Raw genomic sequence first — 72089 nt, forward strand, 5'->3', positions numbered from 1 at the left:
TGTCTGTGTTTCCTGAAATGCTGCAAATCTAAAAAAAAAAAAAATCTAAAAATAAATGTATTTTGAGTCTGTGTCTCCTGCATGTGCGCCGTGAGGCCAGACTCTAGCCCGCTGATACAGTGCTTGATTGTGTCTCCACCTTGCTAGTTCTAGGTTTTGAGTTTGGTCCCCATCATCCCTGCTGCATGTCAAGGCCGCTCATGTGAGCTTTACCGCAGAAGGGGGGTGGATGAAAGGGTTCTTACAGACTGGCCCCTTGGACGGATCTCCTTCACTTTCAGAGGCTCCTGTGAAGTGAACCCACAGAGCCCCTGGCACCAGACTCAATGGTGTTACTGTGTAAATCCCGTCTTGTACTCATTTCCTTATCAACCTGCCGGTAATCCTCGAAGGAATAAAGCCTTGATCCCGTTAGGGAGAGCTTGCTGCTCTTGTTTCTAAGTTCGGCGGTTGGTCATCTCCCTCCCAAACACCTCGCCCATCCCATTTTCACTTGTTTGTTACACGACTTTTGTGTGTTTGGCAAAACCTTTGTGACGCTAGGAAAAATCAGCACGAGTACTAGGGAGGAAGCTACAGTCATTGGTCAAGGTTTTGCAAACATCTTTTTATTGCCTTTTTCCCCCATTGAGTTACATCTGTATTTGTAAATTGCTCACTAGCGAACAATGTGCATGTTGCATGGAAATAATTACAATAGATGAAAACGTTAACAGAATCAACAAAAAATAATATGGAACATCATAAATCTTTCCAGACCGTGCCCTGATTATTTTGGCATTAGCTTCTCTATCATGTATCTGTAGTTGGGGATCTTTCAGAGAGAGCTATGGACTGGAGATCAGACAATGAGGTGTGTAGAAGTACACCAACACTGTTAGTTTTCCTTATTGTGCTGTACCTAAGTTTTGGAGAAAGCCAAACTGAGAATGTCCATTTCACATTTTAATGCAGATTTTTTTTTTTTTTTTCCTCGTAACACATCTTCCATTCTGTTTCCATTATGATGTAACAGAGTAACATTCTGCACGACTGCTGTGGCTGACTTATGACCAAACAAACAAACAAACCAAAATTTAAGCAGAATGTTTACCGGAATGCCACAGCCATAAGCATTTAGCCTCATTTCTCTGACTTGTCTGCTTTGCAGCGGGCCTAGTGGCATACGCTTCTGTTTAAGGCCGGAGGGATTTTCAGTGCTCTTTATGTGTAATGGCGAAGCTGGCAGCCCCAGCCCAGAGACATCTGCACATCAGAAGCTTTATGAAAGACGACTGTAACATTGGAGACAGACGTTTCACGGCCGCAGCCAGGAATCTGCATGCTACGCAAGTTGAGTATAACTCAAACAACAACCAAATGGGATGACAGAACGTCAGAGGCGTGGTGGACTTTTACTACCAATGGAGACCGCTTTGTTCAAGGGCCGACTCCGGTATCATGACGGGGGGATAAATCAAGACCAGATCTCGGAGTAACACGAGAGGAGAAATGTTCACCTTTGCGTACCACATGTATAGTCCTGTCTGTTATGCCACTGATCATCACTGGGAGCAGTCTCAGGGAACTTTCCCCTGTATATAAACACCTCAGCACACCTAGCATTGTTTCTTGGATGAAATAATATATCTGGTTAGGGTCTGAGCCCCCTAAGTGTTCATATTATTTTGAAAATATAAAAAGGAGCAGTGCAGTAGATGGAGACCAGGTGACTTCTCAGGAATCGCTCGTGCATAGCCAAGGAAGACACTGACATGGAAACACAGGAGGGAGTCACAGATCCTGTAACTTAGGGAGAGTGACAGGTCTAATGATGGTATTGCTGTCTTGTGAGAGGGCGACAGGGAACTAAATAGGCCTTGACAGGCAGCTTTGTGATGATTTACCCAGAATTCCCCTCCTAATCCCCCTGCCTTCCCTGCCTTCCATCAAGCAATCCTCTGACGTTTAACCAAACAAAAACATTGCAGTTAATCAGAAGGAACTGGCTATTTTTAGACATCTTGCTGTTATTGTCCTTTTCCTTTTCCTCTCTCTGTGCTTTGCTCATTCCAGATCAACGTGCCACTGGATGGCATTTGTTTTCCCATAATGCTTTGCACAGACGGCCATTCAGGTCTCTTCAGTGAGGAAGAGAAAGTGGAAGAAATTTTAAGGTCTTTTTTTTTTTTTTTGGCTTTTTTTTTTTTTTTTTTCCCCCACTCCTCCTCAGTCTCAGGTATTTCTGACTGGGTTCGTCTTTTCTGTTAATTTAATCACCTTTGTTTAAATGAATTATTTAGCACAAAACATTTTTTGTATTTATTTAATTAAAAACTGGATCAATTCACGATGGAATAATATTTCCAAATTGAGTACTCCTGTATACAGATTCTGTAGGACACTGACAGACCGAGAAAGGATAAGGACTCCCCCCCCACCCCCCAGTATAATATTACAACGCAGTAGTCTCTTGCCAGAATGGGAAAGCTATAGCTTTGACTGTGTGCGATTTTAACATTTTCCCGACAGGAAGGGCTGCCAAAAACTGCTCCGTGCACATGCTGTAAAGCAAGGGGGAAATCGGGGTGAAGTGGTGACGAGTGCCGAAAAGTAAGACACTCGTTTTTCACCGACTCAGCTATAGAAAGCCATTTGTCATGCCACATTTAATGTGTTCTCACTTATTTCCTGCCCCTTCTGTTAAATCTCAAATTCAATTTCAACGCTTCGTCGGCATGACACAGTAACACGGAGGCGGGGATTGGGGGTTGGGGGGGGTAGACCACAGGATAAGGGCTCCCTGTTGGCATTCCTCTATCTTTTGGCAAGGCGAAGGCCATAATCAGCCATAAACACTCCATTTCACTGAGGCGTACTTCTATATAAATAAGCATCTGTGCTCGATTAGCTTCTGTCTGTATGATACTGTGCGTTCAGTGTAATATGAACGTTTTGCGCTGGCATTTATTCACTTAGCAACAGGCCTCATATGTAGTCATTGAATGAAGGTGTCAGCTGAACTTGGAGCAGGATTAAGTGTGTTTTTTTTTTTTTTTTCCCTGGCCTCTCAAAAAAAAAACCTCTGACACTGTCCAGACAGCCCTGCAACACAAATATAATCAGATTGGCTTATCTACCGCCCCACCCTCTTCTCATTCCATAAACACCCCCCACGTGTCTGAGTGCTTCCCTCACCACAACCTCCTACAAAGAGCTCCTCCTCCTGTGAGTTTGGGTCATCTTACCTCAGATCATGAGATGGTCTCCCAGGCCTGGCGCTAGACTAAAACTAGCCTCAGGCCAAGCAAGTGCAGGTTAGGCCATAGTGGGTGGGAGAGGATCTACAGGTCCACTGTGGGAGCTGGAAATCTCTGGTCCCACAGAATAGAAACATTTCTGGGCAGAGATGCTCAGCTAGATATGTCGAATGTCTTATCAGGTTGCAGAAATTAACTTGGTGTGAGCATAACACCATTCAATCCCTACCCTAACTGGTCTGGGATTGTTGTTAGCCTGGCCTGACACAGGTGCATCCATTCAAGTTGAATGAGCAACAATGTTCTATTGTGCTGGAAGTCACTGGATAAGAACAGCCGGTAAATGAGTGTAATGTAATGTAACGAATGGCCCAGGTCAGTCTGTTGAACACTGACCCCATTCGCACGTGTGCTGGTTCCCCTGCTGTCCTTACGTGGAAAAGAGGTTTCTCAACGCAAAGATCGTGCATCTGGACGTAGTTATAATTCAAGAATGGAACAGACTATTCAGCTATATGGTTTTGCTTTATTATCATTCAAAAAACGCAAAGAAAAACAGATGAGTGCTGAGAACAGCAATCGGTCTAAATGTAAAATTTCTGCTTCGTCTATTTCAAGTTTGTGAGATGTAGCCCTTGGGAATTAGACATTCCAGGCAACCCTCATAAAATTCATACATTAAAATGTCAAAGTTCAATATCTGTACGTTGAATATGGTTGATTATGTTTCAGAATTTTAAAATTTTATAGTAAATCTATATATACGTAATGTCTTTCACTTTATATCTCTGGACATTTTGGACGTACAATGTATTTTTCAGTCTTGCAAGAGCCTCATCTCTCCAGCTGAAACCTTCCGCTTTGTTAGATTTTTTTTTTTTTTAAACACTTCTGGACTTCATGCCAACTAAAGTTCCAAATAGATCTGTTTTAAATGATAGCAATAAACAGTGGATACATCAAATATAGGACTTTTTTGGGAGAAGCCAGACAAGAGTGCCAGCGCACTGATCTAAAATAATGGCTCTCACTCAGCCAAAGCAGTCCTGACTTGTTAATCATTCCTCATTAAATTGCACCTCTAGCTGAATAGCTTCTTTTTTTGCTGGAACCCTAAAAAAACTAAAAGGCACTGTTCATGTCATTTTCGTCATATATGTCACTTTCCAAATTTTACCCAGTTGTTGCTGGAAAAGGTATGCAACTTGTAGTTAGACTTGTGGCATTGGTGCCTTCGCTGAGGTATTGGTGGCCCAGGTAAACAGAATTCAGCCCTGTGAAATAAGCTCAGTTTTTAAGCTCTCTTTCTAGGCTCATTTTCAGGTTAAATCGGTCTCAGGCGCAAACTGACAGTCTTACATGTCTGGGGTCGCTCTCAGTGACTCCCTCCAAATCTCCCCTCCCCCCTTTTTTTTTGGAAAGGGTGAGAAAGAAAACAGAAATTAAGAGCAAAACAAAAACTCAACGAGGAAAAAGGAGGAGAAGAGAAGTAAAAAGCGAGCCAAAAAGAATAAGAAAAGATCATCAAGGGCAATCCAAACATCTTTCAGCTGTGCTTTCAAGTCAGGGCGATTTATTGCCACCATATGCGATTCCAGCAGCCCAGAGGAAATGGGGAGAATCCTGTCCAAAGCTCTAATGGAAAATCCCCTTTGGATGGCGGCGGGGTCGCCCCCGGGTCAGCCGCACCAGGGCAATTAGCGAGTGGGTGACGAGATGATGTCATCAATCTGGGGGTCCCTTGCGCTGGTGATGTCATGCAATAGTGGCACGTCTGACCCCTGAGGTGTTAGATACTAGCAGGTTCACTGACGGCACACACACACACACACACACACACACACACACACACACACACACACACACACACACACACACACACACACACACACACACACACATCCATACTCCTTCCATTTGCTCTCTGGGAGGTGTTGCTATCCACTAGGGCCTTTCCCAAGCTGCCTCCCCTTTAGGAGGTGTTTCCATGGTTCTGTTTTCCCCCGGGGGGGGGGGGGGGCTAACCCACAGCACTATCCTGTAGGCCTGCTTTTGGGGGGAAACTCCACCATTGACCCGTGCAGCAGGGGTGGGGTGCCGAGGCATTCCACCCCTTCCCCATGCAAGTAGTAAATCCCCCCCCCCCCGCCAATCCACAGGGGTCCCCCAAAAAAAGCCTGTGCAAAGGAAAGAAGGTACTGGTTTAGCTGGCCTCTGGAAGCATAAAGTCAAAGCCCTGTCGGCACTGACATCACCAGAGTGCTGGCATTCCTGTACAGCATCAGACTGCATGTTTAGTGTGTGTGTGTGTGTGTGTGTGTGTACACACGTGTGTGGGTGTGTGTGGAAATAGGATGGAGAGGGCACCGTTGCAACACACAGGGCCAGATTGCGCCATGCAGTGATCCAAGCGGGGGCCGGGGGTCACATCAGGGTGAGCCACCGATGCTCCTCCACTCCAGGGAGGAAAAGCGAAACATTTTTATAGACACGCTTTGGAAAAGCAGAGCAGACAAGCTGACAGACTCACACATGCTAACACATCCCTCAACAAGCCCTAAGGATGAGTAATTATTGGCATTTTCTGCTTTCTTTCTGTTTATTTGACTACTCAAAGAGCCCTCTGTGGCTTCCCCTTATCCTTCATATCTGTGGCACAGCCCCAGTAACTTACAAACCATTAGAACCCCCATTGCCCCGGACAACCTTCTTCAATCAAAACCAATGTCTGAAGAACCAGAGGTAACTCCAAAAAAGAGATGAAATATTGCAACACTCTGCCACTCCCCATAGCAGCTGTGGTGTCATGGTAGTACTTTCATAAATTCACCACGATGCGTCATTTCTAGGTTTCTCCCCTGTAAATCACCTGAGCTGGGTTTTGATTTCGTGTCTATCGGATGGATTCAAAAGCCCATGTGTTTGATTTCTGAGGCCGTGTTGCGCATACACTTTGTGAGTGTGAGCACATGTGAAGGCCTGTGGTCCTTTGTGTGTGTGTGTGTGTGTGTGTTTGTGTTTGTACTTGTTCCTGCCAACATGCACGTGTGTCTAGGTGCATGGTAAAGATGTATATACTGTTTGGGGTGAATTATGCTTATCCAACCACTTGTTTCACTCACTGTGGTCTTTGAAACCCAAAGTATAACACACAACCAATACTGCTGGGAAGCTGAGAAGTGTAAAGAGAATGTAAGCTGTGTTGCTAATATGAAATATGGATATGTCTCTCGGAAATTCATAAATGCGCTATGAAAAAGTGGGGTATATTTTCCTTAGCTTCTGATTCCTTGGCATGCTCTGGTTCATTCAGTGTGCTTGATACAATAATGCAGTGTTTGGCAAATCTGTTCGGATAAATTATAAGGATAGGAAATTTATTAGGCTTTAACAAATCACAGACTTAGCATTTAATCTGGGACTTTTGAGCAGTAAATTTCTTAGTTTCTTTCTCCTCAGGAGCACTAGTCTAGCTCATATAACGCTACATATAATGCGCTCACACATAAGATAAACAGTCCGAAAGGCCAAAGTTGGGAGGTGGTGCTTGTTGGGAAAACATTTATCTAAGGAAAACAAATATAATATGTTTGCCCAAGACATGTGGTATTAGCTATCAATGAATATTTGCTTGAACATTTTATGACAGGATGGAGCAAGAGCTGTCATATCATCTACACGACAAGGAAGTCTCTATATTCTCTGCTTCCAGTCAAATAAGACAAACTTTCAGAGGGATCAGAGGACAGGACTGCATATACAAAAAAATGTTGTACTTCAGAGAATTTGACTGTTTGGATCTTGACTGTATGCATGGAAATTTTATCCATGATGTTTTTTTTTTGTTTGTTTAATTGTTTATAAGAGGTAAGGCCTCTTCTGCATTTACAGAACTGCCTCTGAACCATTTTCCCCAGACGAGGGAAGCATATTGTTGAGGATTTATGTAATGGGTCTTAAAAACAGCACTGTAGCCAGGAGAAGAGAGAGGCCTTGGGGAAAGAACTGTTTCGTACTTCAGAGAGTTTGACAGTTTGGAACCAACTAAATCATAACAGATACGTCATGTATACATACAATAAGGCCGCTTCAGCACCTACAGAATTGCCTCAGAGGAAAGCATGTTACAGGATTTATGTAACAGGGGCACTGGGGACTCTTCTGTAGCCAGTGAAGGAGGGTTGGAGATTCCTGACTGGAGGCCCTACCTGCCTAAAGCAGGCCAACATTCGCTGGGCAAGGTAGGTGGGTGTGTTTGACGTGAAGTGGCCAATCATGGTGACAGAATATGGAGTTGCTGTGGTTGTACAGCAAATCAGACACAAGCCTGTGTTTGAGAGAGGGGAATATAGGCACTGTTTTTTTTTTTTTTTTTTAAATTAGTGATTATTGTAGTATTAGAATTAGATTATTAGTATTATATATATTAAAAATATGATCGCTTTGGGTTAGTGCCATGCCAACTCAAGCCTGCTGTGTTGAAGAGGTGTTAAGAGAGGGATGGAAAGAAGGGAAGGAGAAAAAAGGGGAGAGAGGGCAAAGTGGCAAAGGGGGTGGGGTGGGTGACAGACACACACCTGAGAAACCTAATCCAATCAGTTCCCTACTGTGTCGGTCTCCAGGGTGACAGGAACCCGGTTGCTGCATTACATCATAGAAGCCAGACTCTTAGGTAATCGAAATGCATCTCCCTACCTAATGGGTGCCAATTTTTTTTTTCCCCCACATTTGCCACTGGCCCTAGGGCTGGTAGTGTCTCCTCCTGTGCTGTGAAGTGGAAAAGACTCCTGTTCACTTATCTCCTTATCTCTGATTTCTGATGTAAGCTTAATCTCAAAAGTTCTCAAAATATATTATGACATCTACATTGAAATATATTCATTTCACAGATATGTTATCTGAATGATTTCCTACATAGTTACCAGGTATATAATTTGTTCCGTAAAATATACATTCAGACATTATTTTCTCATGAGGTTAAATAATTTGCCCTTGAAGTAACATAAAATATGCTGGTCTGTGCCCCAGCTGATATCTGTGTTGTTTGATTTGATGGTAGCACAAGTTCATTTATTCCTTTTAACTGCTGGTGAGACAGTTCAAGCAAGGATTGATTCATCTCTCTGAGAGCTTGCAGTAAGAGTGTCCAGATCATAGACTTTTCAGCAAACTCTTTTCAAAAAGTGTCAACTTTGTTCCAATCCTGGGATTAAGTGTTTTTTTTATCAAAGTTTAAGACATAATAATGGTCAGTTTGACAGGGTTGTTTGTTGAGTTTGACAGATCGTTGGATGAGCATCTTGTGGTTTTGTCTCCCCAGATAAATTTTATTATATTTATGCTGATCTAGTATTTATGTGTTGTGGAGGCTTTCTCAGAACACAGTTAATTCTTGGAAATGTGATATGGGATAAGATCATTTTAATTGCATTTCAGTAGATATGCAATTTCCATGCAGTTGAAGTCTGAAGATTGCATTTGTTGTAGTTATACCAGTATTTTTATTTTAGCGTGGAGTCCAACAAACGGATATATCCTGTCTGTTGGCTAAAGTTATTGGCTCACCCAGTGTGGACATCTTAAACAGGGTATGCTATGATTAGCTGATGTGGACAGGAAGTGGCAAGTGGGATTTTTATGGTCATGGACAGGATGAGTTTGTCTGTGTTTGGTTAATTGCATAAGGATTGTCTGGAAATTCTCATCCCAAATCTTCCTTTGGAATTTCAGTTGCATGCAATTAAATGCATAGGTTCTGAGACCACAACAAATGGCACTACCTTTTACACACACATAGATCTGCTGATCTATGGAGTGTATGCATGGCACACTGTGACATCAAGTAAACCCAACATTGTTGTCTTCCACCTTGAAAATGAAGGATATATGTAAAAACATTTTCTCAGACTTAGACACAAAAAAAAGATGAGTGCTTCATCTGATGATGTTGGGTATGTGGATGAGAAGGGTGGTTGTGAATAGCACGGATCAATGCTGGAGTACTCAGTATCTATGCAAAAGGACTCTCTGTGTCTCGCGCTCCTCCACAACAATCACGTTAGCCATTACCTCACAAGCTCAGCAACGCGTTTATTGTGGGAATTATGTATAATCAGTTTCAGGTAGTTTTATACTGTATGGCCAATTAAGTTGGAAGCCAGTAACACATGAGGTATATTTGGACCAGATAATGCAGTTTTCTTCAGTCTCCACATGAATAAGATGAGGCCCTGCAAGGTGTTATATTTCAACAATGCACTGGGATCGACCTGTTACGCAACACTTTGTAGAGGCCAGACAACATCTATATATACACTTTCATGCATCAGTAAACAAAGGCTTCCCTAAGAAGGAAATAAGGCTTCCTTACTTCCTTCTTAGGTACATCTCAACATTTCTACATACAAGTGGTATTTGGTATGCGGTCAGTCTCATGGTGCCTCCTTTGCAAACACGAATGTCCTGGCTCTTTTTCCGAACTGAAAAGCGATCGGAAGAGGCAACCACGTAACTTTGCACTGCACAGTTTAAAAGAGTATATTATGGAACCGTTGGTAGTTTGAACCTCACATTCTAACATTCTTATTCTAATTTTGGAATTTTGTGTCTAAAGCTGTCCTCTGATTGGCCGTAGCAAAGAATGGCATTCTGTTCTGCCCAGCACATTTTCAGCATTAAACCTGAGCACAGCTGCTGCTGATTCAGAGCCTGTGCCAGTAGCTTATTGGCTATGCCAATTAAGGAAATCGAGCAGTAATTGCCACGTAGCAAAGGATCTTTGTATTTCTCAGCTGGGCTGGGAAATGCTGAGCGGGATCATGTTTCAATTACTGTCTGTCAGATTCTTCATTTTTTTTTGGAAAACGGGATCTCTGGTTTTGTGTTGTCCAGATTTTGTCAGGGAAAGCACACACAGCGGTATAAGAAATGAATGGGTTGGCTCTCCGTTCTCACGAGGAGCACTCAAAATAATATTTTGAAATATACACGTCTGCCTCATTCATCTAACTCCTCAAAGCCTCTGAAGGAGTTTTCCAAAGAAATCAGGACGTATGATTTACAGTTAAACTCTGAAAATGTGTTTTCCACTTCTTAGAGTCTCAGGCACTGTAAATAGAATATCTCTAAAGTAATCGGGCAAATCGCAGTAATCGCAGAGTTCCTCTGTTTCCGTGCACCCTTGTTTTCTTGATGGTTGCGGTGTGCACACAAGCACGGAAAGTTCTACCCAATTACAGCCTTAATCAGGAAAATGTTAGAGAGAGCGAGAGATTGGCCCGTCCACAGCTTAGACTGTTATGGCAGAGCTTGTGTTACACTGCAGGGGGAAAAAATCTGAGGTTTCCCTCTCTGACATGACTTGAGACCAATGATCCGTGTTATAGCTGTATAAACTTTTCTGTTTTATTGGAGATTGATCTGGAGTCTTTTTTTTTTTTTTTTTTTTAAGCAGAACTTGCCTTAAGTACATGTGACACATTTCAAACTTCTCCAAAAGTTTTTACTTTTCATCTGTTACCGATGCATACTGCTCTGTATGTTGCCCCTACAATAGGGTCTGAGCAGATTTTGGGGTAAGTGGGCTCACTATGAAATTTATTTAACTATAGAATGTTTGGACACGGATCGCTTTTTTTCATTACAGTGCAGAGTACAGGCGGTCTCCCTTTTACGATGAGGCCTTCCTGGAAACTCAGCTGTTTACTGGATCTTTGGAAATTGACTCCAAGTTTCCCGTAGATGTGATACTGTGAGTAACTCCTATGTTCCTATGCAAATTCAAGAAATGTACATTGTCACTGAACTCTGAATAAATATTAGAGTACTGTAGGTCAAATGTTTAAAAGCTATCGAAACGGTACCAACGTTTGTACATGTAAATGCATTTATACATGGCGTACAATATACATATCCAGTATCGTAATACACAGTGCAGTTGGGAATGACAGGGAGGTCAGAAAGACATAAATCATTGCCTTCAGACAGGAGTAAATCTTCAGCTAAGTGAAGTTCCTCAACAAACTATAACAAGGTCCCACTATGGTGGGGCAGTCTCTGTTGCCGTTTTGGCTGTGGCCTAGGCCGTCGCTTGCAGACTCGTTTCCTCGTTCTCATTCTCACTTCCCAGTCCCTCACGCAGGATTTATGACACAGGATTTTGTGTCATAAAAAATAAATGACAACAACGTCTCTAGATGCAGATCATGGTAAACCGCATGCTCGTGAAACGGACTGCCTGTGCAGAACTGTAGCCAAACGAATTCGTTACAATGACTCCGCTCTCTTGTTTGCAATATAATACTGTGTCATACATAGCCAATGCAGTCACTGTGTAATCCATAAAATTGTTATGACTGCTTCAGGTCAGTCCCTCTTATTGCGCATACATGGGCCATTGTACCTCTTATGTACAGAGTACAGTATACACAGTCAATGTTTACAGTCATAACATTTCCATGCCTGTTTCAAGCATGTTTTGTTTGAGATGTATTGGACCAAGTCCTTGGCTGGATGCCAAACTGTACATGCAAGCTGTTTGAAACCTGGAACAAATGCAACATCTTGGAACATCTTTCAAAAACCTATCGCCGAGGATCAAAAGCTACTTAAGAGAGCTACTTGCTGATGCTTACTGCTAGCTACTGACGTTGGCTACACTACCTAAAAGTCCAGTTTATTTTAAATTTACTTTTCATACCATCCTCTCAAAATTGGTTGTTTTATCAGACCAAATCTGTTATCTAAATTTACTTCTTCAATTTAGTTCATTATTTTCAGTGCTACAGCTGTTGATTAATAATTTAAGTTTACAGCTGAAGGGTATGCAGCAACTATGCCTATATGATTTGATATAGACTTTTATTTTAATTTGTGGTCAAGGTTGATAATCGCTTTTAACTTACTTTCCCCCCGCCCATATTATGTCATATGGCAGTACATCAAAGCGGCTAACCTGTAGAGTGCCCAGTGACCATTCTTCTCTCTAAAAAGGCTTGCAATCATTAAATTTGATTTGATTACTGCGCAGCCTCCATTTTGTGGGGGGGTTTTTACGCTCACCTGGGGTTGTTTTTCGGTGTGTTCATGCGCCAGGTGCACGCGCCGGCCGGTCTGGCTGCGTGGAAACGGCCAGCCAAAGGAACGTGGTCAGGGGCACATGGCTGCCACACTGAGCAACACCAGTGTTTTTAAAGACGGGCAATTAGGGCGAGCGGAGAACAGGAGAACAAACAGCTTTAAAAGGCCATAAAACGGCCCATATGTTCACAGTGCACACCGCAAACAGAGCACCGGTCGATAAAACGTGAGAGTGTGTGTGTGCGCGTGAGTGTGTGCATGCATGTTCGTCATGTTTTCTCTTTCGCTAGGGGGAGATGGGGGGGGGGGGGGTGAAGACTGAGCCAAAGGGGCTGAAATTTGGAGCCCCTCGTCACCCCTCTCATGCTCCCCGGCCTCCAGCCCTCCCACCCTGACACTGGGGATGGCAGCCCCAATGATTAATGCACCTGGAAGGTAAATGCAACAGGGTGAAAAAGGGGGGCAGAGGACCGGCTTCGCCTCTCACTGTGGACAAACTTTAACTTGCACTGTGAATCAGCCTGAACAGCGAAGAGGGCTCTGTCTTGGCTGCATCGTGCCATCTCCCTCATAAGCTACATGTGTTGATACTGTACAGTGTAGGGGGAAAAAAGAGTCCTTTGGGCCAGAGAGAAAGCTAGCACATGCTAAATGCTTCCTTAGAGATGGTGTCCGTGGGATGGGGCCGGGGGGGGGCAAGGACAGGACAAGACTCCTGTGTCTGTGTGAGATCGGAGGGGGTGGGGGGGGAGGGGGGGGGGCAGACAGTTAAGCTAGAGTGGTTAGCTCTGGGGAGGTAAGGGTGAGGGGGTATAGATTTTTGTGTGTGTGTGTGTGTGTGTGTGTGTGTGTGTGTGAGATCATCGACTGGAAGAAATTGCCTGTGTAATAATAACTCACAGGCGACTTGATAAGACCCTGTCTTCCATGTGGGTCGGTTTGGCAACCCATGCAGCTCCGTTATCGCACACTTCACACTCTGCGTAGCAGGGGGGTCCCTACAGTTGGCCTCTGTGATCTCTGACCCTTACCCAGGGGTCTCTCAGTTAACTGGGCTTCTGGTTTTGCTGAACGTTTACCCCCCCACTCTCCCCCTATTGCTCCCATCCAGAGATGAGGCCATGCCGGTGTGGTTTTTACAGGAGGAGTGCTTTGAACATGGACGACGTCCATAAATCAGTGGTGAGGGAGGAGGGCAGAAACGAGGTTTCAAAACAGCCTTGGAACTGAGGCAAAAAAAAAAATCGGTCAGTGTGCAGTGTGAAGGAAATTGTAGCCCTGCGCAACACCTTGATGTCTGGTAGCCACCCAGCAGCACGATGAACCCCCTCGCTCCTGTTGGCCAACAGTGACGTGGAGTTCAATAAATCAGGCCTGACACCCCCAGGGTCTCATGTCCTTTCACACATCTGAGAGAAAAGGAAGCCAGGGGGGCAAGCCAGACCACCGTTTAAGAAGGGGAGCGGATGCACATCTCAGCTTCTGCCGAGAGATACCAAACACTGCCTCTTGGTTTTTTTTTTTCCCCACCAGAATTTGGAGCTTCAGACCTGAGATGGATGGATGTCCTTTGCATAGGACTGTGATATAAAGTGACTGAACTTGACAAGGTTTGATTGAAAGACAAGTGGATGGGGTTGGGAGGAGAAATTCCAGGAAGATGTATGAAACGATATGATGGAGGCCACCTCATAGATCCTCGCTCTCTTAGAAAATCCCCTTCTTATATATTGCTGTTCAGTGCTTTGGGTTTGTGACAGGCTATGTCTAAACAAAATTTATTAAAATTCATGTCTCTTTCACCAAAAGCAAAGTCATAGAGGTGTGGAGGAGTCCCGCACCAAGTTGTGCGCTAATCTAACACTCTAATGGGATCATTGGCCAAAAAAAATACTCCAACAGACGACCCAAAATATCCAAACCAAAGTAAACCAAATTCCACTCTCGTGAAGGGGAAGGAGACCTGACTGTCTGCATATTTTCACTGTTTTTATGATTCTAATTAAGTTTAAAGAGTGGCAGTTATTTTGGGAGTTTTTTTTTTTTTATTTTTTTTCTTTGTACAGTTGATCATAGTTGTTGATTAATGCAACCATGGTGGCATGGTTCCCCCCCCCTTTGCTGGGGGCGCTCTTGTCCTACCATGAGTCTCGTGAAGCGGGGATATCAGATGAGAGGCTAAGGTGGAGCTTGCGTTTCTGCAGAATTGAAGCCTGCCAAGACAAATGTCATAAACTCCAGTCAAAACACGGCAGTCTGATGGGTGAACCAGCCCCCCCCCCCCCCCCCCCCAAACGTGAGGCCATCCAGAACTGCCCTCTCGCTGACCTGTTGATAATGTTACCTCACAGCTTCATGTTTTGAGCCCCTCCCAGAAAGGGGGCCACAATAATGACAGGCTGAATGAACCCGAATAAATCCAATAAATGTAATGACACCCTACGCTTTGAACGCGGTAACACTCATCATCCATCACCGTGACAGCACGGCAAAGACAACCGCAATGCTGTGAGGAATGTTACCTTTTACCTGAGACAGGCCGTGAATGCATGCAGGCAATTCCGTGTCAAACCTGCTGATGCCTCTTTGGGTGGCATTTTGCGTGTGTGTCTGTGTGTATTGTTTAGTGTTATTTTTTTTTAATTGTGTATGGGTTGTAGTTCCAGGATATGAACAGTCGTATTTTGCACAGCATGTCAGGGCTTGGAAAAATAAAGAGTGAATTCCTGTCGTCTCCACCTCTGTGGAACGGACCCGTCCCGGCAACCCATCTCAAAACTGTCAACGCTCAGCTCAACAGGGTGAGATGTTGACACAGCTCCATTCATAAAGAGTTTCTTCAGGGAAGACAGACCCATTCACATGAGCTAGCATTGACCAGACTTTTAAAAACAGGGTGCTTTCTTGTTAACTATACTGCAAACTAGAGACTGCAAGAATTTAGCAACTGATGGAACACAACACCTCCATTGAGTCTGGCTGATTTCCACAGCTTACTGAACAGTACAACTTAAGTGACAAAATTTAATACATGAGGCATAATTAAAATGAAATCCAATATCACACATATGGACATACAGCTAACATTTCACGTACCTCATTACTACGGAGGACATTATCTGCCATAGCTGAAATGAAATTGAAATAGTTTCATCCTAATTATTTTTACCCGCTGACATTTTAATTACTTGATCCTAAGAAACAGATTTTAATTTTAAAAAACTTGGTTGATATGAGGAAGTTGAAAAGGGGATTTTTTTAAATTAATTGTCATCTTTTATTTAATCTTTTTTCAATTGCATTTTCTCATTTCAATATCTGGTTTTCAAATAAGTCGGTCGCTCCTAAAAGGGCTAGCTCATGGACATAAGCCCACTCCAAAGGGGCAGGTCTACAAAAACACTTCAGATGCCACTAAGCAGGTGAGGATTCATGATCAAAATAAACATACAAAGTTAGTCCAGAAAATGGGCAATGTACCATATTTTCCAACGGTAAGATGGCAGATGATCTGGAAAAACAGGACACTTTTGGCACTGATAGCTCCTTTCCCCTTTTGCCATGACTTTCATCAGTCTCATCTTTTTATTTCTACTTTTCACATTTTGACTCTCTTCCAATCTCAGTGACTCTTTTCAATTTCATCAGTCTGGTGTAATAAGAAGCAGGGCTTGTGACCGATAGGTTGCTCGTTCAATTCCCCACTGGGGCACTGCTGTTGTACCCGTGGGCAAGGTATTTAACCCAGAACTGAATCAGTAAATATCCAGCTGTATAAATGGATAAAATTGTAAATTGCTCTCGATGAGAGAGACTGCTAATTGATAATGATGTAATTTTTCAGTGGAGGACAATTTCTTTCTCACATTATCACCTGCTTCTGACATTACAGAATGGTTCAGATGTGCCACCAAAAAAACAGAAATGCTTATGAGTATCTAATGATACTGAAATATAAAATTATATAAAATTTCATACCAGTGTTGTCGCTATTGCAGAAAAATGAGGAAAAAATCCCCTATTGGATCCTGAAAATAGAATTGGAAAAGTTTTTTTTTTTTTTTTTTTTTTTTTTTTTTTTTTTCCATCAAGTATCTATCAGGTATTCTAAGGTACACAGGTAGAACAGTCACACCTGGCAAGCATGCAAAAATGTAAGGAAAAGGAAAAAGAACACTGTGATATCATATATAAAGTTGGCCCTGAGAACACATTGCTTTGACTTTCATGGACCAAGGCACTGCGATCTTTACGACTGTGCTATGTAACAGATCACTGCTAACATCCTCCGGTGGACCCGACTCTTTTGCCTCATGTGTTCAGAAACTGCTCTTTAACTTGTTCAAAGCCCTTTTTTGCCGGGCAGTAAAACAACCCGCCCGCCTGCTGTCATGTTCAAATATTAGCTCTACAATTAATAAAGTCCCCATTTTTTTTCCACCCTCATCTGAGGATGCTGTGTGACGTGCAGTACATCTGGGAACATTCTGTTCTTCAGGAAAAGCTCTCTTTCTCAGGACGAGACTGCTGCGGAGAGACGACAGCAGCATGCTTTCCCCTTTCTGAGCATCCGTCTGTTGTTAAAGCTCCAGCCACACCGCTTTTCAAAGGCCCAAAATATCACCTAAGCCATCGTGCCTGGGAACTCCGAGCTGAAGCATCCTTGAACTGGATATATTGCGGAGGACTCAGTGAGAACACAGCAGTCTGTGGTCACCCTGGGATGGATTATAGGGCCTACACAACAAAAACTAAACCCCAGCCCAAGCGATTTATCACGGAAATGTAGAGTTTTAGTGAAGGCGGTGTACCTCCCTGACTGGAGATGCACCCCAAATTATCATTCTTTACCTACTTAGCCCTTACCCAGGCATTCACGTGAAGCAATTTACACATTCACACACACAGCTGGGTGTGTACGAAGCAATTCTGATTGGAAAAACTCACTCAAGGGTGTTGCGGCTTTACCCCACTTGGAAATCAAACCCAGCTCCTTAACCACTACCCTACACTGTCATCAGATCTCAGATGGAGCACAGCTGGTGTGCTCTTATGACATGGTTCATGGCTTATGACCAGGCCTGAGGCCATTCTCATTATCATCCATTATGTTTTGTCCTATATAGTAGAACAACACAGAATGAATAACAGCTCTGGGTTTTCTGTATTTTTGATTCCATGAGAAAAAACACTTTGGGACTTTATTGTAACACTTTAAATTGTAAAAACGAAATATGAAAGAAAAGTATTGATCAATATATTGATAATACTGTACAGTACCAGTGAAAAAAAAAAATTGGACACAACTTCTTTATTTTTACTATTTTCCACATTTTAGAGTAACTATGAAATGACTCAAATGAAGTTATGCAGTGCCAGTAAATGTTAAACAAATCAAAACTGTTATATTCTAGATTCTTCAAAGGTAGGAAAAAATATTTTTTAAAAAGAATTTTTGGAAAGAAATTCATGCATAAGCATCAACTATTTATATTTGTCTAAAACCAATTTCAAGCATTTAAGCATACGTCTTTACATCAGGTGTGTCCAAACTTTTGACTGGTACTTTATGTCAATCTGTCTTAAGTGACGGGATGGTGTAGTTACAGGATCGGTGCTATCTTATCTTATCCAGAGCAACTTGCATAGATAAAATTTTTACCGAGGCTATTCTGGGTCAGGTACCTTACCTCTTGTACCAAGAGTACAACAGCAATGCCCCACTGGAGAATCAAACCGGCAACCTTTTGGTCATGAGTCCTACTCCTTACCGCTCTGCTACACCACCACCCCAGGTTCAATGGTCACATCTACTCTTGAGCTTTACGAAGTATGCACAGTGTGAGGCTCCAGTGGGGTGAGTATGAGTGCACTCTACGGATCGCCCCCTGCCCCCCGCCCCACTGAAGGTCCGCTGCCCACTGGAATGCACTTCAAGGGTGTACGTCATCATGACTTCACAATTGCCTCAGTTAGATACCCTAAGATATATCAACTGGCACACGCGCACAGTCACATGCGCACACATACAAACATGCGCAAGTAAAAAACATACTGTAGACACAGCGTCTGTTATTTTAAAACACTCTGTAGTACCCCTCTCAGAGCAGCGCTTTGCGTAAACTTTTGATTGCCCGCTCTGTCCTCTGTCACCCTGTACACACAAGCAACCCCACGCTCTTTTGTGAACTGTGCTGTGTACGTTAGTGGTTACAGAAAAAGACGGTAATGGAAAACTGGCTTAAACCGGCCTGTCAGTGCTCTCTGGCTTAAATCAGGCTGTCATCACAGTGTGACTTCGACCGCCCCTCGACGGGCGTGTGAATGGAAGGGCCAGGGTTTACAGCGTGCTGTTGACATGGTCCAATCTGACAGCAGAAGCTGCAAATCTCCCAGGAGCCATTGCAGGAAAATTCAGATCGGCGCTGTCACTCTTGTGAGGAAGCACAGAGAATCAGACGCCCATGCTGGAGTGGGCATCCCTGCTTGCGTTACATTACATTATTGTCATTTAACAGACACTAGTATCCAGTGTGACTTGCACAGGTTACAGTTTTTACATGTTATCCATTTATAAAGCTGCCTATTTACAGAGCCAATTCTGGGTTAAGGCCCAATGGTTCAGCAGCAGTGCCCTAGTGGGGAATGGAACCAACAACCTTTCAGTTAGCAAGCCCTGCTCCTTACCTCTATGCTACACTGCCACCCTTATGCCATACTTGACAAAAGGTATGACGGTGTGGACCTTTTGGGTAAGCACAGGTTTGTGACCTTTTTCTTTGCTGGATCCGCTGCGAGTCAAATGTGGTTACATGTAGGTAATTGTTTAAAAAAATGTACAAATGCAGCTCTCCCAGGCACCCAAAGAAAATACAAAGGGGTGCACTTGCAAAAACGTCATATCTTAATTTTATTAGTTTTTTTTTCTTAATTGTCTAATAACTAATAAATACTATGTAGACGTCAGGATATAAGGACACAACCGGGGGAGCACGGAGGTGCATGTGGGACTTGCCGTAAATATGCCTAAGCACCCCCGTAGCGCCGGCCCTGTAGTCTCCACTCACAAGTTGGCTAAGTCACCTCTGCAGCATGTACGTATTGTGCCAAGCCTAACAGCAGTTCCCATGGTGACCCGGTCTGTTTCAGTCACCTGTACATTCAAAGTACACTGCGTCCAATGGGATGCCTGGTCCTCTGCTGCATCCACTGGTACAGTATGTGCAGCCCAATCCAGACCTTTTCCAGGGAAAAGGCAATGCAAGGCATGGTCCAGGGAGGTCCACGAAGGTTAAACAAGGGACAAGGGGATAAGAAACAAACCCCAGCTTCAGCTGACACGTAGCTTGGGAAAGGACGGCGGGTAAATGGGGGTATGGCTGGAAGGGCGTTGTGGGAGGAAATCGCCCTGAGCCCTGACCCACAGGCACACAGCTGGTGGAGTATTTACCTCTCCAAGAGGGAGGGGAAAAAATGTAATTCCTGTTAATGCGTATGCCTCATGTGACACTTTCCCTGTGAGCGCGAACACTGCACTTACCCGGGACTAACGAGGCCAGCCAACACAGCTGCCTGTGATAAATGTGTAGGAGAAGTTCGTTGGAACTGACTGGTTAGCTATAACGGGATTCTGAGTGAACACTCACAAAAACAGGATGAGCTTAAAAAAATGCAAAAAAAAGGAGTGGAGGGATGCATTCAGATGCAGTGAGACAGACACTAAATTCTGATTGGTCCAGTTAATTAAATGGGACTCATTGATATGGCCTTGTCTTTAATGGGGAAATTTAGGGTACATTTACTCAATCAAAAGGTGAACAGCATTAAATCTGATGTTTGAGCCAGTGTCTGATTGGCTTGACCATCAGTATTCCATCTGATGTTTGAGCCAGTGTTCATCTTACGACAGCTTTTTGCAGTGTTTCCACTATCACACTGTCTTGCACTAACCATTCTGGTATCTATACAGCCACATGCCTAACCCTATTGAGTGCACTTTTTGTATGCCATCTGCCTGATGAATAAATGTGAATTATTCATAAATACATTTTCCTCAAACCATAAAGAATATATTGAGATATGAGACACTAAATTTGTCAGCACACAATATTTTCTTCGACAAAAATATTCAGGAAGAGCCCAGACTACTCTGACACACTATTTCCAAGATCCCAGATAAGAGACAGTGACTTGTTCATGACTTAGCCCTTTCAATCTGCAAACATACTTCAGTTAGACCATTTATTCACATCTTGTGTTGAATGTCTCGAATATCACTTAAAGATTATAGCTTGGCAAAGAGCTGAACTCTCCGTGCCTTCCTGATAATACCTTTAACAAAATATGAACTGACATTACAGCAAATGTGTTGGCAGATTCAATATGTCATCCTTGCCTGGAAGGGCAAAGATTCAGAGTTTAGTTTGTGTTGGCAGTAAATGGGAACCATGACCCTTATCGCTTAATGAGTACAAAAGTCTGTGTGAACAATTGCAGCAGATAATATCTTTATTCGGGAGGAATGAAAAAATATGGGTGCAGATGATAAGGAAGTGATAAGCGTTAAAAGATGCATTTATCTAGAGCATAGAGCAATCTCTCATACAGAGATTTAATTTTGGGAATTCCGGCCTCCCAATAAAATACAACAGCAGCTAGCCCAGTGAAGTCCCTTTACCTTCCTCTCTCACCCTCCAGCTTCCACCCTCTGTTGGTCGATAATAGAACTTATCAAGCCATGGCTGCCCGTTCCCAATTTGCCATTCAGAAGCCTTTTCCCCTCAGAGAATGCAATACACCCCTTGACCTCAGAGTGTCTCATTAGAACCTCAATCTTGTAAGATGGAGTGGTGTTGTACATAAAGATTTCACCCTCACCGCTTCAGTTCGACTCTACACTGCAAAAAATAGCCCTTCAAAAATAAGAAATAAAAATAATTAATACAAGGTGTTTTTTGCTAGTAATAAGTGAAAAAATCTGCCAATGGAACTAGTGGAAATACACTTGTTAAGATTTCTTGAAAGGGATCTTAAAATTTAGGTGGAAAAAAACTAATTTTGATCCATTTTTAACTGGTATTAGGAAGTGTTTTTGTGTCATGCAGTTTAAAAACCTTCTGACTTGTCAAAAATGCTTGCTTAATTTGATATACCACTCAAAGTAAGATGTTTTCAAGACAGTTTCAAGACCAAACAAGATATTCAAGATGCACCGTCTAAAAACAAGTCCTTGCAGCTCAAGGAAATTTTGCTTGTTTGGTGACTGTGTCTTAAGTGTAAAGAGAGATTTTGACTTGAAAAGTGACATATGCTTGGTGAGATTTGGATTTTTTGCAGTGTAACTCAGTCGGATAGTGAGAACGTACAGGGCACATGCTCTTGATTGGCAGGAAATGACTTCACTTCAGCATTTTTTTTTCCATCCTTCCTTAATAATGGAGATGTTTGTTTAGCACAAACTCAGAGGCATGTGCGTTGTTAGAGTTCTCCTTCCAGCATCCCGGTTCAAGACAGGCAAAGCTCGTGCTCTGAGACCAAGAGCCGCTCGGAGAAACAGCAGGTCAGGTTGAGTGAGTCCAAAGTGCTTAGTGTAAGGGTTCAGCCACATGGCAGGCGTTTAAAAAATGTTACTTCATTATTACTACCAGACAGTGATATCATAACTCAAAACAGATATTTTGTTCATGGTGAGTGTGACCAAGTGATTCTCCTAGCTCTGGTCCAAAGCGAGGGGAAGTAATTCACATTTTTTTTTTATATTTTTATATATTTAATATCAATAAACTACCCAGCCAGTTAATATGACCACCTTAATGACTCCACATATGCAAGCTATGAAAGACACAGGCCCAGATAAACAGTCTGGTATTCCTCATCAGCGCTCTGGATTCATCCATCGTGGGTCAATATTCCAAGAGGGCTTGGCCATTTGAAAATCTACATTTTTACATTACATTTATTCATTTGGCAGCCACTCTAATCCAAAGTGAATTACAAGCAAGGTAGAATACAACACAAGCAAAAAACCATAAGGAGTCAACAATATTAGAAGCACAGCATGACCCGGATTCAGTGGTTGGCCAGGCAAAGTACAAACTACCTGGTAAAGCTAACAAGTACGTTAAACCAATGCATTACATTTTTTTTTGTTTGTTTATAGTGTAGTAGGAGACAGTTTTGAGACATGAGAAGTTCCTGTAGAGGGTGGTGTTTCAGGTGCTCAGGCGAGAGCGGAAGAGCTGTGTCTTGTTTCTTTCTTGAAGACAGAAAGGGACTCGGCAGAACGGATGAAGTGTGGAAGTTCATTCCACACTTCAGAAGCTGAATGCTGTTACATTACATTACATACATTTAACAGACACTCTTATCCAGAGTGACTTCTAGCACAAAAAAACAGAAGTGTCCATTCAAGTTGAATGAGCAACAGTGTCAGACCAGGCTAACAACACTCCCATACCAGTGAGTGTGAGCATAACGCTATTCAAGCCTTACCACAAGTTGACTTCTTTTGCCCAGTCAGGTTGCACAAGTTAAGTATACCGCCATACATAGTCACTAGAATCCAAAACACATTGTGATACTACGCATTAAATAAACAGTATGGAATACAAGTACCAGGTGTTGGGGGTGGGAAGTGAGGTGGAACTGACATGCAGTCTGAAGAGGTGGGCCTTAAGTCTACACCAGAAGATGGCTAGTGATTCTGCTGTCCTGACCCTCGTGAGGGACTAGTACAGACAGGGATTGTGTCTGAGAGGAGCGACCCTGTCAGGATGGGACAGTGAGTTGCCCCATGGTTGCAGAAGTCAGTTTAACTATTTGTGTATAGTTGTTAAAATGTTAAATGTTTAAGGGCCCTTTGTCTTGTGTCCAATTCAAACCTACCAATAGTCGATCGCATTTCATCAGTTGCATCCGAACCCTTTAATTGTTACTTGTTTCCCTGTTTGTAATTGTAATTGTGTGATGTGCCTGAGAAGCCATCCATTAGTTAATGGACCACACCTGCCCAATCAGATGCTCATTAAATACTGGGTTTTTTGTTTGTTTTGTTTTTTTTTTTTTTATAAATTTGTTTTCTTCCATCTCTTCTGTAGTATGGTTTGAGAAGCTGGCTCAATCTTTGCACAAAACAGATGTTCTATGTATGTATGGACCAGATATTCATCTCCCTGTGGTTTGTGTTGAGAGTACTGTCTCTCAAAAAAAAAAAAATTGATTTGCTGGTGCAGTGCAGACAAGCACTAGAGCCACATGTTACTAATTTAGACCTCTTAGAGGTAAGGAGGATGGAAACACTGCACAAGCTGAATATCTGGTCACAATATAGAATATCTTAACAGATATTTTTCACATTGTCTTTCTTGTCATAACGGACTTAAAATTATGGTTTCACATAACATAAGTCCTAAAATAATGCCAGGATGAAGAATTCATGACCCACAGCTGACAACTTGCAGAAGTGTGAATGCTTTACTGCCCTATCAAGCCATGCGGAAAGCAGTGCAAAATTAAATGCCTGGGTGTTGAAATGTGTGTGAACTCCGCGCCATAAAATATTTTTCTATGAATATCCACAGCACAGACTGCAAAGACATTGCCCTTGCTGGAGTTGAGTTTCAACAGTGATGATTAACACTAATATGGGGCTCTTCACTTTGTTTTTTTTTTTTTTTTAAGTTTATTTCTTTCTCAAATCTGTGACGCTCTGTGATCCTGAGTATCCCACAATGCAAAGCATGACTGACGGTGACAGTGGAGGTATGTCACACTCACTCGCTCTGTGCGGGCTCAGTTCAATTACAGAAAATGACAGTTGAGGGTTTTTGTTTTTGCTTTTTGTTTTGTTGAAATACGCCTGGCTACAATAACCCACATCATTCTGTGAGTTAACCCATGTCCCTCTGTGAGTTCATCACCAGGTGGGTGTTTGACATTGACGTTTCCATCTCTTTTTCCCCTCTTCCCTTATGACTGAGCGGTATATAGCAGCAGCTGTAGTGCCGGAGCAGCTGAGAGCATCTCTGAGCAGACGATTATTGTTATTTCACGTGGAGAGTGGGCAGAGGAGAAAAAAAAAAATGAAAAAGAAACGACAGGGAGTCCAACAATGGGCCTTTTGTTTCTGTTTTCTTCCCTTGAATCATCTTTTAATGGTACACCATGATGAATTGAAACAGTATGTGTTTCGTTGGCTTTTTTACAGGTCACCTGGATTCCTCATCTCCCCCCGCAGTGATTCGCCACCGCCGCTTCAGACGGAGGGTCATTAGGAGCGCTTGCTCGTTTTAATCAACTTTAATCCAACTTGGTGGAAATGAAAGCGTGCTTCTTCGCAAGCAGCAGGGTCACAACCTAACACGGCGAGCAAAAGTGGATGGGAGGCGATGTTAAACTACAGATGTTGGTTTCTAGGTGTTTGCTTGTTTTTAGAATAGGGAAATTAAAAAAAAAAAAATTATATAAAGAGTGTTCCTTACTCCTCAGCACAGTGGCCACCTTCGTTGATCCAATCCGAGATGAAAGCGACAGGAATGCACAACAATCTGGCTGGGAGTGCGCCAAGCTTCTCCGTTTCACACTGTTCTTAGGCTGTGTCCCAAACTCCATCCGCCTCCGCTTGGGTCCCTTCTCTCGGGAGCGCGCCGCCCGTCGTACCGAGCCCATCCAAGTTCTGTAGGAGTAAAGTGGGGGGGTGCTTGTTGCCCACTCTGAGCAAGTCCACGAAGTTGTCAAGCTTAGTAGCGAGGCAGCGAGGCCGGTAATCCATTGCAGACAGAGACCAATGGGCTCCTGCGGTTTAAACCGCTGATCACAGATTTCAAAACAAAAGTAGCGCTTGGCAGACTCTTGTTCATTTAACTGTGAACAGCAACTCATAGGTTGTTAATACTTTCTGTCACCAGTATAAATTAAATGTATAATGTATGATATACACTAATTGATCATCCAAGCTTAAAGTGTTGCATAAATATGTCATCTCCTGGAAATAAAGTAACTACTTAGCTGGATTAGCTACAGAAGTACTTAGAAATTTGCTATTATTACAAATGTCTTGTAAATTTATTTAGCTGCCTAGCCATATACAATCTAACTATCTGGTTAAAACTAACTTATGTACTTGCCAAGCAATATAATAATGAATTGGGTAGCTAGATGCTGACTGTGATAACTAACTAGTTGACTAGACAACAGATTACAACCGTTTGGATAGTGTAGCAAGCAGGTTCGCTTGGTAAAAACCGATGGTAACCTGTTGCAAGATTCTAGACTAATGGCTGACTGTTATTGCTTAGTTCTGCTATTGGTTTGAAAAAAGCTCTACTGTAACATACTTTCCAGGGACTGAGAACGAAATCTGTAAATTTTAAGCAGCTCTTTCCTCTCAATCAATTCTGTCATAGCATGCAGGCAGCAGTGTTGCATAGTGGTAAAAAGAGGGCTCGTAACAAAACAGTTGCTGATTTGTTCCTCAGTAGAGCATTGCTGCTGTTCCCGTGGGCAAGGTACTTAACCCACACTTGTCTCTGTAAATATCTAGCTGTATAAATGGGTAAAATCTATGTACATCGCTCTGGATAAGAGCGTCTGCTAAATAAATGTAATGTAATGTAAATACTGAGTAAGGATGGGGAGTGTCCTAAAGCAAACATCTGATCCCCCACCACCTTTCTGTTCACTGACTCACTGGTCCACTCAGTGAATTGATGCTGAATTATTCACGGGTGGAAAGAGTCTGCTCTCTCATTGCTCTTGAGAATAATGCATTTGCATTAAAAAAAAAAAAAAACAAAATCCTGAAATGGCCAGTAATTGATGTCTTTTCATCCATGTCTTTGCAATTGCCTTAATCTTAAATGTGGGAGGAGGTGGTCGTTCTGAAATCTCTAAAAAAAAAAAAAAAAAAAAAAAAAAAAAAAAACACATTTCCAAGAGTAGCTAGTCGGCAAAAAGTCAAATTTAGCATCCGTTAACAGCACATGGTGCTCAGATTCACTACTCTATTTTTATAAATGACGCATCAACCACGCATGAGTCAGCCATTTGCTTGCTCACGGTCTAGCTAGCTGGCTAATTAACTTTGCTGTGGATTTATGAAGCTTTTTTCTTTTGGAATACTGCTTAGCTGGCTAGCTGTTTTTTTAAAATGGCTTTTGTTTTGTTTGTTTTTTTCCCCATGGCTAGCTGGTCGCATTAAGAAACTAGATACCCCTCACTTCCTACTTTATTAAGTCTGAAAAGTGAAACTTGAAAATTGAATCAATTGAGAAAACTAAAATACAAAATCAAATATAAAAGGTCTGTTCTTATTTTGCATTTTTTTATTCGACTCTGCTTACTTACACCTTGCTAGGAAGCAAGGTGTAACTTTGACAAAAGGACGGGTTTTTGGGAATCTGTTTGTTTGTGTGTAGTGATGGCATTTTAACGCTTGACATTATTTAGTGCATTGCTCCACAATATGAAAATAACCAAATGCTAAAGTAGCCATTGTATAATGTAATCATTTGTGGGCCTTGTTAAGACTTGCAAGGACAGCAAGAGACAATCTTTTCCTGTCGTCCCGAAAGACGCCAACAGAGGCCAGCACCAGCCACATGCTAATTACTTATCCATTCACACTCATGCCTGTCTGCTCTGTCCTAAAATATTCTTTTACATAAAATCTGTAAGTGTAAATCTGTTGGTATGTGAACCATCCCCCTGGGCAAGTCATGTACCTGGACTTCATGCGAGAGAGAACCGAAACTACTTCAAAAGAGGACACACAAGTTATCAGATCAGCAGCTGAGCAGGAACATGTCTCTTTCAGAGAGTTCTCACTTGTCCCGGTCCAAACCCCGCACACCCTTTCGCTCCCCCCATCCCTCTCTGGCCTGCTGTTTCTCACAGTAAGTCTTCCGCCAGTGGTGGCTCGGCTCTGGCCCAGGGACCGGAGGCTGACCAGTGGGTGGACATGTTGCCACGCCTGGGAGGAAACAGGATGTGGTATTCTTCTCCGTCTCTCTCTCTCTCACACCAAGGTCAAGAGGCCTGTGTAATTACTGTACGGTCACCGGGAGAACTCGTCCAACTCAGACACCACTCCCCCAAAACGTGGTCTCTAAACTGTCGCGTTTGCATGGAGTCAGCACAGCAACAGCTTGTGGCCTGGCGTGGGTGTCATTCACAGCACGCTGCAGCAAGCCCCTGGATTCTCAACCGCATCACCTCCGGCTCCATGTAAGCAATAGCTACACAGTAAACTATGTGCCATATCTCTATGAGGGAGCCGCATGAGGACAACTGGGGTCTCCCACTAACCTTTGCTCCCTACATATGCCTGCTTGACAGACAGCCTGCATCTGTGAGAACCTCACATCCTTTAGATTTTTGTCTTCTCCCTATTTATTCGATTGGATGTTTACTCATGCACCTAAGCAATGCCCGACCTACGACTCGAACCCGTGATGTCTCGGCTCCCAGCCTTTCAAGTCCCTGTGCACAGAGCACATTAAGCCTTCACAAGAGCTCACTCCTTTCTCCTGTGGCACATGGCCATTGTTTATCACCTACTGTACACATTGTTCTATGCTTATTCAGGACAGAGGGGAAAGGTCATCGATAAAACAGCTGCCCTTTTGCTGTGTTGACTGTCTTTTGAAACACACGCCTGTGTTTACTACATTTTGGCCGGCGGTGCATGTTTTTTTTTTTTTTTTTTTTGGTTTGTTTTTTGGATGACATGATGTCTACGTTTCATAATGGGTGACGAGGGGGTATACATCCACAGGCGATTATCCTGGAACGGCGCAACTCGCAGTCTGTCAAAGTTATCAAAGCGGAACGAGGAAATAAAAACCCGAGGCTAGGGAACGTTCGCGAAAAAGTGGGGGGCCCCCTGTGATTACCTGTCTGTGGAAAAAGCCATAATTAGCATTAGAAAAAATGAATCATGAATCTGAAACAAACAAAAAAAAAAAAAAAAAAAAAAAGAGAATATACTCCGGTAGCTTTCCGGCAGTTTAAGCACTGAGCCGACAAATAAAGGCTGACATCGGAGACAGGAGGATGTCTAGCTGCTTCAACAAATTGCGGAATTCTGGGAAATGGAACACAAGCAGGACCCTGTGACTCACTCGGGGTAATGTGTTATTATAAGAACTAAGCATATGGAATAACAATAAACAAAGCGGAACAAAACCATTCGGGGACGGGTTTGGGCTGCCTCCACCAGGCGTTCATCAAACGCCAGCCGAGAGGAGAGGAGCGTCTCGTGGATCGCCCTGGCGATGCTAATTTCAGCTCCACTGTGGGCGGCTGGAAGTGAGGTCTCTCAGATTCTGTGACATTTAGAGGACTGTTTTTCCCTTACACACACTCACATGCATGCGCGCACATGCGCACACACACACACACAAACACTTGCATGCACGCACACACTCACACAAAACCACGGCACGCTCACTGTAGCAAGAAGCAAATGGCCTTATGCGCCTGACTTATCATCTTCAGAGAGAACTGCCAACCCACTCTTTCCTGTATTTGCAGACTGGCCCTTCTCAAGTGGCATCAACAGGAACCAGGTGCGTTGCAGGGCCCTCTCTGTATGAGGTTCATAAAATGCACGGTCTGGGTGAGCGGGACTGATAAGAAGGCTTAATGCACCTGAATTGCCTGATTCAGAGGGCAATACCATACCCTTCTGAGGCTATTGACTTAACCGCGATCATTAGAGCATTTTCTCCCCCTATTCAAAGACAAAGAATTGTTTATCAGGGCCATTTCTTACCTCTTTGCAGTGGTGGTCAGACGTGGAGAAGTCTGGCTGTAGAAAGTAGATTTACAGAAGGGGAAGCAATTTGTAAAATAAGCTGGTTCAGTGCATGAGTGGAAGAAACAAGTGCTTCTACTTTTGACGAATGGAGTTTTCTACCTCTGGTGGTGGTCTGAGCAATGGAGACATCACCAGAGGGATGCGAACCTGCTTTGTCAATCCTTTTACCTGCTAAATTGTACCATTTTGATTTTTTTTTAGCTGTAATATTTAAAAAGATATGCCATATATCCCTCCCAGATTTTTTAGATCCCCATCTAAATATTGATTGCAAAAAAAAATGCGCAAAAGAGATTAAAGGGGGAAAAAATTGAGGCGGGCAAAAACAAGTGTTATTATTTTTGGAAAGGCTTGCACTTTGCTTAGGTCAGATCCAGTTTGAGCTGACACGCAGCCCATGGCGGCCCTTTCAGGGGCGGGGCCAGCTGACGGCGGCGTGGCAAGCTGCAGCGGCTCGTTTTATACGTGCAGCCCGTGTCCAAATGGAACACGGTCAAACGCATAACTGCCTTGGATCGCGGAACACCCTGGCTCGGCCGAAAAAGTCAATATAAAACTTACTCTGGTGGCTTGTTCCCATGTCCTTATCTTACACTGAAAGGGATGGAAACCAGCTGATGCGTCTGTACTTCCTTTCTCGTTTTGTTTCCCGTTTTGGTCTCACAGCTGACACCAAGGTCAGCGCTTAAAAGCAAACAATTTCAGGTATGCAGATACTGTACACCCAGATGACATACAACTGACAAAGGCCTCTGGGTTAACTTCACGGAAAAACATCCTTGCTGCTAACAGAGTAGAACTGAAATCTAGCTTTCTTCTTTCTTTGAGGTTTATGGAGGGATACTTATCTACGGCAAGGGTGTGTGCATGATCCGCGTCGTCATTTGTGTATTGAGAGTATTCCCAGCGTCGGTTGCGTCCCCAGGAAATGCGGAGGCGAGGAGTAGTACCTTAATAAATTTTAATCTGCTTAATTGCGGGGCGTGCACCAGCAGGAAAAGACAGAGGGTATGCGAGAACACGAAGGAACACGATGTGCAGCCGTGAACCGAGAAAAACGGCGCCACAAACCCACAAAACGCCTGTGGAAAACCGACCTCCTTGCACTGCCATGCGTTTTATTGGGGTCTAAGGAAGCAAACAAACTGCTGATAGAGTCATCATAAGTCTGGACATAAGACCGACCACCTGCCCCCCCACCACAAGCAGCAGTGTGGTCTAGGCTGAAGATAATGAGCGATGGTGGGTTGCTCCAGACACAATAAGACAATGTGCCATCTGTATTGGGCAGGCAGCGGTTGCCTTCCTCTCAGCACCCCCGTCCCCCCACCCCCTCGGGGTCCACCCTGAGCACGCTGGTGCAGAGCAGCTGTGACCGGAATGTTCTGCAGACATCTGCGTACGGGGGGGTGACTGAGCGGAAGAGCAGATGTATCGCTCGGCGCTTCTGTAAGCAGGAGAGCAGCACAGGCGGCTGACTCTGAGGGCAGGCAGGGCAGGATGCTTGGACAGAATGTCAGCTCAGACTACATTTCCCAGGAGCGCTTGCGTGCGAGTCCGTGTTCCCCGATCCTTGCGTGGCAGGCTTGATCCTCGAGGTCTTCGACTTGGGTGGGCCTATCACCCTGTGGGAGGCCAACATCCACTCATTTTTCACACTGTCATCATCCCAGCTCTATTTTTGCTTATTAGACTCATCTGTCCCCCAACCCCCCCACCCCCTGTACTCTTTGGGATTGTGAGTGGAGATTAACTTACATTGTCATTTAGCAGACAGTCTTATCCAGAGCGACTTACTTAGGTTACAATTTTTACGTGTTGTCCATTTATACAGCTCATTCACTGAAGCAATTGTGGATGAGGTACCTTGGCCAAGGGCACAGCAGTAGTGCCCCAGCGGGGATCTGACCCAGAGTCCTGCTCCTTAACCACTATGCTACACTGCGATGAAGTGTCACCCCCAGCTTAGCAGTGGGCGCGTTCTGAATGAGAGGGATTCTGCTGCTCCCGTGTAATGAATTGGGGGGGTTGGGGGGTTGGGGGGTATCCGTAGGCAGATGTTCCAGGAATGAAATAAATAAATAAATAAATAAATAGCAAAATGTCGCACGTCATGCATCAGATAGTGATACAGCCTGAGACTGCTTGCTAATTGTCTGTTTCAGATTTCGCCTCCTCCCTAGTGAACAGAGCCGAGCAGTGAAACAATCAGGAGGATTTAGCAGAGAGCACCTGTCCCCCCCCCCCCCCCCCACCCCCCCATACATGCTGTAATGAGGTGAGGGGATAATTGCAGGAAGTTTTTTTTTCAAACAACCCTGATTTTATACAAAGGAGCAATCCAGAACCAATCAGCACTCAGCCCTGAAGGAGCAGGCAGCACACTGGTAATCCTGGGCTATTAGAAATCCAAAACTTCATGAGCATGTTTGAGTCGTGAGTGGTGACCATTAGGGGGCACCAGACTGGTTTCCTGCCGCAGCATTGATTGCAGTAACTCACCCTGTCATCCATTACACAGCTGTAACCATGTTATAGGTGGCGATGTCAGCTGCTGCGTTCAATCCCACATGGAGAGACCTCTTGAGAACTTACCCACCCAGTTTCGGCTCCGCACATTGGACTTATTACCCCCTGCAGTGAAACAACCCAGAGCCACCCAGGACAGTCCCCTGTTGATGACGACCGGGTGGGGTACCAAGAGGCGTAGCTGTGTGTGTGTGTGTGTGTGTGGGGTGTGGGGGGGGGTGTTAGGGGTGAGCGGTGAGGCTAAAGCATTCTCTCTGGGCTCTGAGCCCCAAACCATGACCTCTTGATGAGGGACCTTCAATTTTGCCAATAAAACACAAAACTGAGAAAATGTCCAGTGTCAAGAATGTAAGCAATAAGAAGCTGAACAAGAGAAAATGCATAATGCAATTTGCTGAGAAGTGGCTGGGCTGAGAGTTTAACTCCAAGGGGACAAAACTTAGTAGAACTCATTTCTTCCTTCACTTCATGCCAAAGAAAAGCTGGAATACCAGGAAACAAAAGCCTAAGATTTTAATGTTTGGACTGTTAATAATTAGCCAGCATCACAACGCAGAAATGCGATACACTCTGACTGGCTGACATGAATATCCTCTCTGGAATATTCCACGGGTTTCATTCTGAAACAAGGAGGCATTTTACTGATTGGTTTGCTTGATTTCTCAAGTGATTGCAATTCAACTTAATTGTGCAAACTTGACTCTAATGAGGGTCGATATGTGACCAGCCATTTCACAGTTATTGATCTTACACCCGTGAGCGCATATGAAGTCTTCTCCATGAACTTTTAATTTGTAGCACTCTCAGCTTCACTTGTGCACTGTGTGCCTGGACTGGCTTAGTGCAGCTTCAAATTCACATGCTGTGCCTGTTGTGTAGTTGATGCATCCACTCCCACTCTGTGGGCTGAGTGTCATCTCATTTAGCGGTGCTTCTCCGAGACTTCAAAATCGATGCACCTGGAGCTTATTTTCAGGGACGTCCCAGCTGGTGGTGAAGATGCAGCCCAGCGGGACTCTCTGATTATCATTGCACCTGGGCTCTGAGTGGGTGTGCCCCCCCCCCCTTGCTTTGGCCCATGTCCCTGCTTAACTGCTGCCTGTATCATTTTGTTTTCTGCTTCTCTTTTGAACTCCTGCCTGGTTGGGGGGGGGGGGGGGGTGGGGGTGGGGGTGGGGGGTGGGGACACCCCAGATATTTACATTGGGGCTCAGGTCTGTTTTTCCCTTTGGTCCCAATAGCTTCCAGCAGCCTGTGGAAAATTACCATGCTGTCTTAGTGAGTTAAGGTTTTCTATATATAACTGAGACCTGGCATAAACGCAATGATTTTTACAGGCTAATTAAGATGACTACTCCCAGATTTTGAGTGTATCAAAATGCCCCCAGGTTGTTGGGGGTGTAGAGGACGTAGACTGTAGAGGATGTGTTGCAGTGATTTATCGGCTTGATGTAAATATCAAAATGAACTCCTGCAGAGGATCTAAACTATTTTAAATATCTAAATGAATCCTGTGGAGAATATAACCTCTTCCAAATGTTTAGAGCTCTCGCAGTGTTGTCCATGGTAATTTGCAGACCTAAAATTAAGGCACAGTTTTAAAAGCAATTTGTCTTGCTTACCTTGTCTATCTTGTTGCCGCCTACAGCTGACATACATGGCAATTTCAGTGTAAACATGGATGATCCTCTCTCTCTCTCGCTCTCTCTCGCTCTCTCACTCTCTCTCACTCCCTCTCACTCCCTCTCACTCCCTCTCACTCTCTCTCACTCTCTCTCACTCTCTCTCACTCTCTCTCACTCTCTCTCTCTCTCTCTCTCGTTCTCTCTGTCTCTCTCACGTATAGGCATGCGTGCACACACACACACACACACACACACACATACACACACACACGTACACACACACACACACACACACACACGTACACACACGTACACACACACACACACACATACACACACGTACACACACACACACACACACACACACACACACACATACACACACACATCACAGATGGGTCATAAGCGCATTCTTGATCAAGGTTGCTCCTTAGGTTTTGAACATCAGCAATCTCTCTTGTGTAGACCTGGGAAGTCATAAGTCTGTCAGTTTAACCAAACGCCTGCTGCCAAGACGTGCTTAACTTCCCTCCACAGCCTTAAACCTATTAACCCCATCTGTCTCACAGATGCCCTGTCTGACGATGTCCCCTCACCCACCTCGGCATTCCTTTTTAAACAGAGTCAGATAATCGGTACAATATGACAGTTTCCTCAATTCCACACACCTCCTGGATAAAAACTACAGATTGATAGTGTCACTATTGCCATGTCCAAGCTGTGAGGGGAATGCAGGATTTTACACCACCCTCACATGTGACACACACATGCAAGTGAAAGCCGATGATGTCCTCCTTCGATCTCTTTAGACATTGTGTGCATACAGTTCTTCCTTATCTCCTGTCAAAGAAGAGAAGCCAGCGTAACCTTCTGTCACATCACACTGATGTTCAATTAATACTCAGCAAGCAGGAATGTTCCACCTAGACTTCTACTGCCACTGATAACCACATAATCACTCCTGTGCTGAAGAACTGTCATTGGTTCCCAGGAAAATACAAAATAGATTGCAAGATCACGTTCCTCATAAGAATGGTAGTAGTCCCCAAGGAACTGCTGCCTTTTACATTCTTCCATTCTCATTCTCTCATAGATCTCCACACTTGGCTCCTTGGACTGCAGGAAGCTTACTATCCTTCCCATGAATCTTTGCACCATTGATGATATGGCTTTCTCCAGTGGTGTCCAAAGTTTGGGTGGTCGATTCTAGAATCTTTCTGATTTTCAGAAATGATTAATTAAGCGGATTCCAAAGTCATTCCCATCAGTCCAGATCCTAGTGAATCAAAGGTTTGCCTGTGTGGAAACCACCCTTTATTCCATACTGTATAACATAACACCGTTTACAATTTGGTTTGTTTCACATTTGGCAATTATAAATAAAAAATAGGGCTGCATTAAGTTTAAAGTAGCATAAAAACAGTTCAAATCAATCAAATCTGGGGGGAAAAAAAGATAGTGTTAGTACATTAAGTTCTTTATGACAATGTCTCCCCTGTCAGAATTTCTGCTGTGTTTTTGTGTTTTGATTGCTATTGGAAAAGTTCCAGCTATTGAGACCATTTGAGGAAGGATGTTTCAGAGTCACAGGGAAACTGCTGTTGACAAAAGCGTTACTGAAATGCTGATGCACATACTGCAAACTCAGTTATGCGTCATGTTTTCATGAAAAGAGAGAAGTTAATTTGCTTGCATGTGTGCAACCACACCCTCCACCTGGGAGTCTCCATCTGTGGAACTCACCAACCATTCATTTAAGAACTTAAGCAGGGTGTTTCTTTATTTATAGAAAATTTTTAAAGCAAAATAATTTGTGGTTTTATCATATTTGTATATATAATCATATCATATATATATATATATATGTAATTTTTAATACATATTTAATCATTTATCCATATATCACATATCCACAACATTTTAGTCATTCAGTCACTTTAAATCACATATATGTACATGCATGCATGTAGAGCATTCCAGGAATAGGAATGCATTTCTTTGCCCCTTGCTGTAAATTGGCCTCCTGGGTTCTCAGAGTCTCCACAAACACTCCCACCTCCAGCTCATGTTCGGTTGAGCTCCTGTGTGGTTATCCACTTATCCCCACTTCGTTCCGGTCTGACCCCCCCCCCATGGTTTTCTCACTCCTGACCCAGCCATTACCACACCACAGAAAAGTACCCGTCCCCACCCCCCCCCCCCCCCCCCCGTCACCTCTGGGCCATCAGGAGCCTTGTCGTGTTTCTCCTCATCTCTGGTGCACGGAGTTGGGGTCCCCCAGCAGCCAGCTTCCTCCCCGGTTCTGAGAACTCAGGAAGTCGGGGATCCAGCCGAGCCCCTCTGAAGTCCGATCCAAATTACATCCCACTGAATCACTTCCTCTGCTTTTCTTTGGTGGGAGCACCCTCTTGCACCCCCCCACCCCCCAGCCCCTTTACCAGGTTTCCACCCTAGCCTCCAGGCCCTGAGGGAGTTTTGCTTGCCCCGTATGACTCTTGGTATCACCAGGCCCTTCAGATCAGTTTCGGATAATCCACCCCGGGGCCTTCCATGCCCAGCTCAACACTCACCACCATCCGTGCTCTGAATCCAGGTTCAGGGGGTGAAAAGGTTCAGCTTTTGATGGAGGAAAATTTATTCACTGTAGAGGAATAAAAATGTTTCCTCCTGCATTCTAGGAGGAATGAAGGGACGGTTAAGCCAGGCACTTCTGGCGGGGGGGGGCGGTGATGGGGGGGAGGAAGCACCAGAAGTTGCCTTGAGGGTCAAAGGGTAAAATGCAAGGCAAATGCTGCAGTCCTGTTTTTTTCCTCCGCCAGGATGTGTCCTCAACCCTGACCGGAACGCAGGGCCTACAAACAAGTTGTAGTGACCTCTGTCTTTCATGCGGGCGCCCTGCGATAGCCTGCAATTATTTTGTCGCGGACGGCACTGGCGACATGATCTCAACACTGTGCACAAAATGCTACTGTCCCTGTATTGTTCGCAGATGTGGGGATGGTAGAGGAAATGGAGCTTCAAGGAGTCCAGGGCTTTGAACTGAGGCCTGTCGTGCCTTTGAGAGAGAGAGAGAGAGAAGGAGATGGAGAAGAGGGTGGGGGTACAAGGACCACAGAGGAGAGGAGAGGCAGATGGGTAAAGAGGCAATAAGAGGCAGGACCAGCTGAGCAGGAACGCAGCTAGCTGAAACGTGAGAGGAAACCCCCTTTCGCCATCAGCCATTTCTGAACGCTGTCACGGCAACGTGCCTAGATGGGGGTGATCAGAGCCACCACTGAGAGAGCCGTGTAAAAAAAAAAAAAAAAAAAAAAAACGAATCAAACGAATGCCTCCATAAAACGATAAACGAGTCAAAAGGCGTACATGCAACCGACCGAATGAACGAACGAATAAATAAATGTTTATAAATAGATAAATGTCATGCCGATGTTTGGTTCGAAATCGTTCCGCCGCAAAAATGCAGGATGCGGAGCTGCAGTTTTCCTCATAAAGTGATTTTATTGCGGCGCGAGACGGATGTTGTTCCATTATGATGTGCTTTGAAATGGTTTTATGGGGGCTTACAGCATTGTTATATATAGATCCAGAGCTTTGTGAGTGTGTGTTGCCGGCATGTTGTGTACTTTGAATTGCATGAAGCATGGTGCCCCTTCCAAAAGGTTTCACCGCTTCGCAGAGTTCAAAGCCAGACTATGCCACATCGCCTGATAGGTAGCGGTTTAATGGCTTCAGTCGGTGTTAGATCATCTGTATTTCTATGGGGTGAAGATTGATAATGAGCTTACAACAGCACATTGCAGTTGCTTCACAGACGCTCTTATCCAGAGGGACTTACAAAGCTTACGATTTCACATGTTATCCATTTGTATAGCTATATTCTAGCACATTCTGCACTTCTGGGGAAGTGCCTTTTCCCAGAATACAACAAACATGTCCCACTGGGCAACCTTTTGGGGTTATAAATCCTGTTCCATACCACTATACCACACCACAGATACTTCATGTACTCAGTAAATACTCAAAAAACACTTCCACGGTTCGAATTAGCCATGCATGTGCCTCTTTATGTGCGTTTTAAATATCCCAGGTAATGACTGTTTATAAGCACTCAGGTATTAGTGATGCAGTGATCATGTAGTCCTTTGGAGACTGCAGGTGTGCAGATTGACAGAGGAACAGTAGAGCAAATAGTGTTTTTTTTTTTTTGTTTTTTGTTTTTTTTTTTCAAATATCAATCAGATATTTTCAAAATGTAGATCTTAACACGTTCATAATAACAGGAGTGTGTTAGGAGTGTGGCTTGTGCCAGATGGTATGCCTGTATGTGTTGCTTTTACTTGGTAATATATTTTTGAAATATGATTTTTTTTTGTTTGTTTTTTTGGTTTATCCCAGCATTTTCTGTGCTAATTATTTGCCAAGTCGTAAACTGCTATTTTGCATCTGCTGAGTCCATAGAGAACTCTGTGGCCATTTAGCACTGTTTGTCAATTGACTTGTTGGTCTGAAAATGGTCCTGGTGAGAGGTGGGGGGGCGGGGGGGGGGTAAGGGAGAACGTTGCCAACAGAGAACACTGCAGCAGCCTGCAACGGCCCCCCCAGAGGCAGGCTCACCACCTGGACATCTGCATCCCGGTCAAAACACCAGCTTGTTTTCATTTGGCCTTGAGGAAAGGAGAGGGCAGGCAGGCTGTGGGGGGAGAGGGGGCGGGTTCGAGGACTAGACAGCCCTGCAAGTCCACTTACGATTCCAAGCGCCACTGTAAATATGAAGGGACTGAAAGGACACTCTGTTCAACCCCCCCCCCCCCCCCCCACCCCAACCCCCTGCCTCAACGGGCCTCCACCAACTCATCAGTATTCAAGACCAGGGGTTCTGGTGTAGTGCAGATGGGCCTCCACCAAGTCCGGGGTGTGTGTGTGTGTGTGTGTGTGTGTGTGTGTGTGTGTGTGTGTGTGTGTGTGTGTGTGTGTGTGTGTGTTGGGGGGGGGGGGGGGGGTTGATGGGGGGGGGGGGGGGTTGATGGGGTTCTCCTCTTCACTTCGCACAACACGCTAACGAGGATGGATGTGCCCCCCCACACACACCCCCAGACCACGAAAGTGAATGTTTATACTTCTTCCAGGGCCGTTTTTCATGATTTCTTCAGTATTTTATTGTTTTTTAATTCTTTGATCACGGATTCCCAGGTGCAGGGATAAATATTTACATAAGGCTTCCTTTCTTCCTGTTTTTTCGGCTGACCCCTCCAGACTGTGTGCTTTAACATTACATTACATTACATTCATTTAGCAGATGCTCTCATCCAGAGCGACTCCCAGCACAAGAAAACAGTTGAATGAGCAAACGGTATCAGACCAGGCTATCAACACTCCCACACCACTCAGTTTGAGTACAAGACCATTCAAACACTACCACAAGTTAACTTGTGCTAATCTGAGACTAAACAGCCTTAAAAACTAAGGGAAGTACATACGCTACGATATATATGATACTGTCACTGGCTCACAATATCCACACCACATCTCGATACTACAAGTACACAAGCAGCAAGGCGTACAACAGCTTAATAATGAGCTGCCTTGACCATGTCACCTGCTGCCCGTCAGCTTCCAGTCTGTATGTTCTTTTACTTGCATGCATGCATGCATGCATGCATGCATGCATGCATGCATGCATACATACATACGGGGAGACAGTGCACCACAGTGGTTAAGGAGCAGTACTCTTAACCAGAAGGTTGCCAGTTCAATTCCCAACTGTGGCATTGTTGTACCCTTGGGTACTGTACTTATCCAGCTGTATAAATGGATAACATGAAAAAAAACAACCTGTAATTGATGTCACTCTGGATAAGAGCGTCTGCTAAATGCCAACAATGTAATGTAATGTAATGTAATGTAACTAACGAGTAATAAAATCATATGGTGATAACTTAAAATCGTAAATCACATCCTTGAATCCTGACACACACGTTAATCTTTGACTATTAAATGCAAGATAGTCCAAACATGAATGCAAACTGAAATGCGTATACCTGTGGATCAGTTCAGAACAAGGAAAAATGTGATGGAAATGCAAATTACATTACATTATTGTCATTTAGCAGACTGTCTTAGCCAGACCTACATAGGTTACAATTGTGCATGTTATCCATTTATATAGCTGGATATTTACTAAGGTTAAGTACCCTCCCGAAGGGTACAATAGCAGTGGCCCAGTGGGGAATCGAACCAGCAACCTAGTGACAAGCCCCGCTCCTTACTGCTACACCACACTGCTACCTAAATTAAAATGTATCCGCTACACATGCAGGTATGTAGTGCACATTTTGGCAAAGCATCACTGAATCACATGCATTTAGTTAGTTAAAAAATGCGTGCCTGTGTGAATGCATTGCATTGAAGTTCCAGATATGCAGCCCTGCTGATACAGAACCTGGGCTTGCCTGTTCGTGGCCTCCTCCACCACTTCCTCTCACAGGGAGGGCTCAGACACCCACAGTCTGTTCCTAACTGAGTGATATATGGAGCTCCGTCTGCCCTCCTCCTGTACCGCGTCTACCAGCCGGACTGAGAGAGGGAGAGGGAGAGAGAGAGATATCACAAGAGGGGCCAGGTTTGGCATGGCTGGTGTTAACGGTCAGCTGTGACCAAAAGCCGCACAAAGAGCTGCATTCACGGGCCCTTTACACCTGCTCCCGGCCAATGAGAGAGCCCGGCGCTCACGGCCCCTGCCAGGGAATGTGCTTTTCGCTTCTGCGGGGAGGGCTTATCGAAATCCCTTTAGGAAATCTCGTCTGGTTTCTGTTTAATTTTTCTATTTTTTTTTTTTTTTTTTTTCCATTTTCATTAAAAAAAAAAAAATCGCATGCTGTTATATAAGTTATTTACTTTTCATGAGATATGCACAAATCGTTTAATCTGAACCTGGTTTCGGATTCAGAAGGCGCAAAAAGGAGAGAGAGTAAAACGCGCAGTGACAGTGAGCTTAAGCTCATTAATAACTTGCTGCTGCACACTCCAGGCCAGGACGCTGCTGAAACTGCATTTACTGTTCTCTTCCTCTTGAGGTGGAACACGACGGACACCGCCCTGCAGCTGGAGGCGTCCCCGTTCATTAATACCGCATTTAAAACTGGGCACGGAGGGTAAGAGCTTCCTGCAACCCCAGGGCAGGCGACCCGCTAGCGCGCGCCTTCCGGGTATCCGACGCGGGCATCGCCGACGGCGTGCAGATTCCAGAGTCTTGCAGCGAAGTACGTCAGTTTTGGCTGGGTCCCAGGCTTACTCCACCTGGCTCATTCTCCATCTGCACCAGGTCTATGGGAGGAGTTCACTCGCGGGGCCCATCTGTGGACTTGCTGATTCCAGTCAGGTCCTGGAGGCAGTCCTTTTCACATCTGGGAGCGGTTTGGATCCTGCTGTCTTCAGGTCCAAATTATGCCTGGGTCAGTAAGCCAGAAGAATCAAACAGGGCACTTGTGTGGAAGATGCACAACTGTGAGCTTTCCATTGGGACATGACTGATATCCTCCAGCTTTACCCCTTTTCCCTTCTACATTACATTACATTACTGTCATTTAGCAGATGCGCTTATCCAGATTTATATAGGTTACAATTTTTTACTCGTTACCCATTTATACAGGTGGGTACTTACTGAGTACCTTGCCCAGGGGTACAGCAGCAGTGCTCCAGTGGGGAATCGAAGCAGAAAACCTTTCAGTTACGAGCCCCGCTTCTTACCTCTGCTGCCCTACGCAAAACCGGGACTCCACGCTTTTGGTGTTTTTGGCGTCGAAATTTTCCTGATCGCACACTCCGCTGCGGTGCCGAGGGGCAGTCCGGAGCATCACACAGCTGAAATTCATTAGACGCATCATTGTTTCTGCCGTGTACCTTCAATTAACGAAGGAGATCGCATTATGGCACAGCGCCGAATTCATTACTGCTGCATTAATCTCGCCGCCTGAAGTGATATTTTAAAAAGCAGCCAATTTATTTCGCACTCGAAATTTTAATTAATGACACATTTCTCTTTGCAACCGTGGCCATAAGTCACTTTACCTTGGCAGATGAAGTCAAGAGTAAACGAAGGCAACTGATTTAAGTTAAGGAATCATGTAGTTTTGGTAATGTTTTTAACGGATAAATTCAAGTAAAATAAAGGTATACCTATTACAGTATATGTTTAATCAAATCAATTTAATTTTTTTAAAATCAAATTAAATCTCTGACCCTTTCATCGGAAAGTGCAAATGTAGGCAGTAGAGAAGTGGGCATCTTCCCATGGCGGATAGTTAAGCCAATGGGAGCTAAGCTCTTAAAGTGATGTTGTGAGAATGTTATCTGTTATGCCATAAAGGCACACGTGTCTTATTTTTCATTGAATGGGCTGAATTGAGTTGGTTTCCAAAGAATTCCCTACCCTAGGTAACAAATATCAAGAGACAGCAGGCACCTCAGATCACCACCCACAAAAACAAACTCATATACACTTTAACTTATTGTGCATTGGCTGTTAAATATGAACACTACTGTACAATTAGTTATTTTTTATATACCTCATTCATTCCATCCTGACTTTATTCCATGTATGTGTCCTGCACTAACTGCTGTTTTTTTTGTGCCACTACTGTTGGGTGGTATTTGTTGTTGTCACCTTGACGTTGTATGAAAGCACCATGAGAGACGGAGCCGGAGTCAAATTCCTGGTATGTGTAAAAGCATATATAGACCAATAAAGTCTGATTCTGACTCTGATTCAACCGTACTACCTGAGTACAGCAAGATACCTCAATGAGGAGTACATGTGCATGAGATTTTTGAGTTGGCCCCAGAATTATCACTTTGTTCTGTACCGCTACCCCACTGTGATGCATAGAGTTCCTACCTAAAAAGTTGCCGGTTCGATCCCCCAGCCGGGGAACAGCTGCTGTTCCCTCAGGCAAGGTACCTACCCTACCTTGTATCAGTTAGGGTCCAGGTGTATGAACGATATGGAAATTGCTCTGGAAGGTTCTCTAAAGGTTCCTGCTAAGCAACTGATGGAATGTTGTCAGCGTTTGAAATGGAATTCAGATCAAATGGAGCTCAAAACAGACAGGTTTCTGTCATCCAAACCCCTGTAGTTTTCGCATATGGGGAATCAAAATAAGCAGCTGTCTCAAAATATTGCACATGAATCATTTATAGCTTATACATTTTGCCTCATGCATAAAGAGATCCATACTGTTATCTGTTATGTATTTTTCATGATTCATGGGCAGAATTTGAAATACAGCTGCTAGCATAAGAAAGCTGCAGGGGTGCCATATTTTCACAGTACATTTTCAATATGGTTTATGGCCTTCAGTCGCATCCAACAAGGATCATATGCAACTGTCCATAGGTGTCAGTTTCCCTCCGGGGAATCGAATTCCACCCTTAAAAAAAAAAAACTGCTGCACGCAGACCGGAGCATTCCAGGCACACTCCAATGTACACGCTGTTCCGGAACGCCTGCTCTTCGACCTGTTTGCATGCGACGAGTCCGTCGCCACGGTCACCCAGTGTGTCCCAGAATGCATCTCTGCACTCTTTGCGCTAAAAGCGCCACTCCCCCTGCTCCACTCACACCTGCCCCCCACCCCCCCCCCCTCCCATTCATTCATTTCTGGCATTCACAACATTTCAGTTTGTGCCTCCAGACGGTTTCCTACAGTTTTAACATTCGCTTTCTACAACATTTACATTTACATTTATTTATTTAGCAGACGCTTTTATCCAAAGCGACTTACAAAAGTGCATACAGTAAGTACAACAGCGGTGTGGTGTGTCAGCAAGGAGCAGGTTGTAACCCTTGTAACCCAAAGGTCGCTGGTTCGATTCCCCGCAGGAGTACTGCTGTTGTTGCACCCTTGGGCAAGGTGCTTAACCCGAATTGCCTCAGTAAATATCCGGCGGTACACATGGATAACATGTGAAAATTGCAAGCTATGTAGGTCGGTCTGGATAAGAGCTTCTGCTAAGCAATCGTAACGTAATACTCCGCAGTGCATGCCACCACCAGAGAATGTATTCCGCATTCAGAAGTTCAGCATTTTCACCTGTACACGAACAGCATCGTGCAAGCTATACCGCCAGTGATCACATGAGGAAGTAGGGTTATGGGGGATCTGAGTATTAGATGTCATGAGTCAATGTGTATAGAGGCCGTAGCAGTGCTTACACATAAGCCTATATTGGGAGAACTTCTGGCAAAATGTTTACTTTCTATATGGATATTTTACTGTCTTTCAATACATGTAGCTCACACCTTCCTAGGCCATCCATGCCAAAGTGGAGCTTTAAAGGAATCTCAAAACGCTATACTGTCCCAGAACCAATAAGGAATTGGTGAAGCCAGTGTTATTATTTCTTCTTGAAAAATCACTCAGCGTGATCCTAAGGGTACTATGGCCGGGTGGCTAGCCACACAGAAAGCTCCTGCATTTGGCTGCAGTTCAAAGGGACATTCGAACTCTTATGCAATGTTAGACTCCCTGTGAAGACATGTTGTACCGGACATGCCCGCTGCACTCCCCACTGTCTCCTTTCGGGGAAACGGCCAAGACTCCCGGTCGCACAGCAGTTTCACGCCTCAAAATGTTCATGAGCAACGTATCATTCTCCTACTTCTTTGCCCGTCCAAAATAAACGCATCAAAGTTCAAGTGAATTGCATGAGGGACGCATGGTGCACATTCCTTGAAACTCCGTTTGAGTTTTTGACTAACAAAATATGAATCAAAACAATTCACCTGGCTAACGAACTGAATCAAATAACTCTTAGTAAATCCCAAAAAAAAAAAAAAAAACATAACACACAGCCCTTCAGCAGCCAGTCCCCAGTTTCAAGGTGTAATTTACTCCAAACTTCAGTGACTCAACGTGAGTGACCCCCAGAGACATTCGGGCGACGGTAAATTTCCCCCTCTCCGTCACCATGGGTGATAATTCCTCCTCAGAGCCCCCTCCTAGCTCTCTTTCTTTGCATAAAATTCAAAATGTTCTTTTGGCACAACTTCACAAAATGGAAAAAAGGCACTGGCCAAGCATGTCACACAGTTACTCAATCTTCTCCATTGTACGACCACTGTTTTTGCTGGGTTTCTTTCAAGTTGTGCTCAGTTAATTGGATTCTGATTGACCTGTTGAATACCGGTCAGGATTTGGCAAGTCATCCATCTGCAATAGATTTTCTTAGAATAAGATAGTTGGAGATGCATACAAACGCAGATATACATTTTACAGTCCACCAATAAGAAAATTGGTCACGAGATATTGATAAATATATATAAAATAAAACAGATTTACTTGCAAAAGCAGCAAATTCAGATCAGTATTTCATTTGCTGTTCAATCAAACATAACAGACAGAAAATAGGAAAAAAAAAACAGAATGGACCACCAGAACTAGGGTTGAGAGACACTGAACCAGGCTAAGCTAGTGGAAGACTAGTAACTGTTTTAGATACAGGGCCCTAAAAATGGGTTAGGTTTGACTGCTATTTTATTTGGTCCTTTGTTCATAAAATCTCAGAAGAGAATCAAGAGGCCTAGTTGATTGAAGGAGCTTTTATATATATGGCAATAAAAAAAAAAATCATAAAAATGTAAAAATCTTCAGATATATATTCTATTTTGTCTTTGAACTTTTATTTCATGTTGGTACTGCTCAGATAAAAAGATCATGCATTAATTAATATTAGAAGTTACATAAATCTCAATGGGAAAAATGTGTTCTATTAAATGAGATCTTGTATAATGGCATAGGTTTTCCACACTTTCTCAGCATGTCAAATGTAAGCCGGCATCAATGCTTTAGCATCAGAGTGTTACACCCCTGTGCTTTTGCTTATGTAAGTATAGAATGTAGAAATGCCTGTTTTGAGTCACATGGTTACACCAGATAATCTGACCCTTTCTTTAAGTCAAAGTGAGATTTGATACTTTTTTTTAGTGGTGGGGGGGGGGGGGGATATGAGCTTGCCTGTGTGTTCACATGGTGTGAGGCTATCTCCAGGCATTGCTATAATAAACCTGCCTGTCTAAACAGGTTTTTACGCCGAATATCATTTTGGGAAACAATAGTTATGCACTTCACATAACATTGCATATTTAAACTGCCTGTGGCTGCTACACATTCTAACCTCTCCAGCTCATTTGATGTCTCAGAGGCAATGAGGCCTGTGAAATTGTGTTGTAAAAACCCATTTTTAAAAAAGAATAAAGACACTTTTTTCACTAAAATAAAATGGTAAAAAAGTATCTGTACCTAAACATACAGTTTTCAGCCAAAAATGCAGATGTATCCTTACTATCTCACTTAATTCACTGGCATTTCTTCTGGTTTCTTCCTGGCTCTGTTAGAACAATATAATGCACCTACCCCGTACAATATACAAACTCATCTTTTAATTAATTTTCAGTTATCAAGCAACATGTGAAGTATAACTGTGGGTCAAAATTAAGGACAAATGTTAATTGAATCCATTGGGTAGTGTGCATCTGGATGAGAGCAATCCATAAGAGGATGTCTATATCACATTTCACCCCTTCACCCTTAAATGCCTTTTCATATCATTTTGACGTCTGAGTAATCTCTGGCCAAAGTGTCTCATTCCTCATTTTCAGCTGGACCGCTGCCTTTTTCAGTATCAGATCATATTATATCTCCAAAAATGTGTGTTTCTTCCTTTGGCTGCAGGTTGTTAAGCGTCATGACAGGGATCAATTTTTCTTCCGAAATGGTCCTCCCATGAGTCTGACAGGTACCTGGACTTGGGGTGGATACTGTATGGGCTGATGGAACGAGGTCCTGTTACCTCACTTCGACTTTCCACCCTTCCTAATGGTCATTGTGGGTGATCCCTATAAAATAAGAAAGAAGGGCCCTAAAAAAGCCCTTGAACACCAACTCTCACCCCGTGTATTGTGGACAAAGGAATGACCATCTGTTCAAAGACTACTCCACCTGAGGAGCTTAGTACAGCTGAGGAGTATACTACAGCTGAGGAGTATACTACAGCTGAGAGGTTACTATAGCTGAGGACTATACTACAGCTGAGGAGGTTACTACATCCTTGTCATACTTGGAAGCAGGGATGAACTGTTGTCCCCTTTACAGGATATGATACAGGTCCACATCTATTTGTCCTGTAAGACTTTACTATTATTTTATCTCAACATTTGCATTCACGGTTTGACTTGAAAAAACAGCAGTAAAGGTGAAATTTTCATTGATTGACAGTATAGGTTGCCAGTTCGATTCCCTGCTGGGGAACTGCTGTTTCCCCCTTGTCAAGGTACATAATCCAGAATTGCCTCAGTGAATATCCAGCTGTACACATGGATAAGCTGTGAAAATTGCAGGCTATGTGAGAATATGCAACCTTATGTAAGTCACTCTTGATAAGAGTGTCTGCTAAGCAATTAAATGTAAGTGTATTCATAACCAATCTTGTGGAAGTGGAACGAAGTTGTGGATTTTTCAAATGCAGAGGCTGAGGTACGGAAGCCATCTTGTAAAGCTAAAAGACTGAGACACAGGAGTATGAAAACATTGTTGTCTACATGTTATTCTCCTTACCTTCCACACGGATATGGATATCTGTGGACAAGTTCATAATCAGCAGATTAACTTCACCAGCAAAGGAAAAGGGTTTAATGGGGACTTCCCAGCTACGACAGTGATGTCCTCTGATTACAGGCAGCATGTTAGGAGAAATTGTTCATAAGTGACCTTGTTCCCTGCTTATTGCCATTCTTTCTTTATGCAACATCTGTTCACATATTTACTGCATGTGCTCAATCGCTATGTCTGCAACTTCAGAATTTATAATCTAAGATTACTGTGAATTATTTACAGGTGACACTTGTTGAATAAAAGACTTAGTAATACAATCATTTCAAAACAGTTTGTCACGGCTTGTTGTAAATATTAAGTCACGTTACATCCGTTGTTATTGTAGTAGTCCGCTGCTCTGCCAGGAACTCTGTGGTACGTTAACTTCCCTAATAGAATTAATGGAAAAAAGGAAACGACGAAAAAATAAATAAATAAATAAGCAGAAAAACATGCAAATGTAAAACAACCATATGCTTAAAGGGCTGCTCAAAAGCAGATGGACAACGTGGTATTGCATGTTTATGCACAGTAAATTCTAAAGGTTGCGGTCCATCTTAAATTGAGGAATGAAGCCATTGGCCAGAGATCACTCAGACATTTAAACAATATGAAAAGGCACTCTAAAAAGAGACAAACATTAAACAAACATGTTCCGTGGGCCATTATTCTGTTTCCCACATTCAAACTGTGTGGATTTAAAAAAAAAAATAGGGAGCTAAAAATGTCCACTTAATGAGGGAATGGCAAATGGTAAAGATTCAATTTAGTTGATTGTTTTTTGAAAATAAACGATTGTATTGGTAACAGAGAGATGGTCTGCATTAACAAAGACGGTTGTTTTGGTCGAGCAAGTTTGTTTGTTCTTATATTGCTTTACTTTTACTGCAAGAAATCGCAAGCCAAACTCATTGCGTTGGAGATGTTAAGGCAGCCAGGGAGCCACGATAGGCCAGGCAGTGTGTTTGACACGTATTCAGAAAATGTGCAAGACATCAGAAAATATGCGTTGTTTTCAACAGAACTACATATAAATTATGAATATGTAATAAATTATATATAAATTATTAATGACACCATATGCGTGGTGCCAACATAAAATGTGATTAATGATTTCAACAAAGGATATCATTCGCTGTAGATCTGAAGCAAAAGTTATAGAGCAAAGAAGAAAGCAAATCAATCTGATTTCTCATTACCAATACAAAAGTGTTTCAGCTTTTCAGAGTTTCAGCTCCAAATCAACCCTCCAACTGGCGATTAAGTAAATTAGCTGTGGAGCCCCAGCTACCTGTAAGGCAGACCTATCAGTAGAATAAATCGTGAACACCATTTCATTTCATTTTCTAATAAATGTGTGTATATATAAATAAATTTATGAACATACAAAGGAATGTAGAAATGCTCTCTCCTCCTCTGGCTGTTAGGGTTGCTGTTAGTGTGCGAGGCAGGGATGGGATGTTATAAACCTTCACAAGGGGGTGGCTCCAAAAAAAACAGCTCACCATGGGGCAGCAGTGTGAGCTTTCGTCCTCTTCCCATCTTCCTCCCTCTCTCTTTCACCCCCTTCATCTGTGTTCCTCTTCCTCTCCTCCTCCAATTCATTAAATATTTACCCTCAGCCCCCCCCCCCCCCCCACCCCACCCCCCCCCAATGCCTCCAGTGAATCTCCCTCCACTGTGTGTTTTTAGCGGCAGTCTGCCTGCTGGCCGCCACTTCCACCACGGCCTTTCAGACGAGCGTTTTGTTTGGATTAGAGGCGAGGGAGAGCAGCTGGGCCTGGTCAAGTTGGAGGGCACCTCCTCTACCCTCCCCCCCCACCCCCCCTACCCCCCCCCCCCCTCGCTGGGCAAACTCCAGGGCTCAGAGCCCAGACACTGTGCCCATTCAGTGGCCCTGAGCGCACAGGATAAAGTTGGGATTGTTTGTCAGCGAGCTGTAATGCCAGGAATGTGGAGCTCCAGTTCCTCTCCGGGAAAAAGAAGCGAGGGGGACATTCCATCTTCCCCCTTTTTTTCTTTTTTTTTTTTTTTTTTGGACCCGCTCTCTTTTTCAAAAAGAGCCATGTCCCTGACTGAGCCAAGCTGAGCCAGGGCAGCTAATAGCAGCAGTCAAAGAAGCATCACTCTCAGGATGGTAAAATTAAATAAATAAATAAATTTCAGTTTCTCCCCTGTGTGCTATTCCAGGATCTCTGTTCCAATCCAAGGGGCCCTTCTCACCCCCTCCACACGTGGATTCCAAATTCAGCACTCGCAGCCTGCTGCCCTGGCATTTCCTGACACACAGTACATCAGCCCCATCGACATTGCCCCACCCCCCACCATCCTCTCCTCACACCCCCTCCCCCACACTCCAACGCCACCCCCCCCAGACTCTTGTCTGGATCATAAACCTGCTAGCACACTCTGCCAGGCTTCAACAGCACCCTGACCCTCGGCCGTACCTCGTAAGGTGAAATGGGCGCCGAGGTCACTGTTCCAAGATCGTGCTCATTCAGAATTCGAGAGAGCTCAGCACAGTCACCTGCCGCGTTAGACCCGGTGATCGATGGCATCTGCGTCATTGCTTTTCATTGTCGGCGTTTCGGGGGCCGACGGTACAGCACATTGAGTCCTCAGCTAGCAAAGCATTCCTGACAGGGTGTATCATTATCCCAAGAAGGGGGCAATGGAACCAGCATCTGGTCAAGACACCGCAGCCTGTGGTTGGGAAGAGAGCATCTGTTATTCCTATCGTTAAAAGATACACCGGTTCTTCATCCAAAGTGTAGATATAGATTCTGTCCTCTTGGCTTAATCAAATCTTGTTTGGGGCCGACTCTTGATGGGGGGGGGGGGGGGGGAGCCAATAACTAATTTGGATTAGTGTTATCTCCAACCATTTTGATTTCCATGCCTCATAGATAACACAGAACTGAGAGATGTGGAGAGAGAGGGAGAGAGTATGTCATTCTTATTAATACATTTCTGAAGCAGCACATCATGTTCCCAGTGTTCAATGACACATTGTGTAGGTAACCTAGGTTGCTAGTTTCACACGTCAAAAACAAGGCAGAATTTTCAGGGAGCCTAACTTGTTGTTTCAGGGGAAAAGAGTTCTATGTTCTGATAGCATCAGCCATATATTATATTTATGCTGAATTTTATGTAAAGTGGAGATGTCATTTTGTTAGCTTGTTTCTTTTATAAATATTTTATATGTAGGTGTTTTGTTAGCAAGCTAGATCATGGGAGATCTAGATTTTTTTTTTCAGTGGGTGTAATTAAATGGCTGGTTGTAACCTGTGTGACTGGGAAGTGAAAGTGGGGGGGGGGTGACAAAATAACAACAAAACATCCTCCTCATTCTTGCCAAGCGGGGTTCCGTACGGTCTGTGATGCCACCAAGTTTCACTGCCTCAATTGATGTCTTCATACGGAAGCCACAGAAACCAGAAAGGCCGATTCACCCTAAGCTCTCTCTCTGGCTCTCTCTCTCTCGCGCTCTCTCTCTTTCTCTCTCTTTTTTTTTTTTTTTTTTTTTTTTAAAGCATGGTCCAGCAAGCTTTCCTCATCATCCACCGGAGCTGCAAGCATATGTTTCCTTTTAACTCCTGCAGGATGATGTCAACTTCTTAAACTCATGCGATTACCAAAACAAGACAAAGCTTAATTAAAAACACCTACCCGAGTCATGGCTCAAACTTTGTGGGAGTGCGTGGTAATTTATGACTTTTTCATACGGGATAGCCACTCGGCATTCCACGTTCATTTATAATTCATCATTCCATCCACATGTTTGTCCAAGAAGGAAAAACACAAAATAATTCATGGGAGTTCAAAAAAAGATTAATACTGCATGTATTCAGGCTGTCTACGGGGATCCGTTTGTTAGCGTCAGAGAGGATGTATGTGACTGTGTGGGAGGATTAATGTGATCCTGCTAAACATCAATGCCTTTGTTCTGTGACAGGAACAGTGAAGGAAACAGGTGTTAGCCCAGGTACATTCACTGTGATTACTCACCTCAGAGGACATCGCCAAACAGCAGCACAGCACCTCCGTCTGAAGGGTCAGCTTTTGGTTAGTCCTGAAAGCTAAACATAAAAACATTGAACGTCAAATCTTTGCGCAAGAGCTACCAAATGCAACGATTCTGCTTTGGTTTATTGTAAACGAGGCAAACAAAAAAGGGAAAAAAAATCGGCACAGCGCCTCCGTCTGAAGAGGCAGCTTTTGGTTACTGGACACAAAACGCTCCTAAGATGCCTCCAGATGTGTGTTCTTCCCTTCACACACTCCCCACTTAAAGCTAGTTTCAGTCAAGACACCAAGGACATCAGAGAGTTACTGAAAGGTATAAGGGGAGGGAGAATAGAGGAAGCAGCCAGAGTTAACCACACTTATTCCAGTACACCTCTTCTTCTAAGAAAAGTAACCTGTTTGAGTGGAGGGGGGGGGGGGATTTGAAGGCCGGGTCACAGAACAGGTGCTGAAATCCCTGTTCAGCGACATGTCATTTTGAGACACCCATAACGGCGCCATCACCTCCTCGAGCTCACCCATACTGGAACAAACAGGAGTGTGAAATCTCAGGGTCCATGAGGAGAGGGCCGAGTGGAGCAAGCAGACACAAACAGATAGAAAAGTACATACAGAGACAGGGACCGACTTGGACACAGACGCTCCGGCACACACAGACGCTCCCTTGATTGTCTAGCCGTGGCCCGCAGATTACTTGCTGAGAAAACTCAGCGTTCCACTTCCACCTGGACTGTTTGCATTGAGTGGAGCCACATGGTGAAGAAGCTCGACAGTAAAAACAATAAAGCAAAACCGGATTTAACTTAGGCCCAGCAAACTGTACTGGCACAGAGGGAAGGTTTTGTGATCGTTGTTGCTAACAGCACATTTGTTGCTAGCCTTGTTGGCTTTTTGGACCCTGTCAGTATGTTATTCTTCAGTATCCTGTCAGTAAAACTCCCAAGTGATAAATCTAGTGTAAGATAAGGTTGGAAGATTGGGGATTTGGCAAAAGGAGCTGATTAATATCATATGGATTTCACAAACGCAAGCTGTCTCCTACTCAACTGCAACACAGCGTTACATAGAACAGCAGCTTCATAGGCAAATGATGGAAAAAATGCAGTTACATTGCGTTGTGGAACCCATGCAATCACACTATGCACCATGGTGTAAATTTGGCACTTTCTGATGCTAAGTCTTCTAGCAAGATCCAACAAGTTGACAACGGTGCTTATTGTACAATACAGTTTCAGGTTTTTCTCTTTTTTTTTAACATTAGCATCATAAGGCCAATGGAGGCCACCTGGGCCGTTCCTTCTCTGGTGGTTGAAATAAAAGATCTGAAGGCAGTCTCTGCTGTGGATTGGCACAGCGCGGCGCTCCTTTGGTTGGAGGGGGGCTGGTAGACTGTGAGGCAAAGGCCTGGAACCCGTGCTCTTTCTGGGAAGGACCACATTTCACAACCAAAGAGGGAAACTGCCAAGCCAGGATCGTTTGAAGGGGCAGACCGTGGCGACCGTTAAAATCTGGTGTGCATGATTAGTGCTTTCCTCTCCTTTCTTCGCTCTCACCCCCCCCCCCCCCCCCCCCCCCCCCCCTTCAAACCCGCAGCTTCGGGTAGCATAAAACGGTGACATCAGAAAGGCTTCTGGAGCAGACCCTGTCTCCAGGATGAAATATGGTCTCGCACAGCAGGGAGAAAGGAATTGGACTCTTGGTCCATGCATTGGGAGGTCAAACTGTCAAAAAAAAAGTGTTTCTGTTAAAAAGTCATGCACCTCAACTCTAACGCGGCTAACTGGAGTGCCACAAATCAGAACCATGCCTCAGAGCCAACAATCTCATATGTTTGAAGGTGGATTTCATTTTTTTTCCACTAACATGTTTGTTTTCTGTTGTTCAGAAGGTATCTGGTATTGGCTATGAGGACAAATCTTATATGATCTGAATTGTTTTTGAGAGAATTTCAGTTGACCTCTCAAGGGAGATACCATAGTCAAAAAGCACTCTCCTTGTGCTGAAAACTGCGAATTCTGTAAATGTGGAAATCTTGAAAGCATAATTTCTGGTAGCAGAGGACTGAATTTCTGCTCTCTCCTGATTGTTGTTGTGTTAAAAAGACTAGGCTGGCAGCGTAGCATAGTTGTAAGGAGCAGGGCTTGTAACCAAAAGGTTGCTGGTTTGATTCCCGCTAGGACACTGCTGCTGTACCCTTGCATAAGCTACCTAACCCCGAATTGCCTCAGTAAATATTCAACTGTATAAATGGATAACATGTAAAAAAACACTAACTCTTGTAAGTCACTCTGGATGAGAGTGTCTGCTAAATAACAATAATAATGTAATATAATGATTAAAAAGAGACATCAGCTGAATTTCCTAGTTGTGTGCTTATCCTCCTCCAGGTCCAATGCCTCCAACCCCCACCCTCCAGAGCCCAAGACACCACATGTCCACATCTGCCCCAATGCCCCCCCACCAGTGTACTGTAACTCACATATTGCTGACTGTCTGTAATTTTGACCAATATGGAAACAATGTTTGCATAAGCAGACATCCAAAGAGAGGGCCATTTACACAAAGCTGGGAATGTTTACACCAGCATGTACCTTTGATTGAAATAAAGCAGTTGTTTTTTTTTTTTGTTATTCATGTTCCTAAATAACAATAAAAAAGTTGCTTACAGGAAAAGTTCTGGAAATGGACAGGACATGGAATTCTCTCGTGTTTACCACTTTTTACCTTTGATAAGCTGTTTTAGCAAAACCACTTTGGCCTCTGATATGACACATCCACATTTTTCCCCCACATCTGGATTGGCTAATCAGACCAGATGTTTTTTATACATTATCTGTTTCACACAATCAGTGTTTCACAGAAACCAGCTGCTCATGTGCACCTACTTGCAAGGACTTATTTCCACCATAAATACGGAAAATGATTTATGCAGGAGGTCCTGAAAGCTAAACATTAGAACACATTGAAAGTTAAATCTTTGTGCAAGAGCAACCAAATGCGGCGATTCTGCTTTGGTTTACTGTCAATGAGGCAACCAAAAAGGGGAAAAAAGATCCAGTCTTTACGATGCATTCGATGCAAACAGTCATAACAAAAAGAGTACAATTAGCTGGAGGGGTGTCCTGTCCTTCGCTCTTATTCCAACAGCTGTTAAGGAGGAACTGTACACCACAGGTGCCACGTGTGGATGGAAGGTTACAAGAAAATGTATGAAATATTTGTATTAAAACGTGTATAATTATATGAACCACTTAAGGCACAAACTAAACCTACAACTGGGAAATAACGCTTAGGCATTTTATGTACTTTCTGTGGTTTCATGTCAGAATGACCGTCTGAAAGTCTATTGCCTAGTTCAAACTTTCTCTGGCAAATTACAGCATTTGGCAAATTACAATATTTGAGTATCTGTTAACAGCATTGTTTGAATTGGACCCAAATTTGGGACCCTTGTTGTTCATGGAATCCGCATGTGTGTGAAGTACTGTTTGTACTTCTTCTCAGCCATAAGCAGCATCCATTACTGCCACACGTTCAGGTGCCCATAACAATATTCGCTCATTCATCTCGCATCTTACAAATTCGTCAAATATGGCCGATACCCGTGCCTAAACTGGATTTAAGCTCTTTCATTGGCTGGTCACATTCAGACATGCCCAATAGGGACATGCAAAATTGAATTTTACAGATTCAAGATTCATGTATAAAGTTTGTCAGTATTAAGCCCCCCCCCCCTTAACCCCCCCACCAAAGAACTCCACCTATTTCTAAAAACGTTGTCCTTGGATGTACTTTTGACCGTAATAACCAGTACTGAAAGCTTTGCAGTTGCTTATTTCACGGGGCAAAAGTTCAAGCACTTCAACAAACAGTGGAAGAGGTTTATTTTCGTACATTCAAGTCCACTAGACTAAATAAAAATCAGTAGCAGAGAACCAAAAAGGCCAATTTGTTTATTTTGATCAAGGTGCACTGCTGGTCACTTGTAGCCCATAGCATCTGAGGTTCCCATAAATCCCATTGGCGATTGGGTGGAGTAGTTTCTCTCATAATTACTACCTGCGATGACCTCATCATTGACCCCCGGCCACAGCACATAATGGCAGTCTCAGAGACGAGAGGCTCCTATATCCAATGCAAATGACATTACCTTTGGCGCTGAAAAATATTTGTGCTCTCATTTGTTCAATGTCAGATAACTATAAAGCATGACTATGCTGGCACTTGAAAGTGGTCAGTTAAAATGATGCCCAATATATGAATCTGGATCTTGACCACAGTCATTAGAGAGCAAGTTACATAGTTTCCTTTTTGACATTATCCATTCATACAGCTGGATATTTACCAAGGCACGGTGGGTTTAGTACTTTGCCCAAGGTTACAAATGGTTTACAGGTGAATCAATCCTGCAGCCTTTCAGTTATGACCGTTGTTCCTTATCACTATGCCACACTGAAAAAAATATGTAACATAAACATGATTCTTATTGTTGAATCGCTTTGTAAAATTTAACACGCATGGCACTATTGAGTGTTTATAGCTTGACAGTACATTCATTTTGAATCTGTTTTAAATCTCCTTTTTGAGGAAAATATATGTTGACTGTACAGCCACTGTGTTAATGACTGACCCCTCACTGACCTCATTTATTACAATGCTACGTCAGATAATAACAGCACTGCACTAGCTACTGAATGCATTTCCCAGCATGCAGTGATGTTCCATACAGCATGATAAAATTGGCATTCATGTTGTAGCAGTTTTCACACGCAGTCTCGAACCGATGGAGTCACACTCGCTGTTGAAGTGCTGTTTACTCCATCACACATTTAGCGTTTCCTTGGATCTTTTTTCTGGTACAGCCCGGAGCACAAAGTGTCGCTTTTTTGTAAACAAATGAGGTCGCTCACCAGATTTGTGTGGCCACACTGGCTCGATGAATGAAGAAATACTATTTGTTTGTGCTCTTGTTGTTCCTGCTTTGGAGAGACCACATCAAAATCCTGCAGTGAATGATTTCAGAGCATAATGCATAAGCAGAATAATAAGCAGAGCATAATGATTAAAGAACAGATGAGGACTAAAATGTGGCATTTTAGGCAATGGTACCCAGAAATGGGGTCAATTTCAGTTCAGCCAATTGAAGAAATGAGGGGCAATTTTCAATTGATGAACTTCATTTCATTTCATTCCCTCGACTGACTGAACTGAAATCCAGTTGACCCCAAATCTGATGCAATGAAATTTTTTTCCATACCTGCAATGAAATCTACTGCATGCAAATAGCTCAATTCACAACATGGGAGAAAAGAATACATATGCTTTTATATCACCAAAAACAGCTTTTAATCTCATTGGGGCCTACTGGTTAAATGGAAGACACAGAGCTTTTTTAAAAAAAAAATAAAGGGACAAGTTCTCCCTCTCTCTTATTTTCCAGTCTTGTCGATGGATTCGTCTTAAGAGGATTACAATGCAGCCAACCAGTGGTCTGAACACTGCCCTTAAGGAAGAAACTTCCAGTCCAAGTCCAGGACAGTGTCATACAGTACGAGGAGGACTATGGTTCATTGTTGCTAGCAGGAATGTCACAACCACAGAGTAAAAGAAAAGAGCTGTCGCAGCATTCTTTGCAAGGAAAACTACTTCTGGTGTGCAGTAAAATGCATTTCCAACTACAGAGCTGTAACTGTCCTTAAGTAAGTGATTCAAACTCTGTCTGACATTTCATGAGTATCGTTTGTTTAATTTTTTCTCAGTGTCTTCCATGTTTAAAAAAATGTTGGCTCCCCGACTGTTTCTCAAATGACAAGAACAGAGACAGAGAGGAAGAGAGCATTCCAAAATTCAGATCTAAACACAAAAACCACATTATATAGTTTTGTCTTTGTGCAATAATATCAACGTGAGTGTTGCAACAAGCTGTCAGCTGAGACGTGAATAAACCCAAGATTTAGCCAGGCTGAAGGGAAGTACGCCTGTATGCCAAAGGAAGGGCTGGACAGAGAAACGAAAACACCTCTGCTGTACCTGGTGTTCTGCTGAAAGAGAACATTTGAAACCATGTCTTGCTGTAAATCAATGTCACAAACAGTATATTTCATCCTAAATTCTATAGTGATTTCTTTTCTTGGCTCCGTTATTTTGCCTTGTGTTTCATTTTCTTTATTACTTTCTCATGTGAGATCTCCAGGCCGTTACTTTAAAAAAAGATTCCTCTTCTCATCAAAAATAACCTTAACTAAATCACAAGAAGTGGCATGTTTTTTTTTATTGAATGTTTTAAGTTTTATGCTTTAAAAGTTAAAAAGCAATGCAAAACCCTCTGGCACCAGGTTAATAATTACCTTGAACGAAAGTGCAATTTAGTCTCTGCCCAAGCATTGCAAATTAATCACAGACTCAAGAAGAACTTGACTTGCACAAACAGTACCATTACTGACCTACTGCCATTACAGTGACCAACCTGCATTGTTGCGTGGATTTAAAAAATATCCCAAATCTGCTTGTGGAGTTTTAAATCTTGCCCTACCACATCAATTACAATAGATTACTACTTCCCTCTCTGCCCTGTAATTACCCTGTACCGGCAGCATTTGCTGCCTGCATGCTGGATATATGACACTGGCACAAGAAGTTCATTCGTCATTTGATCCAAGCTTTTAAAAGCGTAAAAATAAAATAAAGAACTACTACCAGGCCCGGGACTGGCTTACCAAAGAAGCTGCAGTTGTAAAGGGGGAAAAAAATAAATAATGAAAAAGAAAATAAAAATGATCCAAAATACTTTGTGAATCCACAAACACTGTACGGATGAGTTAAAACAGCAGGAGAATTATGTGTCTGAGTTACTGTCTCTACTGTCATAAAAGACAGAGTTCATCTCCAGCATTTGGTACACAAACAAAAGAGGCCTACAATCCTCCAGGCTAAAGGATCACTTACCTTTCTGAGCTGCAGCAGTGGCTTACCCTTATACCCAACCACACCACACCCATCCCTCCACACATACACACACACACACACACACATAGCCCTCCACACACACACACCCCTCCACACACACCACACCCACTCCTCCACACAGACGCACACATACATACACACACACACACACACACCACACCCACCCCACCATCCGTCCATACACACACACAAACACTTTTTTATGGCTGATACATGTCGATGGTAATTGCATGGATTTTCTCTGCATGTTTAACTATGACAGTGTTTTTTTTTGTGCCACTGGTGCAGACATTGACCCTAGTGCTGGGCCTTGCCTTTAAGGGTGCTGATGGACCGCCGAGGACAAGGAATGGCATTGTTCTGGAAACGAAGCCCAGCAAAACCCACTGGGTGACTCACACACACCACTCTCTCAAAAGAACACCATGAGAAAGAAACGCAACACCCCCTCCCCCCTTCTCACGCACACACACACACACACACACACACACACACACACACACACATCCACCCCACCCCAACCTTGTTCCACAGCGTTCTAGAAGAAAGTATTTGTTTTCATTAAATTCTATAAAAGGATGGCTTCAGTTATTTTAATTTTGTTTAATTACTATAACTACAACGCATAAAGCTGTGGGACAACCAAGCGGGAGAGAGTTCTCCCATAATAGAAAACACTTCTAGAACATGTTGTTTTTTTTTTTTTGAGACTTAACACCCAATCCATTCTCCATCTGGTATTCTTTTGTCACAAGTTGGCAGTAATACATCCAAAAAAAAAAAACAATTTCTTTTTTCTCCCTGTCTCCCCTCTGATGCACAGACCTTTAGGAAGCTGGGCGTTAAGGTTAAAGTGTTACACTTACTGTACCTTAACACCGCCAGGGCAACCAATTACCTCCAGTTTTGTAAACAGCGGCCATGTTTGACCTTTATAGCAACAATAGGGAGGACTCCAAATTCAAAGAGAGACAAAGAAGGACAAAAGGGACACAATATCTGTTGTGCGGGTTTTGTCTCTCTTTTCTCCAGAGCCCATTCTATTATCTGTGTGAGTATGCGCAGAGGGTAAGGCAGAATGAGGAAAAGCACCGGGGAATACATAGCAAGTCTCAGCATACTGTACACACAATGGGAGTCCTGGGATATACTATCCATAGCTGTTCTAGGATCATTCAAATGGCACGGATTAAACTTAGAGAGAAAAATCTTGCCAAACATGCTTCCTTCTACATTCGTTCTTTGAAATCATATGACATTCAGGAAAGGCAATGTGTGTGTGTGTGTGTGTGTGTGTGAGAGAGAGAGAAAGTGCATGCATGTGTGTGCGTGTGTCAGAGTACGTGTGTGTGTGTGTGTGAGAGAGAGAGAGAGAGAGAGGAGAGAGAGAGAGAAATGCTTCCCCTCATTTATGCTTTATTTATGCTTTACATGGGCCTGGTCCACCCAGGCCCCCCTTCTAGAAATAAGCCTGACCAATAGTGCGTTTTCAGTATCACAGAGCCAGCTCGGCCTGGGTTTTTGTCCTGGGTTTGTTTAAATTGCTTCAAGACTTTGCATTGGCCCAGTTTGGGACCAATCTCTCCCGGCTCACTTTCTGACATAACACCGGGCATGGCCAAGAAGTGTGTTTACAGTGACGTTACAGATCAAGGAATCGGGATGATTTAATTTGGGTGTGCCTCCCATAAACAAATGGCAAAGAGAGGCCTTTGCTTTGTTGTCTCATTGCATTACCGAGACAAACATTTCAAAACAGGAGGACGGGTGTGGAAAATTCATTCAGCAGCTGTTTTTGTTATTATTTCAGACTCGTCTTGTAATGAATGACATTTCCCTGAAAGAGAATGCACAGCGCTCTTTAAGCAGCTGTGCTGGCTCAGGTGGAGGTGTCAGTTTAAGCAGTTATTCTGTGTGCTCTGGCATCTGCTGACAGGGACACACATTACAGTTGAATGCTGAGCAAGAGCACTTTTTACTTTCAGCAAGTCGGGGATACATCAAAAGTATTGATGCAGCTAATTAGCCAGCTAGCAATGATTAAGCCCCTAATTTCCTTTAATGAGCAGATTTGATCAGATGCATACCCACAGTGATGCAGAGGAGCAACAGCACAGCCAATCAGTTCATCTTATTCCATTCACACAAGGAAAAAAAAAATCAGCATTGAAAGTTGCAAGAACTGCTTTGTCGTTTATATACAGGCTGCTGACATGTACTGGAGGGGCGGAGTTAGGGACAGCTGACCTCTGACCCCTGCAGGATGGAGTCCAGGCAAAAGTATGCCTGAGGAAATTAGACAGAAAACACAAATGACCATTTTGACGAGCTCCGAGCGGACACGGCCTGGGCCGGCTACCCGTGAATGTGGCCAGTGAGAACACCGTGTAGATGGCTGTGTGGGTTTGTTTGCACAGCTGTTTGTGTGTATTTAAGGACATTTTTGAGACAGCTCACCTTTTGAGGCAGTTGTCCAAAAGCCAAAAAATGCAAACAGTTGCAACTCTATCTTCCTAATTCCCTCCTTTTTACCAAACAGATCCATTCACATATCCTCAGCTTTTTGCCTCCCTTCCTGTTTGAATTATACTTAAACACTGAAGGATGAATGTTAAAGTCTATGAACCTGAAAAGAGTATTTACAGGTCAGTCCCTTTCACACCTGTGGGGGGGGTGCTCAATGACTAAATTATTTTAAATTATTTAGCAGTGTTTATCCTTCTGTATCATAGCAACAGCTCCGAGTGTAATATTTACGTTACATTAAATATATCATGTTTCATCATCATTGGTCTCGAGTCCAGTGTACAAACTGTTATTCAACACTGTGACCACCAAGTAGCAAAATTTCAACGTTTCCACAGCCTGAGTTGTCTGGGTTTGCCTCATCTATTTCACTCTGTTTTGTGTCCAAACACAATGGACACCAACCCTCAAACCACTGAATTCATCAATCTCTCCACAAGTTCAAAGAATCGCTGACCACACTTGTCCAAACTTCTTCCAAGATGTACAAAAGCCTGTAGACTTACCACCATGTATGCAAGGATCAGGTGCAAACAGAGGTCTAAAACCCAACACTATAGCACAATTTTGCTTTATTAGTAATCGACGATAATAAGAATTTCCATACAGTTTCAATGGAAGTCACATGATCATTTCCACACAGTTCTGAATGTTGTTGCCCCAGAGGAACGTTTGCACAGTTATTCTCACCTGTTCTCAATGTGGGGGGAAAAAAAACAGTAAATGAATAATAAATAAAATAAATAAAACTTCAGTTTAACATTACATCCAAAGGCACTGTCTCCTGCAGCACAGGTAACCAAAAATCCCGCTGAGAGTCTACAAAGAGCCAAAGGGGGACCTAATCACTGCAATCATTGTGAATGGTAAATTAGCGGGGAAAGTGGAACCAAACAAGGAGAATTTCAGTTTATTTCAGTAAAACCTCTGCTCCAGCCACTCAACACACTTGGGCAGACAACGGAGGGTTAGACCGTGCTCTACGAGTATGAGTAGTTGCATTTTGCTGTAACGTAGCTGGGAAGCTGGATGACGCCAGTTTACACTGCGCTGAAAGAAGGAAACCAAACAAACAAAGAGCCTTTGCTTCAAAATGTGAGGGAGAAAGCGGACGGAAGAAATAACTTCATTTTGCTATCAAAACCCCGACAAGTCCGACTTTTTACACCTCAGTGCCGTTTCCTCTCTCTTCAGACAGTGTGGAAACGATGTGCTGATGCCCCCTAAGACAACGCATAACCTATATTTACCACAGATGTGTCACCGTATTTCAATTGTAATTATCTGCAGAGCAAACCTTAGCCCGGTTCCCCCACCCCCCCACCCCCACCCCCCTCTCCACCCACCACACCCTTAGGAGTTCCTGGGAGCACGCCTGGTCAAGATAGAGTATGTGTTTCCATTCCTCTCGCAGAGATAATTTTTCCAGCAATGTGTCGTTTCTGTCATGGCTGAGTAACCTCATGCACCACTCGAAAAGCGTATAAATTTAAACGGCACATGAATCAACTGACTGACTGAAATATTTTCTCAGCTTGAGAGGGTTGTAGTCCTGAAGCCATTTCTTGCTTTAGCATGATGATAAGGAGGGAAAAGAAATATTCAATGGCATTGAATGCTTCAGTGATATAGATTTTGTGGAGATATGTGGTTGAATCTCGAATGACTTACTGAGGAGAGATTTTATCAGAAGATTATGTGATTGCAAGGGAAAATATACAAGGTATTTCCCGTGAGGTTAAAGGAAGCAGTTGCTTCTTTGACTTGGCCGGGGTTGTTGTTAACAAGGTACCAAGCTCCTCCATGGGTCCAGATGGGCCGAGCTCAGATACGGTGGGAGATAAGGGTCAAAATGCACACAAACACACACACGCATATGCACATGCACACCCCCATCCGCGACACACGTGTCACTCCCCACAAACACCTGCACGTGCTCCACATGCAGACACGCACGCACACGCGCGTGCACACACAGACACAGACACAGACACAGACACAGACACAGACACAGACACAGACACAGACACAGACACAGACACAGACACACAGGCATTCAGGCATACACGCACACACACAGACACAGACACAGACACACTCACACTCACACTCGCATGCAGGCATACGCACACACACGCACACACACACACACGCATACACACACATACACACACAGGCACTCTAATGGGTTTGTAAAAGCTAAGCAAACCCTGGCCAGTGCAGTGTTTGCTCAGGAGCAGGCGAAGTGGGCTGGACATTGCAGCTGCAGACGCAGACGCATGCGCAGACGCAGACACAGACACAAGCGGCTTCAGACGCAGGACTCCCTTCCAGACGCCCACCTGCTCAGCAACCAAAACAGGAGGGAGTCTGGGAGCTGGAAAAGATGGCCCGACGTGCGGTGACTCATCGGATCCCATGGAACTGTTGTTCCAATGCGTGTCTCCAGAGAGGAGCACTGCTTCAAAATGATCAGTAAAAATATATACATCATTATGCCATTCCCAAGAAGTGTTCACAGGCTCGCTGAAATTATGTGTAATTATGTGTAATCACTACATCACAATGTTTATTTCTTTTAATGTATAATATTAGCACACGCGCACACGCACACACACACACACACACACACACACACACACATACAACCCACCCAGTATATGTGTGTGTGTATATATGTGTGTGTGTATATATGTGTGTATGTATATATATATATATATATATTCATTTAAAATGAACCTCAGTCAGGCGTGCAGTGTATGTTTTGGCAGTGTTGTCATAATTGTTATTTGCGCAAAATGAAATATTTTACATTTAATCTGAAACACATTTTTCCGTGCCCATTTCGCGTTATAATATTTACACAGTGCGCTACTGGCTGACTGAGTAATGCAGGCTGAGCACACGCAAGTGGAACGGAGTCTGTAAAACGAGATGGAGATACGCCGGCGGGGAAACTCGGGGGCTACCGAAAAGGGTTGCAGCGGGACTGCTAAACCGTCAAACCTGGGACGGGCACCGGAGTGAGGTGATATTTCGGGATGGGTAGAGGGTCGATGCTGTGTGTCACGGCACGGGGACAGGCGGGGGTGGAGGAGCTGCGTGCCTGAGAGGAGTCTGATGTATAACAAAAGATTCCATCCAGCTCGGCACCGAAGAGGGAACTGTGGAGAGGGAGAGAGAGGGACAGTAAAAATTCCATGAATTGAAGATGACAGCACTTCTCTTTCTCCTCATACCTGCTCTTGCTCCCTCTATCTATCTAGTTGCCATCATCATCATCATCATCATCATCATCATCATTATTTTATTATCTCACAAGGAGAAAATTGTTATGCAGCAAAATACATATGACATCAAATATAAATATACATAATTACATATAAGGTGCAGTAGTGCTGAATAAAAATGACTTAAATATTATCACACCTGCCTGTATTTAAAGGCCATTGTATAAGCCAAATTAAACACACACACATACATTCTTCTGGGAGAGTTTTCATTCCTGCACGTGTAAAAGCTCTCTGTGAATAGACTACAGATCTTTCCAGATCATACTGATGGTGTCTTTGAAGGGGGGATGGGGGAGGGGGGTGCAAGGAAAGAATGGAGAATTAGGGACTGAATCATAGCTGAATCTGTACTCTCAGAGCCTGTGGATTACACTAGTGGAAAATATGAACTGTAAAGGATGGGGGGGGGGGGGGGGTCTGGGGTTCTCACAGTCTCCCTTTTGATATCTGCTTGGGTGGTGGGTGGTGGGGAGCAGGGGGAGTCAAGCCAAGGCCCTTTCTAAGATTCTCATATCAGACATACATTCCTCTTTCAGAGTGTCTGGAGCATATCCACGGTAAAGGCGGAGTTGTTATAATAATCAACCCGGGGACACAGACTGGACAGAGAACTCAAAAGTGCGGGGAAGAGGTGTTGCTGTTCTGTCTTCGGGAAATGCCAGAGCTTCTCCCTTTGAACCTTCATCCCAGAGAGCAGACAAGATGTTAAACAACTCTAGGAAGTGCCCTGTAAACTCTGAGAAGTACTAAGACATGACTGTTTGCCCATCCTGGCCACAACGGCTTACACATAGGGAGAAACGGCAGCAAAATCTTAAGCTATAAGGTAAACATAACATCTGAAAAAGCTATGATCAAGTGAAAGTGCAACACATGCTTTTTTCTGCATTTAAAGTAGAGAAATACATATTTGTTGGAGCTGTAGGATAAATCTTTCTTTTTATTTTATAGGGAGCTCCTTACATTTTTTCCAGAGATAAAAAAAAAACAGAAAAAGAAATACCTTTAAGACTAAATGGGAATACTGAAAATAATATTCCCTGGTCACCTGCAAAAGGCAAAAGCTTCTGGAAATGAGTGGGAAAAGATATATTGTTACATATGTTTAAGTCATTACATTAAATGTCAGTGCCTGTCACAGGGTACTGTGAGAGAGGGTGTCGGGACACTGCTTGTGTCCTTAGGTGGACAGATCTCAGATCAGTTTCCCTTCTCTGTTCAGTATAATATGTAGGAGAGAAGACTTTGAGAGTGATATTTAAATGTTCAAAACCTCAACTGAATCTCTTTAATCTGCTTTAGTTGAGAAAAGATTGTGTCTTAAATCTCTCCTCATAATTTACCTTTGAAACCTGCCACCAGCCTTGTTGCCCATGTTGTTCTACATTTTTAAAAAATGAGCTGTTGTTTGAACTATAAAACCTCAGTTTTAAAGTTTTAATGTAATATTTAATAGGCAATATTTGCTACAATAAAAAATAATCATATTTCATGTAGATGAATGCAATTTTCCACATAGCCCTTACCCTCATCACACAAATAAGTCCCTGCTATGAGGTCACTCAGTTGTTCCAATATCTGTGACACCACTCGTTGACTTTGACCTGCGGTCACACCCTTGTTTTGACCCAGGCTTACCTAATGCCTTCTTGACCCATCTTCCTAATCTAACCAGTGGCTGTTTTCATTGAATTTCTTTGAATAAATAGCAAAAGAAAGAAAGAAAGAAAAGGTCATTCAGAATGCATGTGCTCTGGTTTCACTTGCACTGACATACATGGACTAACAAGGGTGTCCAGAAACAAAAGGTAATGTCACCACTGATAGGCCTCCCCTTGGTATGCTTTGGGCCCCCCACGGACCTGCTCTGAATTCATTCAGGGCAACGATCCTCATAGGGACAAAGTGAAAACTGCTGCCGCATTCATCTCACATGAACCCTGGCAGCCATGTTATGAATGCGGTCTGTGGAGCCCTGTCATCCGAAGACATAACACGGGGGGGATAACAACACACAACAGCCTCCTGTATCTGATCCACCGAAGGGGAAAATGTGAACAAGCATCATTTTGGTGACGGGTGATATAATCTGTTTGGATTAAAGGGATATCCCACCCACAGATCCCAGAAATGCTAAGATGGTTCTTACCTCAAGAATGGTTAGTTTTAAGTTCTTTCATGTGAAAACTTCCATGCTTTGGGCCAGAATTGAAGCATGTCACCAAGGCTTTGAAGTATCTCCGAGACACCTTCCCTTCTGACTTATTATTCTGGAAAGGATTCTTGTGCTTTTCTGACAATAAAAACAATTTCGATTGCCTCTAATGACTCAAAAACCTATATACTCATATATTGCAATCAGTTCTAGAGCAAAGTACTTGTACTTTTACATTTTTATTATTTCAATAATATGTGTTCTTTGCTTAATAACTGAAGGAGGAATCTTGCTGCAATTCCACTGTACTGTAAACAATATACTAAAATATAACTAGACCGATGTTCTCTGGTATAATTGTTATGTTTTATTCACATTCTGGAACAGAAGACACAAGATCCCAGTTTCTCCATTTCATTCTGAGCATGACATTCCAAGTTCAATGAAAACGTGTGTAGGTTTTTTACATGTTAAATACAATAAAATTTTCTGCATTTTAATACACAAGCATTACTGACATAACACTGAAATAATCTATTTTGAAGGTTGATGAGTTTTGACCTGATTTATTCTGTCAGACAAAAGCTGATTCCACTTCAGGTGATGGTAATGCTCTCTGAGTAAGGCTCTGTCTGTGTGTGTCTGTGTGTGTGTATGTCTGCTTAACCCAACCACACAGAATAAGTCAAGACATATAGTATCAAGGCACGTGGAAAACTTCTGGAGCAAAAGAAAGCGGGAATTAAATCTGACATAATGCAAGGTTTGAACTTGGAAAGGAGATGAGGAGGGAAACGGCTTTACTAGATTAATTCCGTTTGTTGGCAGACCTTATCATAACATGAACTCACTATGGAAAGAGTACATTTTTTTTCTTTCCTCAGGTTGAGAAGTGTGGGCTGTTGCTTAAAACCTGATACGAAACGTGGTCACATTTTGTGGGCGCGTTCAAAAAAAAAAAATGCAAAGAATAGGCTTGTGTACATGCGCAGGTAACCCACAAAGTGATGTGAGCCCATGGAATGTGTACACCACAGAGGGGCTTAAGAGTGAATAGACATTACAGCGCAATGGCATATACATTAAGCCTCACGCAGTGAGAAAGAAACATGCTTCATCCCCAGGCCTCATATTCTCCCATTTGAACAGGGATGTATTTATTCTCACATATCACGTATATCCACGTCCCTGCAGATAGTCCTTGATGAGCTCGTTTACATGGCTTAAAGCTGACAGTGGTTACAGAATAAATACAGCATGAGCTCATCTAAGCAATTTCAGTTGACTTCAAGAGCCATCAGATCAATACGCAAATCGTGTGTTTGTCTGCATCCAGACCACCCCCATGACCTCTCACCCTCCACCCCCCAAGCCACCTCCCACCAGCCCATGTGCGGACTCTTTCCATTGCACTCGGCTGACATTTAGATCTGCATGATGGTGAAAGAGCATGACAACAAAGGACAATAACAATAGCGGCATCAGAACTAACTCTGGTTTCCAGAAGCTTCTGCTTTCTCTTTTGAGTTCCCAGGCTTTATCCCTGTTCGAGTGCCATTTAAACCTGGTTTCCTTTAAACAAAGCCCTGTTCCCCAGTTGTATTCAGTGCGACCTGACAAAGGATACAGTTTCAAAACAAGCCATAGGGTGTCACTTCCAGCCCCACGGGTATTAAGAAGACATTTCAAAGATGTAGCACAACTCCCTGATTTTTCCAGGAAAGGGCTTGTCTCAGAAACAGAGAACCATTTTAGCAGCTTCACAAGAAACAACAGAAAGATAGAGATCACCAATGGACTAACAGAAGAAAGTTCAGAAAACATAAGAAGCACAGACTCAAGTGTATTACAAAGAGTCAGAAGTGATGACAGTATGATTAATGATTTCTCCTTTGGCTTTACATAAATATCTATATGAGTGAAGTGCAGCTATCTGAAAAGTTACAAGTACATCAGGAAAAGGATTATCAATAGCCGGTCCAACTTTTGATTTCAAATAAATTTTTTCCATATGTTAGGTTTTGTCTCAGCGTATGCCATATCTTCTGTGTGGGATAACAACATATAACATTGATATAACAGCAAAGTTTTTTTTTTTTTAACTGAATACATGAAAACAGTTCTGTTGTTTTTGCTTCAGTGCTGACATCTTTCTCAATCGGAGTGAGGCCCAAGGGGAGACGCTAGGCCGAGTCCTCCTCTCATCTCCTGCCAGCTCCGCGTGAGGCTGTCACTGCGGGCTCTGATAGATGGGTGACCATTTCAGGGGCCTCCCGCTGGCCCCCCAAGGCTGGTCTCTGCCCCTGCAACAGCTCCCGCATTCCTGCACATCTCTCACGCCCCCTACGGCGAAAGCTACCGCGGTATTGCTGCGGTCCCACTGCGGTCTTACTGCGGTCAAACATACATGCTACCAGTCTGTGTGGAATCTGGGTCTGAGGGTCACCGTTTGTGACCAAACGTTTGTGACAGACTTGTGGGGCAGCTGTGTGGCGTAGTGTTAAGGAGCAGGTCTTGTTGCCTCAGGTACAGGACAGCTGCTGCTGCACCCCTGGGAGAGGTACTTAACCCAAATTCCTTGGTAATCATCCAGCTGTATAAGTGGATGATATGTGAGATACATACTGTGTGTCACTCTGGATAAATGTGTCTGCTGAGCAGATGCATGCAAATGGATATAAACCTGCAAGGTGACAAGTTCAAACCCCTGGAGCTGCATTTCACTCCAGTTGTATCTTTGAATAAGGCATACTTAGTCACTCTTTTTTTTTTTTTTTTTTTTTTTGTTTTCTCCAAAGCAACTTCGCACCCTCGTCCCAGTCAGGCTCAGCGCCAGGAGAAAATACAGAGGGGTGCAGCTGCAGTCCACCGGGGTGCACAAAAAGTCATAAATACTGTGTAGACATCGAGATATAAGGAGACAACTGAGGGTGCGCTGAGGTCCGTCTGGGGGTGCAGTGCACCCCTGAGCACCCCCATAGTTCCGGGCCTTTTCCTGGTCAAGGTTGTTGAACAATTCGTGGACATTTCTGTCAACTGGTGGGAGTCCGTAGCAATACTGCACAGCTTCTGGGTGTGGTTGTGGAAATACTTGGGGACCCATGTGTTAAGAGAGGCAAGTGTGCAAACCAGGCAGGTTTTTTACCTGCTCTGAAACCAGAGACTGGTGAACACCCCTAAAAGACTCTTTTCCTGAAGCTTGAGAACTGTGTCGGTGACCAGGTCTATATACTTTAATTATCATCATGGAGGGATATTAATGTTGAGTGTAATTAACATGTGTGGACATGTTTTCCTTCCTGTTTTCACTATATGTATTAGTTTGTACAGATGTTTCAGGGCCCTGTGCATTTCCTTTTACAAGCCTTGCAAAAAGAAGCTTCTTGTTCTAATTCACCTCAAAGAAAAAAGCATGAGAATGTGTATGTGAAACTGGTAGACCATAGGATAATTGATAAATTACTTAATTGGTTAGCCACACCCAGCAGCTGATAAAAGGTGAGTTGTAAGGGGAAAGAGGGAGGGGGAAGCAAGGATATAACTAGGTAGCGTTTATCCTTTGTTGTTGTTGTTGTTGTTGTGGTGGTGGTGGTGGTGGTGGTGGTGGTGGTGGTGGTTGTTGTTGTTGTTGTTGTTGTTGTTGTGGTGGTTGTGGTGGTTGTGGTGGTGGTGGTGGTGGTTGTGGTTGTTTTTGAAATGCCATAGTTTTTTTGGTCTTGTTTTAACCCCACTTTATTTCTTTATAATTAAGTGTATTTTTTTTTTTAAAACATTTCCATTCTCATGTTTTTACGCAAAAAACATTTTTATGGGAGAAGCAGTTTCTTCACAATGTGAAGTGTGTTGGTGCAATACGCCTCCAAGGCCCATCTGTCCTGTCTGTTTTTGTGATCGAGAAATCCGTTTGGTGCAGTTGTCATAGTAGTGAACATTTGAAATGAGTGGATGGATACTGGATATTGTTTGTGTGGGAGGCAGGCTTTGTGAGCATGTGTGGGGTGTGTGGGGGTTTTTTTTTTTTTTTTTTTTTTTTTTTGTCTTGGTGACTTTTTTTTGGGCCTTGGGTAACAGAGCTAAGTTTAATACTTAGGTATATGCAGGTACATAGGTACATGCAGCGACTTCTGAGGTTGTCTTTTTACTGCATTTGTAGTCCAGGTCACAGGGACAGACAGCTGGGTTGCCGCTGCTTGATGTGGAGATATTAGAACGGGCAAAGGTCAGGCCATGCCAGTGTCATAGTGGTAGATGCCAGAGGCACAGCTTGTCCATACGATGTGTGTCAATGACAGCACTGTCAGGAACCCTGCACCCACGATGTTACAGTGAGCAGGTGGGATGTGAATGGCAATGACCTGCCCTGAGGGACGATGTGCATGCCAAAGTGGCCTGGGCGCAAGAGAAGGTCACTTTTAGCAAGACAAGATGGCCTTGCAGGTGACCCCTGAGAGAATAAACATGATCCAGTTTGTTTTTTTTTTTTTTTTTTTTTTAGGAAGAGGGAATGGGCCTTAGACAAATGAGTCTAATAGAATTTCTGGGAATTAAATAGGCTGTATGTTATTTTTGTATTTGCCTTTAGACACAGAGGAAAGGAGAAAAAGCCAGTTTACTGGATATATAGGTTGGAGGTGCAGGGGGGACATGAATTTGAAATGAGTTGAGATATCGACTTTGTTGCAACCAGGCTCCCATTCTCCAGGTTTTAATCCCTGAAACACTGGCATAACCCAATTCAGAGTTGTGTAAGGACATGGGTATGCACTTGGCTCTAAGCCATGCTGATGTCTATATGATGAAATGGTGATGATGGTTAGTCACAGCGGGATTCAGGTGAACAGAGTGAACTCAAGTTTTTTTGTCAGGGCTATTCTCAACTGTAAGTCTATGAAAATAAAGAGGACACAGAAAATGATGACACATTCATCTCCCATCTCATAACCCTTCTTTCCCATCACCCCTCCAACATCCTAAAACGAAGACCACCAAATCAGACATGTCAGTATACCAATATCCAATAAGCTGTGTCAAAATAAAAGTCCCTCAGCAAAACTCAGTGGAATCAGGCTCTTTACACCAGGGACCTGGTCAGAGTGCTGGATATACAGCTTTCACATGTTGAAGAGAGAGAAATGGGGAGAGAGAGAAGGGTCCTGTCATGAAACCACAAGAAGCTTCTCTGGGTGAGAGTTTGCAAAACTGCAAGTATGACCACTAGTACAGTAGCTTTAGGGTCCTGCAATCCTATGTCATCAAGTTGGTTATATGCTTATGGTTATATGCTTATATGCTATATGAAGAAAAGGAAAGTGGACTTGGAGAGACACGGAGAGGCTCACACTCACTGGTCTGGGCGTGTTGTTAGCCTGGTCTGACACTATCGCTCATTCAACTTGAATGGATACACTCCTGTTCTGTTGCACTAGAAGTCGCTCTGTATAAGAGCTAAATGAATGTGATGGAATGGAAAGGCAGTGATGGAGAGTTGGAGAATAAGACAGGTGAGGGGAGGAGTGACACTAAGGAAACACTGATGAATAGTGTGGTCTAAATATGAGACAGGATTGAGAGCACTGGTCCATGAAAATGGCACAGCTTGAGGTTGGGCTTGATAAGGCCTTCATTGAGCATTTTTAGCCACACATTCATAGGACAGTGTTTCATGGTTTCTTTTCACTCAAGAGCAGAAAATCATCCCCAAGTTGGGTTGTGTGCTCCACAATGATGGTGTGGTGACTGAGCTTATGGTATTGGTGCAGATACAGACAGCAAATGACCTCTGTGAGATGCTTGACGGTCCCACGCAGAATGCAAGAAAGCTGAGAACCTCTCTGAGCTTGTGTGTGGAAAAATGTACACTTAAGAGAGTGCACAAGTGTGGAACAGGAGAGCACGGTCAGTAGGGAGGCCAGAACTACATTCACGCACTGCAGGATCAGAGCCTGTGATTTCGAATACATTCCTAACTTGTGTCGGATAAGGACCAAAACCTCAAAGATGTTAACCAGCCCAAAACTAAATGTCTTCACCCACTAAATGGTCTTCTGAGCTACTGTACTAACCGCTGACGTATTCCTGATGTAAACTCTTCTGCCATCACTTCATAGTCAACTTGAGAAGGTCAAAGTCCCTGAAATTTGCCCAAAAAAAAAAAAAAAAAACTTGCCTAATATCTGCAGAAAGGTTTCTG

The 72089-nt window shown here is 43.5% G+C and overlaps 1 long non-coding RNA gene across 1 annotated transcript; it reads right to left on the reverse strand.

The window, feature by feature from the left end:
* Positions 1-36272: 36272 nt before the first annotated feature.
* Positions 36273-48473, reverse strand: LOC118784036. Its single transcript, XR_005005224.1, has 3 exons — positions 48439-48473; positions 39727-39860; positions 36273-36342 (listed from the first exon to the last, which is right to left on the reverse strand). It is a non-coding gene; the product is annotated as an uncharacterized LOC118784036 (long non-coding RNA).
* Between the last annotated feature and the right edge of the window lie 23616 nt (positions 48474-72089).

This window comes from Megalops cyprinoides, chromosome 10, assembly GCF_013368585.1.
Source record: "Megalops cyprinoides isolate fMegCyp1 chromosome 10, fMegCyp1.pri, whole genome shotgun sequence".
Lineage (NCBI taxonomy): Eukaryota > Metazoa > Chordata > Actinopteri > Elopiformes > Megalopidae > Megalops > Megalops cyprinoides.